The sequence below is a fragment of the Rattus norvegicus genome, chromosome 16, assembly GCF_021556685.1.
Source record: "Rattus norvegicus strain SHRSP/BbbUtx chromosome 16, alternate assembly SHRSP_T2T, whole genome shotgun sequence".
Lineage (NCBI taxonomy): Eukaryota > Metazoa > Chordata > Mammalia > Rodentia > Muridae > Rattus > Rattus norvegicus.
In genome coordinates this window covers 759,417-831,505 of record NC_141549.1, presented here as the reverse complement: position 1 = coordinate 831,505, position 72,089 = coordinate 759,417, and the positions used below count along the sequence as shown (strand labels likewise).

Here is a 72,089-nt window from a genome sequence, read left to right as displayed (position 1 = left end):
CCTTAAGCTTTCTAAGAAAGCCTATCTTGCTTTGGTTTGCGGTCATTTATGTCCAGGATGCTCGAACCAGGAATCCAGGGGCTACCAACTGCCTTACTGAGATGCTGCCCCAGGACGATGTCTGTATTTATAGATGTGACTCCTGGGGTAGGCTACCCGTGAGTTGTCAGTCAGGGAGATCCTTAAGGCTTTCCAAGGCAGCAGAGTCAATACATTACCACCACTCTTAGTGGGCTGTCGGGAGTTAGACGAAATAATGCTATTGCGCAGACACCGCATGGTTTGGTTGCAGAACACAAAACAGATCATGCCAGAATTGAGCTCGAGGCTTCTTCCTCACTGACTAGCAAAATGCCAGAAGATGTTCTAGAAGATGCTGAAGAAGAAAAGTCATCAGTGCCCACAACCAGCTGTGGACTCTGTGAGATGTGCCTACTGCTAAAATAGTGGCGTGACTGTCATGGGAGTAACTAACCCCTTTCTGATTGGACTTGAGGCCTGTGTCACAGGAAGGAATTCACGCCTGGCACTGTAAACTTGGTCAAAAGCTGAGGAGGTCATATAAGGAAGTGGAGAAGCATCTATGGCTGTTGTGTTAAATGGATATGTTGTGCTTTCAAACTGCTTTCTAAATGTTTGTTTCTGTCCATCAAAGCTTGGGTCAGGGAAGTTTGCCTTTGCAGGCGCCAGCAGTTACTATAGAGCTAATTATTTATCAAAGTGCTGAGAATAGCTGACTGTTGAATAGTCAGCCTAAAACAGTATATCTATATCTACATCTACATCTGTGTGTGTGTGTGTGTGTGTGTGTGTGTGTGTGTGTGTGTGTGTGTGTTCCTCCTACTGATCTTCCTGCTCAGAGTCAATGTCCCTTGAATGGATCTCAACTTTCAAGGTAACCGATGACAGTAGTCACTAATTAAACCGTCAAACAATCTTTCTCCAATTCTTCCTTAGCTGGCCTGTACAGGGACAGGATCTCTCATGTGACCTCTTTTTACTGGAAAGCAGGAACCTTCAGTCATAGGGATCAGTTCCTAGAGGCCTAAGTACCCACCTTCCAATTCCCCCAAGCATGGCCCAGGAATCTGGAGAAGCAAGGGGGAGAATCCTAGCCCTTTGCAAGATCCTGTTCCATGGTCTGTGTACTGTCAGGGAATATGCTTGTGTCCAAGTAGCTCAGGAACCTGCCTGGAGTGTTTCCAGCCTCCCTGGGGCTGTCCCTTCTAACCTGACTTCCTGCTTTTGGAGTTAGCCAGGAAAGCCCTTTCCTCTCCCCCAAAAGGAGCACACGCATGTCTACAGTGTGGTGAGAAGGAGCTCCAGAGGCACAAGTCTGTAGAGAAGGGGCACCCTTCCCTCAGTTCCTCCCACCCCCAGTCTTGTGTGGAAGCATGTACCATGACAGTACAGAACATTTCTGGGACATGCTGCTTGTCTTCATGTGCTTTGGAAAGCCACAGGCAAAACACACAGCATGACCATATATCGTGTGCAGGCTAACAAGGCATACTCCAAGTACTCCATACATCCTTCCCTCTCTGGGTAGAATGCTCAGACCCTGGGCCCTGCTTCCCATATGTCCAAGTTACAGCAAGCAGGAGGCTGGGTCTAACTGGCCCAGAAGGGGAGTGGTAACCAGATGTGGGAGGAGAAGGAGGCCCAGAATAGGTCCCAAGGGCTGTGGCATCTCAGACCCCGGTCCTTCTTCCAGGAGCAAAGAGGGCACTGAGGGACATGGTAGAGTTGCATATAGACTTTGAGGTCCCTATGGCCTGTGTATGGATCCTACCTCTGCCACGTGCTAATCAGGTGACTTTGGACAAAAGTTACTTTATGTCATAAGTCATAACTGTACCCTGAGTGGAGTTTAGTTTTAGTGGCATATGACCATGGAGGTAAAAGGCTTACTATCTGCACACATGGTCGACAAGGCTCCCTGGCTTTCCTGCCACTGGAGAGGATTTGTGCAGATGTGGTGTTTGTTTGTTCTACAAATGTGAGCTGTGTATTGCCCTGTGCCAGATGTTGGGGGCGCAAACAGGATAGGATTTGAGGAGCTGACAAGTAGAAGAGACCTGGACCAGCAGGTCATCCTTGCCTATAGAGTTATCTTTCAGCTCCAAATCCTCTTGAGTCCTTCCTCTGATGAGAAGGCTTTGAAAGTAGGGCCAGTCAGAATGAGCAGCGGCCAGGGTCATCAGCTACAGACAGTATGTATCGACAGAGGCTGCCTGGAGGCTCTTCATTGATCTTCAAAGACCGGTATAAATGTCACTTTCTCTAGGCCACTTACCAGTAAGGCAGGGCCCTCCCAGTACCTGGTGCAGACCTTGGTTCTGAGTATGTTAACATCAGGTTTTGACTTGACTTCTGTCGCAGTTTAAACTCATGCATGAGGAATGTCAGACGTGAGTGCTGGAAACATTTAAGGATATTGGTACCCAGGCGCATGTGATCCTGCAGGCACCAGGTCGTCTTTGGTGAGCTTATGAATCTCTGAGCTTCAATATCAAAATCCAAAAGATCAATCTGTCGGAATTGAGGCTTGAAAGAAATGCCAGCCTCTTCCCAAGAGAAACCCAGCGTGCATTTGGTGTGATACGAGGGGTTCCAGGGACACAAGTCTAAATGGGACTCCCTTTTCAATCTGTTTCTCCTCCCCAGTCTTGCATTGGAAACATGTACCATGGCGATCAGAGGGTACAGGGAAGAAATTCCCACCCCTGCCTCTTGACTGATCTTCACCATTAGTTACAAATCATACAGAATCAGCTCTCGTTTTGGGCCTAAAATCTGTATGAAGAGGGAAGTGGTCTTTTAAATCAATTCTATGCACACAAAGTTACTGTGAGGCAGGCCAAACTGACCCCTTTGCTTTACAGACAGGAAACGGAGGCTCTTGAGGCCAGGAACAATGCTTGCAAGTGAGTGGGTCCAAAGCTTTCTCAGTAGGCGGGGATATTCTATGGTAAGTCCTAGAGAACCCCGATTCTCAGCAACTACTCCTCTCCCATCTGAGCCATTTCTGCATGGAGGAAATATCAAGGTATATGATGTCAGTGCAGTTAAGTAATCCGGCCAGCTGTGTAAACATCTGGATGGAGTAGAGACAGCCCCAAGAGTGAAAGCAGGGATCAGCAGGTCCAGATGATTTCAGGAGGTTCTAAGCTGTCACCTGCCTAGGACTTGCTAGGAGAGACACTGCAGTGAGCAGAAAGGGGAGTGTATCCATCTCCCAAGGGCACAGAGGTCTGGGGAGCTGGGCAAAAGGACAAGAAAGTCGCAGTGCCTAGTGTGGGAGACTATGGAAAACAGACACGGGGGTTAGGAAAGCCTCGCTGATGACGGTAGCCTGCTGGAAACAGCTTGTCAGGTTCACTGAGACCCACTACTCACTCTTTCCAAAGGCCAGCATAACCACGGCTGTGACCTTCCATTCCAAGGGAGGAGGGTGGGTGTGAAAGCCCAGAGTCTAAGGCTGAGGTCTAAAAGTCCCTGGGCTGCTTTCCTCTTTGAAGCCACTGTGACCTACAGAGGACAGAAGAAGGAAAAGATCTGCAAGCACTTTCAGCCCAAAGCCCCAGTTATAGATGAGAGAAACAGAGCTCAGAGAGGGAAGGGGAACAGGCCAAGGCCACACAGCAGGCCAGGGAAAGATCCCATTGCTGGAAAGAAAGCCAAGTTTCCTTACCCCAGATCCATTCTGGTTTCCTCATTACCCACCTCCCTTTCTCCCATTTAAACTTACATGGGTTTACAAGAAAACAATGGTTTCTAAAACCCTTTTAACATTACATTGTTTATGTATTTATCGTCTGTGTGTTCATCAAAGCACACATGTGGAGGTCAGAGAACAACCCCAGGTGAGGGTGGGGTGTGTCCTCTCCTTCTATGTATTCTGGCGACTAGAGTCAGGTCCTCAAGCCTGACTGCCTGAAGGAATTTTCTTGCTTGAAAAACACTGTTTTTAAAATATCTAATTACAAAAGTAACATTGTAAGAGATGGGAAAGACAGGGAGGAAAACAGATAGAGGGTTAGGACTGTAACAAAGTTTCCAGCTAGAGCCGAGACATGCTCTCTCTTTCCACATATACACGAACTCTCCAACACCCCACTCCCATGGTCAGTTTCTTTCTCTTTATGTATACACATATGGCCGGCATCTTTGGTAAGCGATTACTTCCCTCCCTCCACAGATGTATGGTCTCTTGGAATCCAGCTGTCTTGTTTGGCAAGATTCATGGAAACCTGTATCTGGTCTAACATTTACTCACTGTTCCATCTACCCCGAGCCTCGCTTTCCCTGTTTGCAAACTGGGTCATTACAGTTAACATCTCACAGTAAATCAATCTGCGCAGTCTTTGTAAACAGTCTGGGAATTATTGGCCAAGGGTGGCCACAAGGTGACTAGAGACTGCTTGGTAGGAAGCATTCGAGGGCTTCTGTTATCTTTCTCTCTGACTTTCCCCAGGGCATATTCCCACCTCCTTCTATCCCAGTCTAGAGCCACATGCAGGAAGTCCCTGCTCCAGAGACTCCAAGGACAGATGCTTGGTGACAGCAGGGGTCATTAGTGGTAGACTGGGGCAGGATGGCCCACAGAGGACCGGCAGTTCCATCTCCTGTGCTGTTCTTTGGCTCAGCCCCATGGATTTCCTTCCCACTAATTTTTCAGATTTATGACCCTATGTATTGTAAAGGTCTAGAGTAGTCCCATCTGTGTACTGAAAATTCCCTCTTCAGCCTTTGCTCATCAAAACCCCTTCTTCTGCCTGGAAAGTGCTTCCATACTGACTTTGTAATGAGGGTGCAGGTCTCTCTCTAAACTCCATCTCAGCCCAACTCCCATAAGAACTTTGCTCCATGAAGGCTCTGTGAACCCAAAGCCACAGACAGGGAACTGTGGGAGTTGGTCTGCACTAGTAGGGACTGCAGGCCAGGGAGCTACCTCTTTTGTACAGCTGCAGGCACACGGAGGACAGGTCAAATTTGCTGTCCAGTGCCAGCCAGACATTGAGTCAGTCTGTAGACGTGATGAAGAGTTAGGGGAAAAAGATTGAAGCTGACCAGCACAAAGTGGAACATGAATTTACTTCCACGGAGTGGAGATTGAATGTTTCCACTCTTGAGCCTGAGGCTGGATTTCGAGGCCAACCCTCAAGCCAGGGAGACACCATGGCCTCCAAGAAGAGAAGAAACAGGTCTAGATTGACTCCTTATAGTCCCTCAAAGGACAGAGACGATATGGACCACCTGGGAGCCGTCTTCCCTTCCATGTTTGCTTGTCTTGGTCACATGCCCTCTGTGGATACAAGACAGACAGACGCCAGTTTCACCACCATCTGTAATCTTGAAGTCCTGATGAGGGTAGATGTGCATGTCTCCTCATAGAAAAAAGGACTCATGGGTCCTGCTCTCTTTACCACAGAGAGGTGTGACTGCCAGGCAAAGAGGCCATCTTTGGTACTGAGGAAGGAAAACATAGCCAAGGAGGAATGGTCCCACTCAGAGCATCTGAAAATAATTGCTATGCATTGTCTGATGGGTTGAGGGGGGTCAGCGGTCATCTCTCCATCAAAGGCTACAGCACTGTGAGCCGACCTCTTCAGGCAGCAAGCACTAAGTGGTTCTACCAGCTTTCCACTGAAAGAAGGGGGCATTTTCCTCTTCTAACAGTGTCCACACCCCACTGGGGTTCATGTCCACAGTGACATTGGCTTTCACACTGAGGCACCACTCTTAGCAGTGCTCAGTGTTGCCAGGAGAAAGCTGCTGGCTGCTCATATTTCTCTTTTGAAAGTCGGGTGGTTCTGAGAGCCTGGCCCCAGGGTGCCAGGGGAGTCCCAGGAAGCCCCTTTAATAGGTCTTGTCAAGTGGACTCTGATGGAGCACTGATAGGAGGTCCCACCAAGGGGGACTGTAGCCAGGACCCAGCCTAGAGTCTGGTCTTCTGTTTCCATGGGTGAACACTGAGGTTCAGCAGATAGAATCTCAGTGCCAAGTCCTTTCCCTGAGGGTTCCCTAGGATAACTGCTTCCTTTCTCAGGAGCTGAGGGTATGTCCTTCCTCAGAAAGTGATGCAGATGTCTAATGGTGGACTTCGCCAATCTCCTTTTATTTATACTTCCTGATATGTGCAATGGATATTTAGTGGTTGGAACTTGAGGACCTGTTTGGAGTCTTGAGGTGACCTATGCAGACACTGGTCAGCATTGTGGGTGTGCCTGGAATAACATAGGTGAGATCAGGATATATTTGAATTCTGGTTGCAGAGTGAGGGAGGGAGACAAAGAAGAGGAACAGGAGCTGCAGGTAGGGGATGAGGGAACGGAAGGCCCCATGGAGTCTGGTTGAGGTGGGTAGAGGAGGACAGGTCGAGGTCAGGAGAGTCCTGAGAGGGAGCTGAGAGTTGAGAGACAAGCTATCGTCAGTGAAAAGGTTAGAAGAGATGGTATCGGGAGGCAGTGGGTCAGTGATAGGATAGACACTCCTTAGGAGTTCAGGTACCGTGCTCACGAGTGAACCACAAGGGGCTGAAGGAAAAGTGCAATCGTGGTAATGGCCAGAAAGCTGAGCTTGGGGTTGGTCCAGAATTCTAGCAGCCTCAGCCCCCACTGCTCCTGCTTTGCACCACACTCCTAGACCACACTGTGAATTCATGAGCTGAATCCAGTACTCTCACTATGAGCCAGACCCCATTGGCATCCAGAGTAACTGGAAGACACTGGGCTTTTATACAAATGCTAGTTGAATGGATGGATGGATGGATGGATGGATGGATGGATGGATGGATGGATGGATGGATGAGGTAGCCACTTAAACTTCCCAGGGTTATAACAGCCAGTCTGCCACATGCACAAGTTCTACCCCAGGCTTATCACCACCCCAGAGCCAAACCTAGTCTGGAGGTGAGGCTCTGGGGTAGATGATAGAACTGTCCTGGAAGCTGGTCTGCAAAGTGCAGCCTCTGCTTAGGATGCAGGGATCTTCGTGGGGTGTGAACTCCACAGATAATTAACTCAGGCACAGGGAGTCATATGCCGCCATACTGCCCCTGGGCAGAGCTACAGAGAAATGATTTGGCAGGTGAGTTTTTCACAGCTGGAGAGGGGCGTGGCTATAGAGCGACATCCTAGAGAGAAGACCAAAGGGGACATTCTATAGTCTAATACACCAGCTCCTAAGACAATGAGCTATAGGCGTGACAGGAATCTTGGATCAGTCCAAGCCTCAAGAGACAAAATTAGGCTCCCGGATGTCGGCTCCAGAAGCATCCTGTGTACAGTATGCACTGTACACAGTGTAGCCCTACAGTGTTCACAGGAAATGTTAAGCATTATTCCAGGGTAGATTCACCAGAAGGTGGGTGCTGACCTGTGGATGGGAGTTGTGGGGGAATTACCAGGAAGTGATCGCAAGGAGCAGGTGCAGAGGGTAAGGGAGGAGGGTAAGAGAAATTCAACATCAGGGGCTTTGGTGACACTTGCTTCAAGCAGACTTTCCAAGGCTTCTGAGACACTCTGAGGACCTGCTTCTGCATTGTGTGGGGGAGGCTGAGGGCTGGGCTTTTATCCCCCAGCCTTGGTACCCTGATCTTAAGGATGTACCTGGTGGACAGTGAATCTCTGTATCTCTCTTTACAAAGGCTTCATGGCTCCTTTCCATGGTGAAGAGGCTGAGAGCTAAGTGAGTCACTGATTGGACTCTGGCTTGCCTGGATAGGATACTTGATGCCCCTTTCAAGATTTTGCTCCGTTTTCTGTGTGCAAGTTTTTACTAGACATATAAAGAACTCGAGGAATGGATCAGAAAGACTACAGAGGAACTCTGTTCCCTGACACTTGGATAGCTTCTACAGTTCTAGATATTTATACATGCTGATGTCAGCCTTGGAAAAGGACTCAGCTCTTTAACAAAGCTCATTGTCCAAGGCGATGAACCCTGACTCCTGAAGGCCTACCGTCCTTGTAAGACCACTGTGGGGTGAATGAAGTGTTGGGCAGTGATGACTTTGGGCCAGTGACTTATTACTTACTGGCTTAGGAGATGGGCAGGAAGTCAGTAGGTTCAGGAAGGTTGAAGAGTGAGTAACAGTACTGTGTTTGAGTCCCCTGTGAGGGTTGGTCAAACACAGCATGGGGGTATACCAATCTCCCGGGTCACTGCTTCCTTAGGGATTCTCTTTCCCTGTATTGTAGCTTGGCACTGCTCAGAGGCCACTTATTGGAAGAGGAATCCTTGTGCAAAGTCCTTTGCATACTCACTGCCCAGGTGTCTATTCCTATGAGGGTGTTTGGGACAGCTCTGATGTCCATGTGGTGGTCCCAGTCTACCTCCCAGGGCTTTTTATCTTCCACGAGATGAGCAGAAGCTGCCTTTTTGACAGGGCTCCATACCACATGCCTTTATCTCTCAGAGATGCCACCGTCTCCCTCATTGTTAAGGAAGACGTTTGAGTATGAGGTCTGCAATAAGTGATGATAACTAGACTGAAGCCAAGATATAGCTGACCCTTAAGCTAGGCTACTCTGAAATCAAATTCTAGAACATTCTATGGCTCTCTAGACTCTTATGCCTTGTTTCTATCTGATTGCCTGCTTTCTACACATGTGGATCTTAGGAGCACTCTGTTGAGAGATATATTCTTCTAGCAAGACCAGAGAGCTGGGCTGGGCTGGAAACTTGCTCTGTAGAAATGCAGCTACTAAGGCAGACATATGTGGTTCTGAACTTGCGGTCACTTCTAACAGGCTTTCCCGCCTGCAGGGACAAGGATGAGTTGGAGCCCTGAAGAGATCCTTGGGTCTGAGATCAGCTGGCAACTTGTGGGCATAACTCAAGTTTTCTTTCTCAAAAAGTGGGGGATCTCGTGGCCTTCAGATCCAAGTTACAAAGTGAGCAGACTCTGGAAAGTGGGTCTTCTAATTGGACACCAGGGTAGAGGACATGCTGGACACAGAAAAAGGCAGTGGGCAGGAGACAGCCAATCGTAGCTTCAGTACCCTCAAGATGACCTGGTGAGAGAATGACATTGGGGTTTTTTTTTTTTTGTTGCTATCTGTCAATCTCCACTGAGGGTAACTATTGCCTTTTGAATTCCAGGCTGTAAGTGGGTGGAATGTGGGAGGCCTGTCAAAGGGGACCTGGGAGAGGTGGAGCAAGACAGAAAGGCAAGCTGGTTATGTGTGTTCAAAGATAACTGGAGGGACATGCAAGGGTCTGTCTGACCTCCCTAGCAAATGCTTAAAGTGGCAGAAGGCGGAGGTAGGAACAGCACAGACTGTGTCCTGTACTGTGTAGATTGTGGGCTGGGTTCTGTGCAAACAAACTTACAGCATGATTTTTCTGTCTACTGCATACACTTGTGTGGTGACTTCCATATTCTTAGCAGATAGATGGCCTGGTGAGATTTAGAGACATTTAAGTCCTGCATCTGTGATAAGTGATGAGACCAGAGTTGAAGCGAAGGTACCTACCAATGCTCCTGAGACCACACAACTCTGAAGTCAGGCTCCAGAATGCACTGTAGGCTCCCTGTGCTCCCTCCCTGCCCCACCCTCTTATTGACATGGGGCATCTTACTGTCTCCTCATATCACTCTCCAAAGTAGCTGCTAAGGCTCCGTGTCTTCTGTAAAAGGCTGATCCTCTGAGGCTGCTAGGGCAGCTGGCCTTCCCAGCAGCCTGCTGGGCTACTCTGTTTTTGCCGCCTGTGTGATCTGCTAAGTCTCCTTTTCAGCAACGGTCCCCCTATCTCTGCTTCTGTTCCAAGAAACTACTTGAAAGCTTTGCTGCCCTTGAGGAAAAGTGTTCCAGGTCAGTTCACATTCTAGAAGCATCTATGGCTGAGGGTATTTTAAGAGTGAGTGAGCAGCTCTGGAGAGCAGCCAACTCCCTGACACTTGTCTGTGTAGAGGAGCTTGGGCTGACAGGGTGGGTGGGGAGGATAGAAGGTTTTATTATTAGTATTTTTTCTTTTGAGACAGCATACTTCCTCTGAAAAGGCATACTGAAGTGAGGGCAAGAGAAACACATCAAAATATCGTTATATCTGGGTGTGTTTGTGCCACTGTTCTGTGCGGGACCCCAGTCATCAGCATCATGGGATCTGCCTGGAAATGTGTCTCAGCCTCTCTTAGGCCTTTGGATGATGGTGCGGGCACTGTGAACTCCCAATGGGGAAGCGCTTTTCTGGCCACTGAGGGGCACATGCGTGTGTGATCCTACTTCCCACTGTTACTCTGTCAAATGCTTCATACACTGTGTTCTTGATTTCATCTGGACCTCGTCCTGTTGCTAAAGACTAAATCAAAGCCATTCCTCCCACTCCTTGTCTCCCATCCCCAAGTCTAGGAATCCAAATTGCTACACATCACTTGGCTAGTTCACTGATACTTGTCCTCACCGTGACTCTCCCACCACCGTTAGTCTGAGCATTCTGATAGCTGTCCATACTTAGGCTGAATTCTTTTCTTCCTTGTCTATCTGTCTTTCTGAGAAAGTCCTCTTTGGAGCCCTAAGTCCCTAGGCGCTCTACCTTGGCTGAAAGTGTTCTTTTTCCTCTGGGAAACCACAATCTGGCTTCCAGAAGAATCTCAAGGGTTTTGTCTTTTCTTCTCTGCCTGCTTTGTCTTTTTTTTTTTTTAATCGTTGGTCCTAGCAATTTGATTCTGATGTATTGTGGTTGTGTGTGTGTGTGTGTGCGCGTGCGTGCGCGCTAGTGTGTGCGTGCAGGCACTGATCCTGCCTGGGTAGCTGACTCTCTGAATCGGGGAGTTTATAAATTTCATCAAGTTTAGAAAGGTTTAGCCATTATTTAGTCCAATAATTTATTTTGCTTCCCTTCATTTTATGTTTCTGCTAGGTGATTCAATATTGTCCCCAGGGCTCACGGAGGCTCTTCAGTATTTCTCTTCCTGCAGGATCAACCCATTCTCTGTCTTCAGGTTCATTGGTCTCCTCTCCTTGGAGCATCTAATCCCTTGCTAATCCTAATCCTGTGCAGTCAAACATTTCTGTCAAATGTGTTGTCTTTCTTCTTTGGCCCTTCACTGTATGATCTCTCTCTCTCTCTCTCTCTCTCTCTCTCTCTCTCTCTCTCTCTCTCTCCCTCCTCCCCCCTCCATCCCTCCCTCCCTCCTTCCTTGTCTCCTCTACCTTCTCCTCTCCCTGCTCCTCCATGTTTTGGGTGTACTCCCCTAGCAGCTGTCAACTCCACCACCTTCTCTCCTGTCTTTCATCTCCATCTCCTGACAGACATCCTGTTTGTGTGAAGTCCACTCTCTGCTACTTCTTGGAGCATCTGATGGTTTTTGTAGGGTATAATGGATGGGGCACCTTGGGTTTAGTCTTATATCTGGGTCTTGTTAGCTTCTTTTAAAGCAGTGGTTCTCAACCTGTGGGTTGAGACCCCTTTGGGGGTTTGAATGACCCTCTCACAGGGGTCACCTAAGACCACTGGAAAACACAAATATTTACTTTAGGATTCATCACAGTAGCAAAATTAGTTATGAAGTAGCAAAGAAAATAATTTTATGGTTTGGGGGATCACTACAACATGAGGAACTGTATTAAAGGGGCCATTAGGAAGATTTGAGAACCACTGCTTTAATGGAAGTGGATTTGGCTCTGGAAACTAGTTGTTACCCGTGGCTTATTTGGTCAGTTTTAGCTGATTTCTGAGAGTTTCTGGGCAAATCTGGAGTGGTGTTCACCAGAAAGAGCTAGAATGACTTCTGGAGGTCCCTCCCATTCAGTGTACAGCAGACCTTGAGGATGGTCCAATCTCCTCCTACAGTGTAAACACTTTCCTGCCTGGGCACTTTGGCAACAGACATTGTACAGTCTCCCAGTTGCTGGCTCTTCTGCTTTGCGGCATTTTATGCTGAGAGCACTGCCTAGTACTCATCAAAGGCCTCCCTAGACGTTCTGCAGGTTCCTGGAGATCATTTTGCAGTCTTATTGATTCAGAAGTTGGTCTTGCTTCATACATCTACTTCTGTCTCCCTGAAGTCCATCCTTTTTGCCTCAGTCAGACTATGATGTCAGTTTGACTTATGACTCTTTGGGTCCATGGGCAGGAAACAGGGTGATGCCAGGTTAAAGACTGGTGAAAATGGGCTAGCCTTGGCATTGTCCTTCTCTGGATCCCCCGTCTTGTATTGCCTGCTGTATGTGTTGGTAGCTGGAGGGGAAGTTGCCCCTCCACTTGCCACTGGCTGCCTACACAGGGAGTCATGGTGCTTTTCCTGGCTAGATCCTCCCTGTGGATCCTTCCAGTGCCTCTGTTGGCTACTTTTATGTCAACTAGGCACCAGCTAGAGTCATTTGGAAAGAGAGAATCTCAACTGAGAAGATACTCCCACCAGATTGTCTTGTAGGCAAGTCTGTGGTGTGTTCTCTTGATTGATTGTTGTGGAAGGGCCCAGCTCACTATGGACAGTGCCCCATTCCCCGTGCTTGTGGTTCTGGGGGCCTATAAGAAGGCAAGCTGAATAGGGCCTGCACACATCTGCACAGGATTCTCTCTCTCTCTCTCTCTCTCTCTCTCTCTCTCTCTCTCTTTCTCTCTCTCTCTCTCTCTCTCTATATATATATATATATATATATATATATATATATATATATATATATATATATATCTTCCAGTTTAGTGTATTTATGGGATTTCAGAGTGTGCAAATGAGTGTCTTTGGTTGTTGTCCCTGCCCTTGGGCTTTATCCTTCAATTTGTCTTGACCAACTTGGATAGTTTTTACTTCATGTTATTCTGCCTTATTTTGTTATATTTTATTAACATTTTGAAGCCTATTCTTTTCTAATGAAAGACAGAAAGGGAGTAGATCTGGATGGGAGGGAATGGGAGGAGAAAGTGTGGAGGGGGGAGTAGAGGGAGAGGAACCTCCCTCAGGATTTATTATGTGAGAAAAGAATCATTTTTAATAAAAGGAAAAAGATTCAAAAACAAAACAAATCGATAAAGCAGGCCGAGTAGAACATAAGGAACTTGCATTTCTCCATGGCCTTTGCTTCAGTTTCTGACTCAGGTTCCTGCTTGAGCTCCTGCCCTGATTCTCCTCAATGATGTATGTGACCTCAAAAGACTGTTCTTCCCAGGTTGATTATGGTCAGGGTACTTGATCACAGTAATTGATAACTTACCTAAGATGGGTCCTGCAAAAGCATGACACTTGTTAGGGGGCAGGGGCAGTTCTCTTTGTTAGTGAGTTATAGCCAGTCCAGCTACAGCCTGCTTCCTAGGGTTTCCCACTGCCTGGGGCCCATGATTATTACAGATGTTTACTCAAAGTCATTTTCACAAAATGTTGCCAAGTGCCCAAGAAACACCATTCAGAGGTGCATAGTCTGTTCCAGGAGATTTCAGGGGACTCTTCAATTCTGGAGTCATGAAGGACCTCATGACCCCTGGTTCAGACCTTTCACCCTGTTTCTCAGGGGTATGTGTGACAGAGGATGCACAGTGACTCCAAGTTAACCTCTGCACGGCAGTGTTCTATGCCCTCCCTACTGAACCCACATGTCTCCCTGTACTTCTACCCATCGTGAGCAGGGAATCTACTAGACAGAGGAGGAGAGAGGCGGGTAAGCATCCTGCAGATAGGGTGGCATGGGACAGTGAATTTCCTTCTCAAGAACACTGGCCCAGTTGATGATGTCACCTGGGATAAGGTTTTGGGCGAAGTGCTTTATGTTTCTGGAACATGAAGAACCCATGGGCCAAGGAGAAAGAATTAAGGGAGTTAAAAAGCAAATAGAGAGGGATCCTTCCGTTTATTAAGCACCCATTGCACACAAGAGGTTGTATTAGAGATGGTGTATGTTAGAGATGGTATCTTTCATGATTCTCACAGGGTCTTCCTCGGGAAAATGGAAAGACTATGTAGTAGACACTCATTGACCGGGAAAGCAGGGAGAATCCTAACCAAGCCAAACACGTCACTTCTCTGACCGTCAGAGTAGTAATGAATCAGAATGCTAAAGAGTTTTCCAGAAAGGTTCGAGATCAGCACTGTTGGGTGCAATGCATCTACTACAAAACTGGCTCACTTTACGGCACAGATGGGTGAATTTTAGCACGTGTCTGTGATGGAAAATCCCACAGCATCAAGCCTGAGACCTCACCGACTATCCCACACTTGCTCCTGCATTCCTGTTGATATCAGTTTCCCTCACTGTGACTCATGGACACCCATGTCCTTGGCCTCCTGCTCCTATTTTGGTATTTCTACTCCTGCCGCTTAGAGCCATTTGACAGACACATGCTAAGCATTATCTTATGCTAAAGTTATGTCCTTCTGACCAGTGGTGGGGTGTCTCCTCTCCAGTGACTAGTACCTGCTGACGTGTAGTCTTTGGTGGAGTTCTGCTCAAATACTCCCCTCTTTTCAAGACTGTGTGTCATTTCCTTTTTGTTGGAGTGTATGAGTTTTGATATAATCTAGATACATGCTCTTTCTCTGACAGATAAACAGCTTACAATTATTTCCCCCATCTATGGATCATATTTTCATATTTTCAATGGTCCTGAGAAGGGCAAAGGCATTTTATTTTGATCAAATCTAGTCTAACAATTTCCCCTTTCATAGAACTTTCTGTGTAAATACATTTGAATAGGATTACAAAGGTACAATCATGCTTTTTTTTTTTACTATTTTTAACTGCATATGTCAATTGACTTTGAACCTAATGTTCCCAGACTATATTTTGCCTAATCATACTTCATTATTCTTCTAACACCCTTCTGAAATCTGATACATATACATATTTATTTAGAATTTTTGCATATAAATCCCCTAGTGATGATACTTTATGGATTATTTTGTATATTGTATTTGTCAGGCATAGTTATTAAAAACTACTCCAACTTGGGTCAGGGGAGATGACAAAGAGGGTAAAAATGCTCACTGCATAAGCATGTGCCTGGGTTGAGGTACCCAGCACTCAATGCATGATATGAGTGATGGGTTACATCTATAACTACCACTTAGTCCTGGGGAGGGCAGAGGCAGGAGGGTGCCAGGGGTTCAGTAACCAGCCAGTCTAGCTAAAACAGCACACTGTAGATTCAAAGAAGAGACTGTGTCTCAGTAAATATGGTGGCAGGGTCGGGGTAGGGGCTGGAGTAGTACCTCAGTGGTTAAGAGCATTTATTGCTCTTGTGGGGGACATGAATTTGGTTCCCAGTACCCACATGGTGACTCACAACAACTTGTAAACTCAGTTCCAAGATCTAAAGCCACCTTCTGGCCTTCATGTATCCTGCACAGTGGTCCGCACACACAAATAAAAAATATTCTAATGAATAACAGGAATTGGATATCATTTTTAGACACCCTAGAACAGTGTATAGACCTCAGAAACAATTTAATCACTTGAAATTATCTTTTGAAGACCCACTCAACAAAGCTATTTAATTTTTTTTTAATTCAAAATGTTTAGTAATATAATCCTTCAAATTTTCCCTCTGAGACTTTTGGGGTTTCATCTGATGAAATGTCCACTTTTGAAGTTAATTTCAGCAATTTATGTTTTTGAATAAAATGCTGTTTCACTTTGATGCCAACATCTTCCAAACTGCCATGCCTGTGATCTCATCTCAGGGCCACGGTGTTTCACGTCGCACCAATGCATAGATTCCCTTTTCTATCGGCATCTTGGATATTCTTTTCTAGGTCTTACTTTTATCGCTTGGACCAGCTGGCTGACTCCCTCAACTGTAGGTCTCCATGCCCTTTGCTTCCCAGACTTAACCCTGGTTTGGTGATTTCTCTTAGTTTCTAAGAAATGTTGGTTAACCAAAAAAATGTAAAATATCAGTTTCTGTGGAAAGCACAGCAATCGCTTCAGAGAGGTTCCACAGATGAAGATGCTGAGCTTCGTAAGGATGTGGTAGAGCTGAGGTTGGATGCCAGACAAACACATCTTGCCAATCACACTTCACCCTTAAGTGGTGATGAAAATGCTGGGCTGAAAATCAAGGCCCCCCCCCAAACATTGGGAGACAATACCTCTTAACTCTTGGGGTATAAGCAACCTCAAAGCCTGCTCCTTAGGTGTTGAGTCCAATGATGAGCCCAGCCTTTCTTTGTAGGGCCGTGGGTAGGATAACCACATCCTCAAGTGGAGAACGTACACATGGGGCTCCAGAGAGTGTGCCCTTCCTAGCTGTCAAGGGTCTGGTGTGAGTGTGGGGTGAGTGTTTGCGTATAAAGAAAGCAGAAGGCCGAGCTGTGTCGATAGGGCCCAGATAAAAGAGGCTGGACCAGTATGTGGCAATATCCAAGGACATGGCCTCCAACAGATGCTCTTGGGAACAGAGAGTGCTACCTGTCCCCATCTGTCCGCAAAGCTTCCTCAAGTAAACATGGAACTTAGTTCAAAGATCAAGTAAGGAGTTGGGTAATGTAGACAGACAATCTGGTGATTGTGGGATCCTGTCTGCCACCCCGAATTAATACACAGTTGTCTTTGAGCTTGGAAAGGACACAGGAGGGCAGCCCGTGGTTCACAGCCAGAGACTCCTCCAAGCTTCAACTCTGCTTCCTCCAGGAAGTCCTCAAATGTTTCCATGCAGGACTGATGTGATCCCTTGGCCTCCCTGGGCCTCTTTGGTTTCAACTCTCATTGACCTCCCTCAGGCTCCGTCTTGTGACCATTTATTTATTCTTCCATTTAAGGAAGCATCTGGGAAGCAGAGAAGAGGCTGGGATATGAGTATCTGTGCAGCAGCTCTCTCCTCTCCACTTGTATTCTAGCATGAGGAATGGTGCTATGAATGGGTTGCAGTGGTGTACAAATCAGACAAGACGTCCCTGTAGCTCATAAGTGGCTATGGTATGCTGTGACGGGTGTTTTTGAGAAGTAAAGGCCAACAGAGTGTTGGGACATGAGACAAAGGGGAAGGACTTCAGGGAGAAGATCAGTGAGGAGATTGGATCAGGTGAACCAGGGGAGGGATGGCCTGTGGTTCAAATAAGGTGACAGAAAGAGGGATAAACATGGGTACAAAGGTTGACGTAAAGCACAATTATTCCCTGGTATCTCTTAGCACCTTGTTTGTCTTTCCATTGTCCTCTGTCATCACTAAGATAGGGCCAGGTGTCCCACTCAGCTTGAGAGTGAAGGCTCTTTCTCAAAGCACAATAACCCAACTGAGTCACCTCCAAGCCATGAGCGTTGCTCTGTGTACTAGTCACCTGTTTGTACTGTGACCAAAATGCCTAGTACAACTATCTGGGGGGGGAGGGGTCTGTATTTTGGGCTCAGGGTTTCAGAGGGTTCTGTCCATCATGATGGGGGAGTGTGCAGAGATGGACTGGCTCACATCATGGGGGGGCTAAGAACAGGGAAAACCTCTGTACTTGGGGGCTCTCATCTCTCCTCTTCTATTGCACAAGGAGTGGTATGGTCCAGATTCCAGTGGATCTTACCAGTAGCCAGTTAATCCTTTCTGGAAACATCATCAGACACCTATGAGGTCTATTTCTGTGCTCTAGGAGTTTCTAGAGGTAACCAGGTTGACAATGGAGGTAAACCACTGTAGCCTGTCTATAACCTATACCACAGCTACAGAGCAGGAAAGTCGCTCAGCATCTGCCTGGTCAGGTAAGCTGTAGATCAAAGGGTCAGCCAGGTGGGGAGACTATTCAAAGTCCATTGCTGTATGGCAATTCCAGATGCTCCTCTGCCCCACAAGGACAGCTATGCTTGCCTTCTGGATCCCAGATCCCCTCAAAGCTCATGGTACCGGTAAGGATGTATGTGCCTAGCCAGTCTGTGAGATCCCCAGGGGAACAGATGAGAGCCATACTCTTTCTGCCTTCTCCAGCCTAGGTCACCTGTACCCCTGTTGATCTGGAGCATTAGCATGTAATCCTTGGGGGATTGTGACCAACAGTGGCTTAGTAATAGTCTCTTCCTTCTTCCTCAGAGAGGAAAAGCAAGGCCACAGGGTGCTCTGGGAGGGCATAACTGAGGTGCCTCGACTTTGGATGTCTTCCTGGCTGACAGAAACAGAATGTGCAGTTGCAGTCTTGAACAGGACAGAAACTCTACTCTTACCTTGATGTGGCCACAGAGCTATTGTGCAGGTCCCCATGGTCATTAAGACTCGGTGGCTTATCACAAATGAATATATTCTGTCTGTAGGATTAAAGCAGACATCACACCTGAATGAGGGGCACATGTCCTTGGAAGGAGGAGCTGGCTTCTCTATATTCTAAAAAGGCAATGAGGAACATGAACCCATCCATGTTCACTCTGAACATGTCTGAAGTATGGACATGTGACCTTACTACCTTTGTTATGAAGTAGTCTACTGTTATGATGAATGAGGAGTCCACATTTTCCATTAATTTCATTCTATTTCCACAAGAGTGAACATTTCAGAGGCAAGCAGGAGGTGATCCCTCCGCCACACACTGGTCATTGCTGGAAAGATGGGTTCACTTATGGGGGCCACTCAGGAAGTTCCATTCTGTCTGTGGTGGAAGGTGAATTTTGTTCTTTTCTATTTGCTTTCAGAGGGTTGTATATTATTATGACTTTTTTTCGAAGCAAAATCTGTTGTTGTTTCTCTCCATCCCTCCTCCAACATTCCCTCCTTCTTCCCCATTCCCCGTAGTTGGCTTTCTACTGTCATGTGATAGTAACCTTTGTGCTGTGCTCACCCCTTCTCAAAAACTCTTGTCTCCTATCCAATTTCATAGTCTATACTTACCATCACACCCCCTTATTTATAAGCACGCAAACATTAAAAGTTATGATATGCATATGAGAGAAAATATGCGATTTCTGTCTTTCTGAGACTCATCAGAAGTTGACTCTTTTTAATAAGAAACTGGGGTAGCCTACTTGCCTCCAGAATTTACCCTATGCTGAAAGGGAATATTAAAATAAAATGGCTCTTTCCCTGAGGCTAGTGGACAACCTTACAGAAACATGGACTTTGTACTTGGAGAAAGTTTCCCAGAGCACACCCATAGCCCTTCCCTGCCTGTTAGCCAATGAGCCATCAGCAGCCAGGGTGATGAGCCCCAGCCAGTAACCCTGGAGACTCTGTAGATGACTATTTGCAAGCAACAGCAACATCAACATCATCAACAGCAACAAACACACATGGTTTGGACAGGCTTCATAGAGGATCCACCTATGTCAAGAGAAGGGTCATTTGTGGAAATGACATCACACTGTAGGCTTAGCCCACTGTGGTGAGGTTTTCAAGAAGTCATCCACAGCACTGCATGCGCTACTTGTGGTTTTTTTTTTTTTTGTTGTTGTTGTTTTTGTTTTTGTTTTTGACTGCCTACTGTGGAGTGGTTTCATACTTATGAAACCTTTTAAAATATTTCTTTCAGTCCTTGGAATTCTTAGGGGGCTAATGCTCCCCAAAACCTCCATGGGTTTAAAACTCTTCCCAAGCACACAAAACAGGTAGCACATTTGAGACTCAAACCTGGGCCTATTTGGGCCTTACATCTCATGATTTTAAGCTGTTTGGAGGTCCTTGGGGTGTTGGAGAGAACACAAGTTCTGACATATACACAAGACCCAAGCAGCATCATGAAGAGACCAAGAACCCAGGGCTCACATCCCACTCTCATCCCACCACCATGACATATGCAGGAAGTGGCTCCTTACGGCTCTGAGTACCGGTTTTCCAGGTTGCCAGATGGCAAGATTCCTTAAGAACGTCTCCTCTCCCTGTTCCCAGAGGAGGGCTACATCATATGGAAATGAAGACCAGACTGTGCAAACCATCTGTCTACCCAGTCACAGGGACCAGAAAAGCTCTGCATGGTGTGCCCAGGAGGTCCACCTCTATTGGCCCTATCCTTCCATGGGGAAGTGGGTTAGGTCCAGGGATGCTCACACCATCTTCAGAGAGGGCTGAATAAGCTTGCTCTCTGTTGGTCTGGAGAACTGCTAGTGTTTGACACAGACTCTCTGAATGAATGATGATGTCTTTTTAATTTGCCTTCCCTAAATCCTTGCCGCATGCTGGGATGGGCTGTTGACTTACTGCTCCTCAGAGTTCTCTGTTCAGAGCTCTCAGGACACTCTCTGAGAGTCCAAAACCTGATCACATTATCAGTAGATAGGACCCCAGAGCAAGCCTAGATCCAGATGAATAGAAGCTGTTTTTTGGGGTGGGAGGTTGGAAGGTGAGGGGAGGCATCAGATACTAAATCCTATGCAACATGGTGGCCAGTGTCTTCCATTGTTGACGGTACATACCGGCCATGTGATGTTAGACATAGCCCCTAATATATGTAAGCCTGGCTTGATTCTCTGAGTAAAAGTGATAGAAGTATCTAGGCTGTTCAGACAAAGAAGTTCAGACAAAAAAGTGTGTGTGTGTGTGTGTGTGTGTATACATGCATGCATGCATGCACACATACTCCTGTGTGTGTTCCTGTGTGTATCCCTGTGTTTATTTTTGTTTTGATGTATTTGTGTGACTGTGTACATGTATCTGTCTGTCTGCTTGTCTGTGTATATGTTTTTGTGTGTCTCTATGTGTCTGATTCTGTGTAAAGGTTTATGATTCTCAACATGTATCATGTGCTTGTGTGTCTGTATGTGTATATATGTTTGTCTCTGTGAGTATTTCTGTATATGTGTCTCTGTATGTTTGTTTCTGTGTTTACATGTGTACATGTGTACCTCTGTATGTTTGTGTGTACATCTGTGCTTACGTTTGTCTGTGTGGCTGAATATGTGTGTATGTGTGTGTGTGTGCGCGTCTGTGTGTATATTTGCCTGTATGTTTGCTTTTACACCTCTCTCTCCTCTCTCTCTCTCTCTCTCTCTCTCTCTCTCTTTCTCTCTCTCTCACTGTGTGTGTATTTGCCTGTATGTTTGCTTCTCTCTCTCTCTCTGTGTGTGTGTCTCTGTGTGTACTTGCCTGCATGTTTGCTTGTGTGCGTGCACACACACACACATGCATGCTTGTGTGTGTCTGTTTCAGAAATGCTTCTTGTAGTCTGTCTGTCTGGAATGTGCTTAGCCGAGATGGCAAGGTAGTTGCTCAGCAGGAGAGGAGAGAGCATAAGCACAGCAGGTCCTCTCTCAGGTGACATGCCACACCACATATGTGACACAGATGTGCTCACCAGAGGGTTCTGCTCCTAATGCAGAAAAGTATATAATAGACAATCCCACTGTGTGAGAATAAAAGAGTCAGTCAGTGGTTCTACAGATGATCCTGTGAGCATGGAAGACAGTCCGTGGGGATTGCTGGTGGCCTGGACAAAGGGGAGATGTCTTGCAAAGTGAGGACATGAGGTGGAAGGAAAGGGGCAGAGTAGGGGGGGAGAGGAAGTTATCCATCCACGAGGGAAGTCATCAAAAGCAAACCGGCACAGCTGCTATGGTATTTGTATGCAAATGTGTGTGAAGAGATGGTTGAGAGACTTTGATAAAATGCTATATTCTACACAGGACAATAATAGTACAAGTCTGAGAGGACCATCTTGAGGATCGGATGATAATACTGCGGGTCAGGATGAGGAAACCATCTGAACTCACATTTTCTGGGAGACACAGGGCGCGAGTGCCTCTCTGCTGACACCCAGCCTGGTGTCTCTCTTCTACACTCCAACTGCCTTGCTAAATAAACATGAACAAGACAGAGCTGTGATTGACTTGCTGAACGCATCGATCATTAGCCATTCTCGAGGGCTACAAGTGTGGATCAAAACAGATGACAACCCCCTCACTGTAGGTGGGAGACGCTCACCCTGTCAGCCACAAGCCCAGCAATCACAGCGTCAAAGCAGCCATCTCGTTCCAGTTTAAAAATAACTGGAAATGCCCACTCGAAGTGCACGTGTGACAAGGGCAAGGCTGACGGATGGGCTTGTTGGATGATTCTGACATTAAACTGTCTGTGAACAGACATGCGCAGTCATGCCCAGGAGACCGGGGAGAACTGAGCAAGTGGCTCTTTCTGTACAAAGTGACTTCGCTCACGGATACTCACTCCTCTTCCCTCTCTGCTCCCTTCCCTCTGTCTCTTGACTTCATCTTGTGCAGAAAGTCATTCTTTGCTAATGGGGATCCCTTAATCCTACATCAGCAGCCTTCTCGTAGATCAGGAAAATGGGGGTCAGAGAGGTGACAGAGCATAGGGTCATGATTAAAAAGCATACTACAGTGAGGTGGCTTTTGAGGGGCAGGTTCCTGTAGAGTGCTGAGTTTGTTTATTGTGAGCCCCATTATGCCTACCTGGCCCCCAGTACACTATCTAAACCACAATGTATATTTTGAAATTACTGAGATGTGACATCATTCAGTGCATGTGTCGTCTATGATGGCATATGTGAATCTCGGGTCCATTCACCACTGAAGTGGTTTGGGATGTGTGCTCCCTATATCAGGGTGAGGCCCTGAGTTTCAAGCCACAGAAAAAGCTGGTCAGGGCTGATCTTACCTGTAACATCAGCATTGGGGGATGTGGAGACAGACAGATCCCAAGAACTCGTTAGCCAGCCAGCCTCTCCAAAAAAATGGTTCATTTCTGAATCAATGATAACCGTCAAAAGGCAACAAGGCAGAAAGCAATAGAGGAAGACATCTCATACTCTGCTCTGCACGCACACTTTCCATGAAAGGTTCACGCTGGAAGGATTTGTCCATGTCCCTGTGGGGACTCCTGGATAAGAGAGAAAATGCACCACTGCTCCCTTGCAGATGATCTGTTACTACTGTGAGTCTGGGCAGCTGACCTGGAGAATTCTTCCTCCTGCACTTAAGGGCCCAGCAGTAGGACACAAAGGATCTTAGTCTTGTCACTCCCGTCTCTCTGTGAATGCTCAAACTGTGATAGCCAGTTCAGCTTCTGTTTGGATGCCTCTGTGGGTGGGGAACTCACTTTCTTACCACTCAGCCAATAAATAGCTTCAACTGTGAGCTGCTATACTATCTTTTTTCAAACTCAAAATATGTGAGGGCCCCAAAGAAGGAAGGTGTCTACCTCCTGATGCTCAGAGTGACCCATAGGCATGGGATACTGTGTGCCCTCTTTTTTCTGACAGTCCTTTGAGGAGTTAAAAGTAGGAACTCTGGGAGGGAGGGGGGAGGAAATAGGGAGGGCAGTGTCAGATACTGGGAATGAGAGAGAGGTACTGAGGGTCAGAAAATCAAATAAAAATATGTTGCAGTGGGGGACGAGGAACTTGGGATAGCCACTGGAATCTGGGGAACCCAGATGCCAGGGAAACGAGAGGCTCCCAGGACCCAATGGGATGACTTTAGCCAAAATGCACAGAGAAGGGCAGATAGAAACTGCAAAGACCACCTCTAGAAGACAGGCACAGCCTCCGGTCAAGGGATGGAGGCACCCACTCATCTCAAAGTTTTCAACCTAGAAATGTCCCTGCCCAAAGGAAGAACAGGAACAAAAAATGGAACAGAGACTGAAGGAAGGGCCATCCGGGAACTGCTCCACCTGGGGATCCATCCTGTCTGCAGACACTAATCCTGACACTGTTGCTGTTGCCAAGAAACACTTGCTGACAGGAACCTGGTGTAAGAGGTTCGACCAGCAACTGACCAAGGCAGATGTGGATGCTTGGAGCCAACCATCAGACTGAGCTCAGGGACCCTGGCGCGGAGTTGGCAGAAGGACTGGAGTTATAGAGAGGGATTACAACTCCACAGGAAGAACAACATTGGCTGGCCAGATCACCCAGTGCTACTAGGAACTAGACCACCAACCAAGGAGAGTACAGGGAGGGATCCATGGCTCCAGATAATATGCAGCAGAGGGTGGCCTTGTCTGACACCAATGGGAGAGGAGGCCTATGGTCCTGTGGAGGCTTGATGCCCCAAGGTAGGGGGATGCTGGAGCGGTGGAGTGGAAGAGGGTGGGTGGGTGGGGGAGGGTGGGGGAGTGGAGGAGGGTGGAGGGTGGGTGGATGGTGGGTGGAGGGTGGGAGGGTAAGCACCCTCATAGAGGCAAAGGGAAGGGAAGAGAGGACAGATGTAGGATGGGGGGGGGCTTGTGGAGGAGTAACCAGGAAGTGGGCTATCATTTGAGATGTAAATGAATGGAATGATTAATAAAAGAAAAAAGAAAAGAGTCAACACATTAAAGAAAGTAGGAATTCTGAACCTATTTTCACTCTGAAGTTGATGTTTGAGCTTGTTGAAAAGGGTCAATTTTCTGGCTAAAGAAATGTATGGTTCAGCAGTTAAGAGCACTGGCTGCTCTTCCAGAGGTCCTGAGTTCAATTCCTAGCACCCACACAACAGCTTACAACTGCTGTCTAATTCCAGGTGCAGGTGATCCGACACCCTCCCACAGACAGGCAAGACACCATTGCATATGAAATTAAAAAAAATTTAAACACGTTTAAAAATAAAAAAATAATGAAATGGTCAGTTTTCTTCTTCAGTATAAGAGCTGAGATTTGACTCTAAGATTTGAGTAAGTACAACCAGGAAACCCTTGAATGAGACCAGGGGATTCTTTGTTTCCATCCTCTGCTTCCATGTGCAGCCTTGAGTTGCCAGGGACAGACAGAAAGTACTGAGGAGACAGTGACTCCTCTGGCCCAGGAGCTCCCAAGGCCCAGCTCTGGCTCCCTCACCCTGATAAGTCTGCACTCAGCTTCACAAGCCTGGGGGAGCTTGTCGCATCGCCCACTGAGTGATGTGGCCTGGCCCTCCTCCCTCTGTCTTGCTTGTCAGCCCCTCTGAGCTCATTGGAATCCAGGGGTTTGATAAGGAGCTTTCTGTGCCTCCATTCAAGTGTTCACAAAATTTGTTTGAACAGGAGAGAGTCAAGGACAAAGGCTTATCTCAGGCTCTGGAGAGCAGCAGAACTGACATGCCGAACGGCAATGAATTAATCAGCATGCTCCGAGCATGGCTCTTGAAGTGACTATATGTCCACCTTCCTGATTGTGCGTAACCTCAGCTAGAGCTCTCTCTGTTACCCTGGAAGGTAGCGGGAAGACTTCAGAGTGCACCTCATGAGGTCAACACATTGTACTCAACTGCATAGTCATACACCATGGAGACGCAAGGGGGGGAAGAGGGATAAAGGGGAATGGAGGAAGAACTGGAGAGGGGAGGGGAAGTTAGGGAAGGATAAAATGAAAGAACAGAGAAGGAAGGAAGGAAGGAAAGAAGGAAGGAAGGAAGGAGAGGGGATGAAAAGAGGAAGGGGAGGAAAGGAAGGAGAGAGGTGGGGGAGGACAGAAAAGAAAACAAGATAGCTTCCCAAGGACTGGTGTTTGAGTAGAGGAGACACCCAGTTGCCAGGATAAGCTTCAGTGTCTCCTAGATTTTTGGTAGAGAGTGGCTCAGATCCCAGACCCTGGCCTCTGTATGTGCTCCTGTGTCATCCTCAAATCTGGAGATTGGCTCATCTTCGTTCATCACTTGGATTTTGTCAGGAGCCTGCTCTCAGCTGGTCACTAGGCCAGCAGCAAGGCACACAAGATGAGGATACAGGCTTATAAGATGCACAATGCATTTCCCTCTCCATTTCTCAATTTCTCAACATTGACAGCCATCCTTGGCCAGAGGCCTTGAATGCATCTGAACCCCCTAGGAGGTTTCTCTTCCCTTTCTGGAGTCCAAAAAGCCTCAGAGGAAGGAGAATAAAGGTGGTTCTATTGTCATTGCTTCACCACCCTGCATTGACCATGGGCAGCAGCTCCATAACTTCCTCTTCGTGTGTGTGTGTGTGCACGTGCATGTCTGCATGCGTGTACATGCACCTCTGCCTCCCATCTCTCCTTCTCTGAGATAATAGTCACCTTTGTACTTGGCTTTTTATATGGTTTCTGGAGCTTAAACCAAGGTCCTCCTTACAGGTAACTTGTGAAGTAACCACTTTTATCAACAGAGCCATCTCCTCAGCCCCTTCCTCACCTTGCCCTGAGTAAGGTTTTAAAATCCATTGTCCCCTGACTTCCCAGGTGGCCCTGCTGAGATGTGTCTGAAATACTGTTTTCATGGAGAGAGAGAATCAACTGTAAACCAGCTGAAGCCAAACAGGCGGTTTGTCTGTTAGTTGCTAAGTTGGAGAACAGAATATACTGTCTTCTGTTCAGGCATGCACACGTTGTCACCAGCCTTAAACTGCTTGCTCTCTCTGAGCTCTCCTCAGTTACACACTGAAGGGCATCCCTAGCCTCAAACAAGCTCAAGGCTCATACAGGCTTTAAGGCAATTAACTGAGCAACAACTTTCTGCTAAGAAAGTCTATGGGGACATTCTCCCATTGGCTGAGATGGTAAGCTGTATTTTAAGAGAATTTGGGCATTGTGCTACTCAGACTTAGCGTTATGCTGATGAAATACCAGACTGAGCACCTCATGAGGGGAAGGGTGGTTTTGCTCACACCTTTAGGGATTTTCTTTAATGTAGTGGGAAGGCATCTCACACCATGGCAGCTGGGAGAGAGAGGGGGCAGGGCTGGGCAACAAGCTGGCTCCTCCTCTCCACCCCTTTCCCCTTTCATTCTATCCAGGGTCCACAGCCTATATCATGTCTATATCCAGAGCAGTAGTACTCTGTAGTTGACTGTGTCTGGAAAAGCTTCACAGACATACTCAGGAGTTTGCTTTCCTGATTTCCCAGGTCATTCTCTATTCAATCAAGTTACAATCATGACCCGCAGTCACAAGGAGATTTATTTTAGATATATTGTATTTGCACACTTAGCCGGTATGGTGGGAACATGATTCCTACCTGTACTGGGAAATCAGAGCATCCCTGTGACTTACTGTGTTGGGGTATTTGCTTTAATGCTGTGCTTTGGAAAGGCAGTGTGTTATCTCTGAGGTATGTTCATAGTCGTCATTGCTTTGGAATACATGAAGAATCGTGAAGACAGAGTGCCTGGGTTAGCTCAGAGAGGAGCCTTGGTTTGGGTCCCATGCAGAATCTTGAGCTGATCACCACTGCAAGTAAATGTTGTACTCTGATGCATCCATTCCCAGATCTGGGTCTAGAGCCAGCTTCATCTGATACCAGAACTCGGTGTCAGCAGGTTTCCCAAGGAATGCCTAAGGCTACAGAAAGAAGGAACACTTGCTAAGCTATACCCAGAAGAGCTTCTAGGTTAGAGGATGCCTGACCTAGAACAGCAACTTCATAAATCTTTGGTCTTTAAAAATCTGGCACCTGTGACATATTTACATGCCCAGCTTTTTCAGATGTCCTTACTGATGGCATCTCAAAGAGTCATTCTCCTTTCTTCCCTTGTAAGTAGAACCCAACTTGGAGAGGTCCAGAGATCCATGCTGCAGGACAGAAGATTCCTGGGATGGAGAGCCTCTGGTTGATACAAACATCTGGATTTCATACTCCGGGTGCTCAGGTCTCCTTATGGACTGGCAGGCAGTACAGGGCTGCTGGTGCCAGAGGAACTGTGGAGAGGGAGGATGTGCCAAGTGAAAAGACCAGGCAAAAGGTCATCTTCACAAGGCTCAAGGTGAGGAGAGAAGCAGCAAACAAGGGTGGTGGCTCTGGGACTGAACTGAAGGGCACTGACTGAATGGGAGGGTCAGTATCACAGGAGCAGAGGCAGGGAGATGATCAATGGATTGGCTATAGGGGTGGAGAAGGGAAATAAAAGTGTCTCCCTCCTTCTCCAAGAAAGGGGAGCCTCCTAGAAATAGAGAGCTGTGTGGGACTAGAGCTTTCTGTAGAAGCGAGCTTAGTTGTGTATATGGAAGGGAAAGGCAGATGTTATCTCTGTGGAGTTTGTGGCAGGCACATGGAGACAGGAAGAGAGGCTGGGACAGAAAGACAGATAATGGCAGCCTTTCAGAAGCAGAGCTGCATGAGAGGCCAGCAAAAGAGAAGCCCACGGGCAGGAACTATGGCATATACATGAAGGGAACAAGTCAAGGGTGGGTACTGTATGGGTTAGGGTGATGGCAGAGATGGGAAAGAGGAAGATAGATCAGAATGGATTTGAACCACAAAACCCCACCTCAGACTTCTACACTTAGTTTAAGGGCTGAAAACTTCCAGCATGGTGGTCCTTATAGCTCAATCGCTCCACCAGGGATGGGGTGTTTTACCATCTTTCTGATCCGTGAGTTTATTCTATCTCACTGTATACTCACTTCAGCAGAAACAAGCTTCACACAGCACCTGAAGCACCAGATGGAGGCAGGCACCACTCTTCTTGTCTCTCATCTATAATACAAAGAGACTTTCCCCCAGAAGCCCCTTACTGCACAGGTCGACCTCAACCTCATCACTGGAGATGGAGGTAGGAAGTCCATGGCAGACCCCATGCTCTCCAAGGGTAGCCGTGGACCAACAGCACCCCCTCCGCAGTCCTATGGAATCAGAATTTTTGGAGTTGAGCCCTAATCTAAGTTAAATAGACCTTTCCATGGGGATTCTGAATCAGGTTCAAGTCCACGAACCTTTCAAGCCAACAAACAAAAGGCTCAGGTTATGCGACTTGGTTTTAAAAGCCCAGCAAGGGTCAGGGAGAGAAATGGGTCAGTGGCTAAAAGTCAGGCAGGCACATGGACCTGACTGACTCAGTTAAATCCCTGGAACTGTAAAAAGATGGACGTCATGGTTTACCTCTGTAATCCCAACACTCATAGGGGACATCAGAGGTAAAGACAGGTAAATTCACTAGAAGCAGGGCAGCTAGCCTGAAGTGTGCAGCAGGAGAAATAAGAGAGACCCTTGTGGAAGGTGAGACCTGACATCAAAAGTTTCTTCTGACCTCTATATACACACCCTGGCAACATATGAGCATATACAGTCTCAGTCAGTCTCTCTCTCTCTCTCTCTCGCTCTCTCTCCCACATACACACACACCACCACTGTCTTTTGTTCTTCTTCCAGATGTTATCCTCTCCCTGTGGGAGGTGCTTCACGGTTGATATCTGTTACCAGCAATAGATTATGTGTTCCCAAGCCTAACCCATGGCCTGGCACATGGGGATGCCCAGCCCCTGCTTTCTCACCTTCTCTGAGGAACTCTATTTCTTTGGAATTCCTTTCTTCCCACACATGACCCTATAGCCAGGGGATGGTGGTGGTGGTGATGATGATGATGATGATGATGATGATGATGGTGGTGGTGGTGGTGGTGGTGGTGGTGGTGGTGACAACAACAACAATGACAACTATCTTGGTTCTAAATTCATCAGTCCTGCCTTCAGGATGTAGGATGGGAGGCCTGTGGATCAAGCAGACTGATGAGGATGAGTGGATTGAGTGGATTTATAGAGGGGCAGCTTGGGAAGTAGCCACCAAAAGTGAATGGATCATGAGATTATGGGCTTTAACTTCTTGGTTCTGCCAAGATGCTCTAGGCTGTGTCAAAGAGACATCTGGTCCTGCCACCATACATGTGACTAGAGCCAGGTCATCATTACAGAACCATGAGCATACTCACAGAATAAGCCATGGCTCCAGCATCTTCCTGTGGTGGTCTGGAGTGGTAGCCTGTCATTTCTAATTACCACTTTTCATATGACTCCTGCCCTATGTCAGCAATACACTCATAACACTGTGTGCTGGCAGGAGGCAAAGGCTGATGAGTGTGGTGTTTGGTCATGTCAGCTCTTTGACCTGCATATCTGGAGAGAAGGAAGAGAGATGATCACTGAACCAGCTATCCTTTTCTCTAACATTGTTAAAGTACCCCAAAGGCCAGAAGCATGAACCACCTCAAAGACCAGTCAACCAAACAGGAAGACTGTCCATGTGTTGCTGTGGAAATCTTTCTTTGCCAGCAAAGGTAGAGGCTGGTATCTCAGCCAGGTGTATTCCAGAAGCACTGAGCTTGTCTTGGATCAGGTTTTCTAAAAAGAAGAAGAAGGAGGAGGAGGAAGAGGAGGAGGAAGAGGAGGAAGAGGAGGAGGAGGAGGAAGAGGAGGAGGAAGAGGAGGAAGAGGAGGAGGAAGAGGAGGAGGAAGAGGAGGAGGAGGAGGAAGAGGAGGAGGAGGAGGAGGAAGAGGAGGAAGAGGAGGAGGAAGAGGAGGAGGGAGAGGAGGAAGAGGAGGAGGAAGAGGAGGAGGGAGAGGAGGAAGAGGAGGAGAAAAGAAGAAGAAGGGGTTGGGGATTTAGCTCAGTGGTAGAGCGCTTGCCTAGCATGCGCAAGGCCCTGGGTTCGGTCCCCAGCTCCGGAAAAAAAAAGAAAAGAAGAAGAAGAAGAAGAAGAAAGAGGAGAAGGAAGAGGAAGAATAATTATATTCTTTTACCATTTTAAATTTATTTATTTTAAAAATACAAAAAAGCCAAAGAGATGACTCAGTTGACAAAGCACTGGTCTCACAGTATGACAACCTAAGTTTGGATCCCCAAAAGCCATATAAATTCAGGGTGGTGATATGCCCTTGTAATCCCAAAGATGCTGAGATTCCTATCTCCCAGTGGAGACAGATGGAACCCTGCAAGTGAGTACAGCTAGTCCAGCCATTGGTGAAATTCCAAGCCAATGTTTGCTTTAAACAAAAGATACAAGGAACCTGAAAAATAACAACTGAGGCTGTCTTCTGACCTCCAGGAACCAGAAACACACACACTTGCGCACGAGTGAAAGGAACTTAGTAGGACTACAATTTATCAGATAATGAAGGGAGCCCTAGCCAGTGCTCAGGGAAGTAAAATTGTTTCTCCATAAACCATCAAAACGAGGAGCAGGCTTTCTGCTTACTGAGTTTTTATTCTTTCTTTCTACATGCCTTTCCTCTCCATACGCAAGGCACATAAAGACGGCATCATTCAGAAACATCAAGCTCTCTTCTTCTAAGTTTCCAGTTAAACAATTGCTTGTAGCTGACAACTATTAATAATTTAAAGGGCCCATTCTTGTGAACAATGATCAAAATTAATATATCAGCCACTTGGGGATATTTGCATAAATTTGTCAGTGGCTCTTTAACAGCCTTTTCCCACTGAAGATTTCTTGTGACCCTCACACACCGTTAATGAGCAGGAGAGGATTTGGTGATTGGATGATCTTCCCTGTTCTGTATGTTTGACAAACCACCACTGGGAATCCTTTAGGAGGTAAATAAGGTAATTCCTTCTGATTTCTGCAAGCTGCCGAAGTTACAGGAGAAGTGCAATTACTTTCAGATCCCTTTACATACAATTTACTAATAAGCTACAGAATAGGGAAACATGTAATTAGTAATTACTCTAGTATGTGGTGATCCAGGGCTTACCCAGGCAGTCTGTGATGCTATAATCTACTGGCAGAAAAGAGCTCAGTATTAAGATACGTCTGTTACACATTCACACACAAACACATCTTTTATTCTAAAAATGATATTGCTTAATTTTTTTATTGGTGTGTGTGTTAGAGGTGGGGTGGGGCGTATTTTGTGCATAACATGAAGTATATATGGATGGCAGAGAGCAACTCATGAGAATTGGTTCTCTCTTTCCACCATGCTTTGTCCTTGGGAGTCAACTTGGGTCAGGAAGGGTCTTTACCTACTGAGCCAGCTTGCTGGTCCTTTATGGGGTGAGGGGAGTGTTGTTACTTATTTGGGAGACTATTATGAATCTCACAATGAATTTGAACTCCTCATCCTCCTGTCTCCGATTTCCTGAGTACCAGGATTACAAGGGTATACCACAGGTCTTGTGGCAAGAATGGAACCTAGGGCTCTGTGTGTGCTAGGCGAGTGCTCTGCTCACTGATTGGCAACATCTGTCCTATGCCTGGTATATCTGAAAGGAGTTGCTGAGTTACTGCTCTGTGTACACTTGCTATGGGATTGCAAAATCACAGATGCATCACAGGAGGAGAAGTATCCTCCTGTCTAGGGATTCAAAGTGTGGTGGTTTGAATAGGAATGGTCCCCACAGGCTCACATATTTGAATGCTTAGTTACCAGGGAGTCGTGCTATTTGAAAGGATAGAAGGATTAGTAGGCATGGCCTTGTTGGAGTAGGCGTGGCCTTGTTGGAGTGGGCGTGGTCTTGTTGGAGTGGGCGTGGCCTTGTTGGAGGAAGTTTGCTATTGGAGAGTGGGCTTCGAGGTTTTGAAAGACCACTCCGGGTTCAGTCTTCTTCGTTTGTGGATCAGGATATAACTCTCGGCTCATTCTCCGGTACCATGTCGGCCTGCTGCCATGCTCTATTGCCTTCATGCCCCCTGCTATGACGATAATGGACTCTGAAACATTTAAGTAAGCCCCCATGGATGCTTTCCTTTATAAGAGTTGCCTATGTCATGGTATCTCTTCAAAGCAATAGAACAGTGACTAAGACACAGGCTTATGTAGGACTCAGTACCCCAAAGGAGGTGTCGTTGACAGGCTAAGAATGGGCAGTGAAGAAGAGGAGAAACACAGATTCAGTGAATGCCTGATTCTGAAGGCTGATTTAGCACGTTATACGTGTTATCATTTTTACAATAAGTAGGTATAACTGTGCCCTCTTGTAGCAGAAGAAATAGAAGTGAAATCAGGGTGCATCCCTGGGTTTCTTGGCTAAGATGACACTCAGCCTCAAGGGGACAGGGATGGGATACCACCTTAAAGTCTGACTTTAAGGACAATACCCTCTTGGTGTACCGGGGATTGTTCTTGTGGCTGTGACTATATTCTGAACAAATGGCCTACATCAAAGCTCCGAAAGGACGATTTGGTCCCATTGGCAACAGAATCATAAAGCCTGTTACTTTTCTCAAGCCATCTCAACTTTTAAGAGTTTAGCCTAAAAAAGCATACCCTTCCCCAGAGAAGAGTTTATACACAGAAATGTTCAACAATGATACTATTTATAACAGCAAACCCCGAGGAGTGAATTCCAACATATATTCCTAACATAACACCAAAGAAGAAAGCTGCAGCTGCACCTGTGTGGAAATAGCAACCATGAGACACACGGGGAAGAGATGCTGGCGTAGAAGAGCAGAAATAGTGATGGAGAGCAAGACCAGGCTCAAAGACTCGTGGAAGGGAAATAATGGTATACAAGATACAGACCCAGCCTCTGTATGGCAGGTCCACAGGTAGCTTTATTTTTTAAGGTACAGCTTCTAAAGATGTACTCCGCACACCAAGATATTCTAACCCTAACCCCCTCACTGTGCAATATTTATGATTTAGTGTATTCCCAGAGTTGTATAGTCATTATCACTATCTGATGAAAATTTCATAATCTCATCTCTCTCCCCTCCCCCCAGCCCCTGGTGAACATGAATACATTTCTGTCTATAAATCTGCCAATTACAGACACTTCATATAAATGGCATCATGATATGCGGCTTTTTGTGACTGGCTTCCAAGACTTAAAATTCAAGATGGAGAAGATTTATAGATGTGCTTTCCTCTGAGGGATTCATGGGTTCAGATCTTACATGTAAGTCTTTAATCCATTTGTATGCAGTGGGAGGGGCGAATCCTGCTTCGCTGCCTGTGAATATCTAGTTGTCCTAGAAGCATTTGCTGACCTGCCTGCTCTTTCCTGTGTCTTGGCATTCTTGGAATACAAAGATCAAAAGTCTATAAATATAAAAATAATAGGCAGACAGATAGACAGACAGACAGACAGATAGAGATGATAGGTAAATACATAGATAGACAGATAACAGATGATGGATGGATAGACAGATATGCTGGCCTTCATGCCATTCCTTGTTCAGCAGAATATTCAATTCCACTGGGTTTGCAGGAGTCATGTTGTAAAATACAAAAAATAAAAAAAGTAGATCCGGCACCACAGTGCTCCAAGATATCTGCTGGATATCTTGCCAGAAGCACACATTCCAATTCCATGGCGGCCCAGACTAGCTGCACCACACTCCATTACACTTAAATCTACACATGAAAGAACACACAACACAATAACCTTAGATCCAATTGATAAGATATAATTGCCCACCTAAACATACAAAGCCCAGTACCATCCATCCCTTAAGAACAACCTGTAAATACACAGAGCGGAATCTTAATGTCACCTGCCATATTGTCCTGCCACGACTTCTCTCCATGTCCCTCTAGTCTCTTCCCCTTTCCATTTCAGTCTCCTCCTCTTCCCTCAACCTTTTCTCCCGCCCATCCTTCCTTCTCCTCCAATGACATGCCTCCTTCTATCCTGTACCTGCCCTCACCTGTATTTTACAAATTCAATGGGGAGAAGGTTCTAGTGAAGTCACCTGAGTCCTGAGTACCTGATTAGGCAGCTGTCCTTGGGGCAGTGTAATTAGCATCAAAATACAGATAACTCCAGGTCAAACCACAACAAGAGTCAGTCCTTCCTGGTGAGTCCTAGGGTTTGAACTCCGGTCACCAGGCTTGTGGGCAGCATCTTCACCCAATGAGCCATCATCACTCTGGCCCTATAATGAACATTACTAATGTAAACATCAATGAACAGCTTGCAGCCAATCCTCTGGTTCTATGGTGAGAAGTGAGATTGTCACTGTTGACACTGTAACATTTTGAATGGCTGCTAATGCACTTGAACTCTCTCCTCATTCAGTGATGCAGGAAGGTCCTGTTTGTCCACATCCTGACAGCACCACCCATCAGCTTTCTTCTTACACCACACTGGCAGATGTGGACTGGTATTTTATTATGGTTTTGATTTGTCTTTCCTACTAAATAGACCATTCTGGTCACTTTCTGTTCGCTACTGTGTGTCTTTTTTGGAGAAACATTTATCGAATTCCTGTCCCATTCTAAAGTGTGTACAATTTCTGTTTGTTACTGAATTGTAAGAGGTTCAGAATATACAGAGAAAGAGGTAGGATTCTAGAATCTTATTGTGATGAAATCTAGTCTGTTTTTCTCTTTGGTGCTTGTATTTTGGCTCCAGATATAAGAATCAGTGCCAAGTCCGAGGTTGGTGAACTCCCATGCTTCCTTCTAAGTGTTTTTACATGTTCGGACATTGCTTTGCATGGGGCGTGATGGTAAGGACCCAATTTCATTCTTATGTTTGTGGATATTCAACTGTTCCAGCAACATTTGCTGGTTGGCCTGCTCTTTCTCATTGCATTGTGTTGGCATGCTCGTCAGAAAGCAGCTGACCATACGTGGGGATATGGTTTAGTGATTGATTAGCTGGTCATGCAAGCAGGGGAATCAGAGTCCAGCTCTCCAGAACCCATGTATATACTGGGTGCGTGCAGTAACGTCTACAATCCCATCCTCAAAAGGTGGCAAAAGAAGGCCCTGGGTCACGTTCTCTGGTGAGATCAGCTGTACTAGTGAGTTACAGGTTCATTTACTAAGAGACGCCACCTCAAAAGTAATAAGGTTGAAAAGCAGTTGGGGATTCCTCACATCAGCCTCTGCTTCTAAATGCATGCACACACAGGAGTACAGGTACTCACAGACATGCGTGGATACATACCATATACACAAACACCCTTTAATTGACTATACATGTATAGATTTTGTTTATGGACCCTGAGATCTATGCTATGGATCTATACATTTATTTTTGTGTCGGTACCACGCAGTCTCTGTAGTAAATCGTGACATCAGGAAGTAGGAATTTTCATACTTAATTCTGTCTAGAGATCCTTTTTGGCTCTGCGGGGTGCCTTGTGACTGATTCTATATGAATTTGAAGATCGGCTTTTCAGTATCCATCCTAAAAGGCAGATGTGGTTTTGAGAGGGGTTTGCTGAATGTAGACATCTGTTTGCTGGGGAACCCCAGCCTGTTAACAAATGATGGCTGTGCGGGCATCAAAGCCTGGGGCTTCTTCTGAACTGTAAGTGAGCGCCTTCTTTGCCTGGCAAAAGCTGTGTAGCTCCGTGGAATGCTGGGGCGGGCTCAGAAATTACTTCTATTGGAGACGACCTATTAGGGCACAACAGCAGCTCCCCCGAGGCCAGTCCTCAGCCACTCCACACACCACGAGGTTTCTATTACTTAGTCCAGCACAACTTTAAATACCTCCGGGCACCCTCCACCACTTCCTGTGGAATACTATTTCACAGCCTAATAGATCTTCCTTGGGGAATTTCCTCTCTTACTTAGCCACGTTTCTGGCTACACCCAGGCCCACTGTTTCAAGACCATACCATTCTGGATGGATCTGCCTGCTTGGCGCTCTCATGCTTCACAGCCTCAGAGCCAACCTTCCCCTGAGTTGAGCAAACTCCAGGTGTCAACAACGAAGGCTTGCTAAGGAGACCTTTGGCAAGAGCTGCCGATGTGTTCTTATGCTCTTGAGGGTTCAGATGTGGCCGGTGCAAGCAAACACTGAATTCAGGAGGGTCCATGTCAAGAAGTTGGAAGGGCTTCTCCATAATTTGGAATGAATGACTTGCCCCCTTTTTATGTTGAATGGAATGAGGCCAGGGATAGAGATTTTTTCTAGGCTCTAGTAAGAAGGGCAAGGTGTCACAGATCAGCTCAGGGACCACTTGGCAAGCTCTGGGCATCTCCAGTGCTAAGGAGGGTTCACAGGTTACACTGGAGAGAACCCAGGTGTGTCTGTGTGTGACTCAGAGGAGACTGATGGAGCTTAGTCAAGTGTCTTCCAAGCCTGGGCTCTGGGCTGCTGACTTGTCTATATTCAACTTTCTATAATTGACACCTTTAAGAGTCAGGAATCTACAAAGAGGAGCACATACAGAGGAACAAGCCAGGCTGTGCCATATGGCATGTAGAGCAGGGCAGGAGCCTAGGCTGTCATCGATTCTCTCCGGTATACAACTGAGCCTGGTTTTCTTCACCTGTGAGATAGTGTGGACACATTACAGGGCTTCAAAGACATGGGTAGGTGACTCTAGGTGGGAAAACCTCACTCCATAAATGTTACATTGCTTCCGTTCTTTCTGCTCCTAGATGGCTGATGAGGGCCATTTCTCCAAGCAATTTAGTAAGGCAACTGTCTGCAGTCCCTCTCCTCCCGGCCTCCTGCCCCGCACTGATAAGTTTTATTAGCAAAGAGGGAAGGGATTTTCGATGACTAAATTTCTTTTGGGCTTTTAGAGAGATATTGATGGAGCTGCCTAGTTCCTCAGCTAGCACATCTGCCTGTTAGGATGGCCTGGTGTGCTCTGGGATGGGGCCGAGGGTAGCAGAAATCTTGCTAGCTGGGGAGTGAGGGCTAGGTGACGTTAGTCTCCTGAAGGGGAAACCATATTTTAGGTTTATATACCCTGGGTGCTGGGGAAGCAATTGGAATTTGCTCAGAAACCACAGTAATTCTGCTTGTTTGATAGTAAATGGCTGGAGACAGGCCTGCCTTTGATGGAGTCTCACCTGCCTTTCTGTTCTGCACAATAGGAACCAGCTCTGTGGCCTCCCAGTGCTCTGCTAACCTGGTCTGGAATGGGACTGTGTGTGAATGGGGAGGTGCATACCAGTGTTTGTATATGCCCTTGTAGATAGATATGTATGAATGTGTGTATGCATATATGTTTGTTCTTGTCTGTGGAAATGTGTGTGTACATGTATGGATTGCGTGTTTATGTGTGTACACATTCACATATATGTATAGGTATGATTTTGTGTGTGTGTGTGAATTTGAGGGATACATATTTATGTGTGCATGCAGCCATATAAATGTGTGTGAATGTATATGATCACTTGTGGAGGGGTGCATGTAACTAACTATGTGTATGTGCATGTGCGAGTGTATAAGCATATATGTGGGCAATTGTGTTGGTGTGTGGATACAGTATGAGTTTCAGAGTAGACAAACTCTAGAATGTTTTGAGTGTTTATATGTACATGTATGTGTTTGATGCATATGTGTTTGTTTCTACTTCTTTTTGTGCCAGATCAGACACCCTGCGGAAGGTAAAGCTTCAGGAGTTGGAGGGACACATAGGTAGAGGGACACTCAACCAGCAGCTCCACCCTGTGGGGTACACTGTAGCCTGCATTCTGAGTCTTCTTCCTCACACATTTGTCTGTCTCTTGTCTGCTTACCACAAGAAGCTTTCCAATGTATACTCTTAGCCTATGCCTCCAAGGGAGTTCTTTCTCTAGGCTTCACTCAAAGCCAGTATTATGAATTCCGTCATGGCCTGGCCCAGGCTCTGTCTTTACACTGTATTTCCCTCCAAGGACTGGCAGGTGGTTAGTCCCCCTCTGTCTTCCAGGGCCTTGTACTCTCAAGTACCTCATGGGAGCTCAACTCACGTGTGTGGAGGGAACCAATAAACAGCACTCTTAAGTGTTCTCATCTGTAAATTGGAGGTAAAGATGCCTCTCAGAGTTCTGGGGAATGGGACAAAGTATTGAGCAACACAGGGAATGATACACAGTGTTGAACAGCTATCCACCCCATTGTCTGGGGCCTGTAGGCACTGAGACCTTTGATGACCCCTCACCTGCCATCAGGGTGGAAAGCAGGTACAGGGCTTGGAAGGTCCTGTTTGAAATCTCATTTTCACCCTGAGTGAAGCATCTCACACTCTGGGTTCATTTCCCTAACTGTGGGAGAGCCCCCAAGTGCTAGGACCAGCCTCACAGAGCCTACCGCACACCAGGTACCAATCAAAATTAGACGGACAAAGGAGCCATCCAGGGACATAGCACTGACTGGAGTGTGTGTGTGTGTGTGTGTGTGTGTGTGTGTGTGTGTGTGTGTGTGTGTGGTGCAGGGCAGGTCCAGAAACTTAGAGTAGATAGTAGTGAGCAAAGCCTTGAGATAGAGGAGCTAGGAACTTAAAGCTGTGGCCGAACCTGCTGGGAGAAGAGAATGACCCAATGACTTGGTGTGCCATTAGCATTCTGCTGCTGCCTACCACGCTGTCAGAAGCCCGGTGACTTAACACCGTCCTCACTTGTTAGTGGTGGCTGCTACAGGATGCATGCTATGGAGGATTTAACTGGAATCTCCACTCAGGCTGTGTTCTCATCTGGGGTGACTTTTGCCCTCTATCTCCCTCAAGTCCTTGAAAGAATTTTCACTGCAGTTCTGGAACTGAGGTTACCATTTATCTTCCTGGCCCTTGGCCAGTCTCAGCACCCAGAAGGAGCCTGTAGGCAGAGTCTAGTCTCATGTCCCCCTGGCCACCACTCAACACAGCTGCCTCTTCTTCCTTCTCAGGAAGTGCTGTCACCTGATGAAGTCAGGCCTATCCAGTCTAAGCTCTTCTCTCATTTGCCTACACTTCAATCATGTCCGTGAAATCCTTTCACCTTTGCCCCAGATGCGCTCTAACCATGTCTACTGCAGCACGTCACAGGCTTAGGTTCTAGTTGGCTCATAGGAGGAAGATTGAGCCAGGATTATGCACCGAGGCTGCTGGGAAGCTGCCATGATTCTGTCAGCAGTTGAGGAAGCTGTCCTGTCTGGCTGTGAGGCCACAATTGTGAGCTTTCCTGCCTGTTCCTGCACTGGCAGGGCCAGCAGAGCAAATGTGGCTTTTAGGACCTGATGGCATACAAGGAGCTTTAGCCGGACCCAGCCGGGAGGAAACTGTATTGTAACCATGGCTAAAGAAACAGTCGTGCGTTTCCACAATGTACCAGAGTGTTCTAGAAGGAAGAGGTTGGAAGCAGCTAAACTGGGGCCATGGATGGCAGTTTTGAGTCTCCCACCCATGGAGGAAGTGTGGAGATCATTGGGCCAGAGTCTCTTATCATATCATATCTAGGGCTAGGATCTGTTTTATAAGGTTGATCTGCTAGCTCCCAAGCTCTGGATGTCCTCCTAAGAATGACAGAAACAGGTTCTTCATACCCCAAATAGAACCCGAATGTTGGCCCTACCAAAGCAGGAGCCGAAGCCGTGCCCTGTTCGTGGCCACAGTGCCAGGTCTAGAGATGTTCTCTCAGATAGCACATGATACTCGCTAAATATTTGTTCAGAGGATGAGGGAGTAAGCCCTTGACTCCGGGGAAACTTAACTCTAATATCAAAGAGAACTCATCTCTTTGAAAGTACATTCCCACAAAGCACCAGTGGAGCCCAGGATGATTCTGCTTGCTTCGATCAACGGTCTCCTTACATGCCTGGGCCGTGAAGGTGAAATGACTCACATTTACAATAATGGCCAAGAACATCCGTGCGCATGACTCCTTCAAGTCTGAGAGTGAATTAACCCATAACCACTGCAATCAGCCCACAAGTGAGGAGCGGTATAGACTCTGCTGGTTTTCTAGCCCCCACACACGGGGGTGCAGGGCCTGTGCTGGCTCCGGAGCCTGTGTGATTTACACAGTCACTCTCATGAAGCAGGCTCGTGGAGGGATATCTCCTCCAGGCAGTGATGATGCAGTGATTACCAGCTCACCTTCATGCTCATGCAGGAAGCTCTGATTGCAGCCAGAGAGTGACTAGAGGCTGGGCTTCCTCCCCTGCTGGAAGAGGGTGGAAGATGTCTGATGGCATTCGCCACAGCATCCCTTCTGATTAATCAGGCTGCTCCAATCTGTGTGGGAGAATAGCTCCAGGAAGGAAATCTGCCTAGAGAGTCACTCTGTGTCTTGTGCCTTGTGCAGGTGAACTCAAAGCAGAGGCAGAATCTCTTGTGAGGACTCTTAGGATGGGGACACTCTTTTTATAACAGAAATGACAGACACACAGGGAATTTTACTTCCCAGAAATTCCTAGGAGTCAGAAAGCCCAGGGACCAGCCTTCGTGCTTTGCTTTTGAGAGAGGTGATTTCCAATTTGTGATCCTCTTAAGTGTTGGGATGACAGTTCTTTACCATTACATTTGGCATCGAGGTGATTTTATGAAGAGGTGAGCGTCTAACCTTTGGGATCTCCTGTGTTCCTGCTTGACACTGTTTCTACTGCTTATTAGTTCTTGAGGTTGGGAGAGCTATGAGGCTATGAGTGGCCTTTTGTCATTGTTGCTGCTGTTCACAGAAACTCTGTAGAACCTGACTGGGTCCCTTAGTGGGTTTCGGATGAATGGCACCATATTCCCTCATTGACCACACCCCAACAATAGTAGCAAAGGTAGTGTGGTCCTGCTGTGATGTGAGCATGATCCCAGGTTCACATGTTGGGAATGTGACTACTCCACACAACCATGGAAGGGTGCCCAGCTCATGAAGTTTACACCCCACCCCCGTGGATGGGTCTATGCCCATTCTAAAGGGATTTGAGGGCACCAGGCAGATCCCTAGCCACCTCTCGCTATGTGGTGCCCTGTGCCATATTATAGTGCATTAAGTGGGGCCTTACTAGATGCAGCCCTCAGTCATCAGGCTTGCTTGCTTCCATGAGCTTAAGAAATAAATCTCTGTTCCTTCTACCTTACTTGGTCTGTAATGTTCTGTCACAGTGGCAGATATGGACTAGGGTGTGTCCTATAAAGACTCTTAGAATGTTGCCAGTGTTAGCATGGGGAATCTTACAGAGATATTCTCCTAGGCAACCAGCAGTGAACTTGTTAGTTTCACCAAAAATTGTGGAATTACATAAAGAATGCTACCACCCAGGCCATGAAGAGTCTGAAAGTTCTAGTGTTCTGGCCTTTGCAGAGGAGTCATACTTGAACAGAGTCAGAACTTGGGCAGGGAAAAGCTACTGGCTGCAGGGAAGAGGGCAAAGACATGGCAGGGATACTGTCCAGTCTGGACCCTAGGTTCCAGGTAAGTCTTTCCCCACTGCCTCCTGGCTTCATGGCAGCTGTATCAGGATCTTCTGCTTCTTGTGTTGCATTGTGCAGTGTTCCTTCACCGTCCTTCATCTCAGTCTTCCTGTTGAGCCATCATCACCTTTGGTTCTTTGAGGGCTTTTCCCACCACTCTGGACCAAACCATTAAGACACGAGTCTGTCTAGAAAAAAAAATTAAAAAGAGAATGTCATTCTTTGTATCAATCATGGGTCAATACCTCCTCTCTCTTTAGAAGACAGATTGAGCACAGACCCCAAAACCAAGGGAGCCAGTGAGAGAGAGGCTCTGTGAAAGGCAAGGTCCTTCCTGGTCTCAGAACATTTGCAGCAAACCACCCAGAAGCCTGCCAAGCAACTGAGGAGTTTTTAATCATTGTTTCTCTCTTCTGGGGAGGAAAAAAAAAAGAGTCATTTGAAGCCTGGTAACAAAGATCTGTGTGTTCTTCCCCCATGCCAAACCGTAAACACCACCTCCCCCAGCTCCGCATAATGGTGCTCATATGCCACAAGCAGAAAGCCTTGGGGTGGCACAGGAGAACTGCAGATACCAGCAATGCCAGCAGGCTGAGGTGCATGCTGCAGAATCCGACAGAGCAATGGTGCCCATGGGCTTTTGGTGCAAACCCAAGAACTTGTCAGAGAGCTCCATACTTTACTCAACACAGGGACTCCCTGTGGGCCCAAGGCAGTGTTTCTTGTTAGGCAGCTGTGGGGGTGGGAGCCCAGGTGGCATAGGTGCGCCCTGGAGAGGACTGCAGGTGTCCTCTGGGCTGGAGGAGTCTTTCTTCCTACTGATCAGACCATATTTTTCTTCTTACCTTTGTCCTACTCTCTGGTGGATGGCACAGCTAAATGCCTTCCTCCCAAGAGGCATCATGGACTCGACTTCTTGTGAGAATAATTCCTTTGGGGCTAAAGAAGAAACATATGGGAGGTCTTCATGGAAGTGAGTGTGCCCCAAGTACTCAGCACCCCCGTATGGGGTTAGACGGAGTAGATGATAAGGATGTAGACAGAGGTCTGATTTCCTGCATACAAATCCTAAGCACCAATGGAGTGGGTGTGGCAAGTTAATTCCCATTTCAAACTTGAATGTCCTAGAGCCTGGAAGTCTTGTCCTTAGTGCTAAAATGATGACAGCCGGTATTAGTACTACCCTTTTTAAAATCCGTGTCAGCAGGCAAGCGACATTCATATTGTAGCTACTATGCCAGGAGAATGTGGCTGTGCTCAAGTCATCAATCTTTCTCCCCTCAGGTAAGCCAAAAATATTAGCTGAGATGCTACATTGGATCCATTTAGAGGAGTTCCTGGCACCATGTTAGTTATATATGGGCTGGTGTGATGGCCAGGGCCAGAGCATTTACCTGGTGCATGTGAGGCCCTGGATCCATTCTCAGACCTGAAAAAAAATAAAAATTAAAAAGTTGTCTCTGGGTTCTTCCTTAATGCAGGGATGGAGGCCTGCCTGCCGTGCAAGCTATTGTACAAGACGGGTACTTGGCAGGATGCGTGCAAGGCCTGAGAGAATCATAAATTACTTGCTCAGCACAAAAGGAGGGAAGAAAGCAAGCCGGAATGATTAGTCAGGGGTGATACAAACAGGAGCAGCCTGAGGACCAGGACCAGCCCACACCACGAGCTCCTGGCTGTACTGCCCCGAGAGGGATGCAGTCTGTCCCGAGAGATTCCTGTCAGAAAACTACAACCTGGGAACTAGGAGAGGGGCCCTCTGCAGAATACCTGTCTGTGCAGGGAATGGCCAGTGGAGGGACAGAAGGAAAGACTGAAGAAAGTCACAGACCACAGAGACATGACACCTGAACGTAATGTGTAAAGCTGGGCCAATTGACCAGACCAGGACTAGGGGAAATGAACACAACCAAATTACTTGGACAATGGGTAAAACTGTAATATGGTCTGTAGTCTAGATATAGCCCTATAGTGTTGTTTTAGCCTTTAATTCAGAGCACTGATCTATGCTTACATTACTGAACATTTCCAGTCTTAGAAAGCATATATCAGCACAGTGTACTTGGATTCATGCTCAAATATTTAGGGAAAAGGGGGGCTTCAAATTCTCAAATGCTTGAAAAATTGTATAGCCTATATAATTATGCCCAAATATGTACATTTCTGAACTATATTAATGCAAAATACATTATACACATATGTCGATATTTTATGATCATGGTATACATCATTTTTTTCTGAAATACATGTGTGTGAGCATGATATGCAAAAACACAGACATATGGTGGGAGAGAAAAAGATGAAAAGAATATGTTTCAGCTCTGTTATTAAGTCAAGGTAATAAGGCTACCACCATTCTCCTGGTCCTTTACAGGTTTGCCTGCTTGGAGACATTAACTGAAACCTTACAGAGTGTACTTCTTGACTTAGCATGAAATCCTGACACTCATGTATATTGCTGAGTAGAGGAGTAGTTTGCTCATTTTCATGGTTGAGTAGAACTCTGTTGTTCCTGTACCTACTCACATGCATATGGGCTGTTTCCTTTTTTTTAAATCACTGTAGCAGAAAGCATATATACATGTTTGTGTGTTGGTTCATAGGAATGTAGTTGTTACCTTATCTATCATGCAATTTTAGCATCCCATGTTAGTGGGTCTTGGCAATATCACAAATTGATTGGACCTTTTTTTAAAAAACAATCTTTCATCAGCAATGCTGAAGCATTCCAGTTATTCTGTACCCTTGCCAACACTTGGTTTTGTCAGCCCTTGGAGTTTAGTCATTCTAAAATGTGTATGACAGTATCTTATCTCAGACTTAATTGAAATTTCGCTGATGGCTCCTGAAGCTGAGTTCTTTCTGTCTGTTGACTACTCAGATATGTGGTTCTATAAAGTGACTATCCAGACTTTTTGTCTGTCTTCCTGTGTCATGTCTTATTGATTTGAAAGGTTCTTTATATATTCTGGGCAGAACTCCTTTGTCAGACACACTGACTAGGAATGTACTCTTGTTCTGTGATCTGCTTTTCCAGTTTTTCATGATTTTTTTGATAAGTTTTTAATTTTCATGACATACAAACTATTTACACATTCCCCCATAATCCTACCATTTAACCTTTATAATACTCTTAAAGGATTAAACCAAAGAGATAATGAAGTATGATTTCAGGTAGATCCTAATTCTAGATTCCAATTGGAAGGGTCCTGGCCAGAGGGCCTGCAGTCAAACTCCCTTCTTCTTGGGCCTTCGAGGGATGGAGGTGCTCAGGGACACTAGTGGGAGAGGTGTGTCCACTATTGTACCTAGGATTCTGAAGTCTAGCCTTCTCAGCTGAATCCTGTCTCAAGGCTACAGGGGCACATAAAGTCCTGAACAGAGAGAATGCTCTGTGAGACAGTGATGCAGACAAGGAAACAGTGAACTCTGAGGGTGACAATCCCTCTGAAGGGAAAGTCAATGGAGGCTTCCCAGAGGAGGGAGGGAACTGTTAAAATGGGTTCTATTGGCCTCATAGAAGCCTTCCACACAGACAAGGCAGAGTATTTCAGATAGACAAATACCCAAGACCCACAGGAGCTGGAGGTCTTGGTAAACTACTATGTAGAATAAGACTGGAAAAAAGGACCAGCCACTTCCTATGCCAATCTCCCCACCTAAAAAGCAGAAGGTTTGAATCCACAAAGTCCTGGCTAACATGTCCCAGTACTGATGATTCACAGGCTCTGTCACTGTGTCTACTGTTCTGAGAGATGGAAGGGTAGGGGTTGGGGTAATCAGTACTGGAAGGTCCTATAGAGGAGGAGGCCCTGAGGCTGGCCAGGAATACCTCTGTCTTTCAGTGGCTGTTTCTGGATAAGCACAGCCTTGCACAACCCTAGGTCTCTCATAAGTGGAGAATTGAGTAAGTCAGACCCGCAAGTGTCCTTAATGGAGTTCAATTTCTTAAAAACAAAAACAAAACAAAACCAACCTTTTATTGGTCTTTAGTGAATTTCACATCATGCACCCCAATCCTACTCATCCCCCCACCATCTCCTTGTACTTACCCTTGTAATCTCTCCCCTCAACAAAGAAAAATCTCCTATCATTGTTGAGGCTGTGGTGTGTCTCAGTGTATTGCACAATATAGTTTTTCTCCCACATTTGCTTGCAAATAAATGTTTGTAGCAATGAGTTGTTGGTCTGTCATGAGGCCTGTAGTTCCTGCTATTCTATTGATACTAAAACCTCACTGGGGCTCCTCTTGGATGTCCTGTTGTTGCCCTGTGGTGGAGATTCTATAGTTTTGGATAGGTAGGGCAGCTCCTTCATGAACTCCAGTAGTTCACTGATGAGGTAGATGTTGGAATGAGCCAATTCAAAGCCCTGGATCTGGGACTAAGAAGGATCTGAGCTGGTCAGGTCCTGCTCTTTCACTGGGCAGCACAGTAGAGCTGACCCTGGTGGTGGGGGCACGAGTGAGCAGGCTCCAAGGGTATGAGTGTGGGTGAGCTGGCCCCACAACTTGTCTGCCTTGTGGTGACATGGGCAAGGGAGAGATGATCCCCATGACCACCCCTTGCCACCAACAGCAGGGGGGACATCTGGTCTCTAGGTCATCAGGGTAGCAGAGCTGGACTTGCCCTTCATCTGCTGCAGTGCCCTGGAAAGCAGGCACTGTACCTCACCTGGGCAGTACAGTAGAGCTGGCCCTGGATGGGAGGCTGGTAGGTGAGCCAGCTGGAGGGTGTAAGTGTGGGAAGGCTGGCTCAGCCTCTTGTCTGTTGGGAGGTGACACAGATGAGAGAGATTCTCTCTTCTTCTTCCTTGGCCCTCACCATCTGCAACAGGCAGGAAAGTTGGTTCAGGGTCATGAGAGTGGGAGAAGTGGCCATGTCCCTCACCAACTGCAACATTCAGAAAAGTGGTCCCTGGACCTTGCTTCGGCATCTGGATAGAGCTGGGCCTGGTAGTGGGGGATGCTAGTGCACCAGCCCCAAAAGCATGACATTTAATTTCAACTGTAGATTTTCAACTATAGCAACTCAGGGAATTTAGAGGCAAGACCAGTCCTGGGGAGGCAGGAAGGGATATAGAGCCCAGGAGACACTGGCTTCTTTCTCTCTGAGGAACTCCTGTCCCAACATCAGAGTCTGACCACGACTCCCACGCTGCATTCATCCATTAGGGGATATGAGTGGCCAAAGATGTGCTGTCTCCTAAGGAGGCAGGGGAGGAGAGGAGAGCGACAGTCACTTTGGGCACTTTGAACTCAGCTCTCTCTACTCTTAGAAGTGTTTAAGTCATCTTCTGAATCAGGGACCCCCAGGGTACAGGTTTTCTACATTCTGGGTTTCTAGGTATCTCCCAGGTATACACACATGAAGGAGGGGAGGCAACACAAACATAGATAGGCACAGACACACAGACAGATACAGACAGACAGACACACACACAGACACACACACACACAGACCCATACACAGACACATACAAATGGACACACACAGAGGTACCAGTACACACACAGGAACACACATGGGGGGAGACAGACACACTGTCCTACACAGGCATAGATGCACAAAAGGGATACACACACACGCAGAGATAGACACACAAAAAAGAGACACATATACAGAGGGACATGTGCACATAGACAGACAGACAGACACACTTGTACACTCTACACTGCTATTCAGGGATCCTCAAGCCAGTCCTGCAGTGGTTCTGTCCTTGCTGATTGGACCCCTGAATCAGACCAGAGGCTCTATCTCCTCTCTCCTCCCCACTTCTTGCTTCTGCTCTATCTTAAACTTGCCATGCCTGCTTGGGTGCCATCCTTCGCCTTGGAAGTAGGAGAAAAGTTGTGGGACTCCTGGTCCTGACCAGATCTTGGTCTAGGCAATCTACCTATTCCAAAAGCCCTATCTCCAGAATCCTTGTGTTACCTCTGTGTCAGCAATGCATCCTAGTGTGATAAGTGAACTCCTGCACAGTGAACAGATACTCAAGTGTCATGGTAGCTTAAATCTCAGCCTGGGGTACTGTTGGGGCAGCCACAGATGAAACCTTTCTCTTCTCCAAGCCTCAGTTTTGCCACCCACAAAGCGGGATTTATACCCAGCTCTGAGCTTTGCTGAGTTCTGTGTAGAAGGACAGCCTCTAGTTCAAGAGATGCTTTGCATGGTCCTGTGTGCTAGGCCTGGGTGCAGAAGCACAGTACCTTTGTACCTGATTTTCCTGTCCCCTTCCCTTCATCCAATGAGATGTTGGAGGCCCCGGGAAAGAGCCTGGATTATTTTCTTCTGGATAGCAGGGATAGTGTGGCTGGGCTTTGGTGTGGCTGTCGCAAGAACAAGTGTGCAGAGCGAGTCAGTTGTGGCATCCTGGGATGGGAATGAGATGCCAGGTTCAGCAGCCGGCTCTTGGATAGCAATACAGCAGGGAAACAGCTACAGATCCTTAAACTCTGAGCCTCCAGCCAGCTCCTTACCAGTGGGGCAAGGTCTGGCTTAAGCTCAGAAAGGAAAATTCAGGCAAGTTTCAGGGCTCACGGGCTGCGGGGTAGGAGCAGTAGGATAGGTGAGCAAAATCACAGCATGAGGACTCAAAGGCAGACTTATGTGGACATGAAGAGGCAATCTGACTCACAGAATAGTGATGGAGTAGAGGTAGGGTGAGGTGAGAGGTAGAAAGTGGAGGAGGAATTGGCTTATAGCTACACTGGGCCCTGGCCTGAGGTCTGGAAACATCACCTGCACTCTGAACATTCAGCATACTAGTTTACCTGATTCTTTCAGGCCCATTTTATAGATTAGGAAAACTGAGGCTTAGTGGAGTCTTATCTAACAGTACCTAGGAACAGAGGTATGATGAGAACCCAAGGTGACCACTTCTTCTTGCCACTCAACTCTGGCCCCACCCACTCAGTATTTTCTTCACCTCCTAACAGACTCAGCAGTGAACACAAAACTAAGACAGCCCATATCTGGGGATGTGATATAAGCCAAACCAGGCCATGCCATCCCCCTAAATGTCTCAATCATCTGGCCTGTGGAGAACCACATCCAACTTTTAGCTGTCATGTCAGTATTTCTAGTGTACAGCTGCATAGGTAGGGGAAGATGCCTCACCTCTGTCCCCCAAAGAGAACGGGCATGGTCAGCAGAAGATAGTCCTTGGGGGCAGCAGGGAGGAAAGGAACTCAGAGAAAAGTGAAGAGGGGCCATGGGGCAGGAAGTAGTAGGCTCAGGACCAATCAGCTCCAGGGAGGGTCCAAATGGGGCTATCTTCAGCTGACTGACAGCTCATCTCACCCAGAACTGTCTGGCGTGTATAAGATACCCTGGAACTCGACTGGACTCTCTTCCTGCTTTCACTGGCCCTTGTTGCTGGAACAACTGGCCCTAGACTTGGAAGTCCCAGGTGTATCCAGATCAGAAGCAGGAAGACAAACATTTTCAGGGCTGTTCCCTAGCAACCCGAGCTGCTGGCCACAGCTGCAAGTCCACAGCTGATGCCTTTCCATCCATTTGCAGGAGACATTGGTGTTAGGTGCTCTGAGGTGCTCCAGGAGGCTTCTTAATGTCTCTCCAATGATCCAAGAAGCCATTTGCTTAGAAAATCTCCCTCCTCCCATTTCCCTCCCTTCTCCCACCCCCACCCTATCAGCCAGCTCTTAGCACAGTGAACACTGCAGCAGCCGAGCTCCGAACAGAACCGGAACCCCGGGTGGCTTAACGAACAAAGCCCTAGATTCATGGCAGGGGCTTCTGTTTAGGGTGACTTTCTCAGTCGTGATGCTGCCCACCCTGGGCTCTACTGGGAGAGGGTGGGAGGGAGGGATTGGAACAAGAAGACAAGATGCACAAGAAGCCCAGTGCCAAGCAGAGTGGAGGGGGAGGGGAAGGGGAGGAGAGGCAGGAGGGGAGGAAGCAGAGCAGGGAGGAGGAGAGAGGCCACTCATTTATTTATTATGATGCCAGTTGTAGCGTTGGTCTCATGTGTGGGGAGCAGACTGTATTTTATGTTTTAATCCTCCAAGCTGTGTGTGTGGGCTGGGGATAATTATGTTGAAAAATGTGGCTAATATGTGGAAGGCTCTTTTTGTGGGGACGGGAATACTTCAGTGGAATATCTTCCTCCTGGCAACCAAGGCCTTTTCCAGAAGCTGCTCAGAGGTGCCAGTAATTGGGAGCATGGTGGAAACCTGTACCCTGCCCCCAGCTGGCTCGGTGCTCTCCTGCTATAGAGAGTCCTGGCATCTGAGGAGTTGGGCTGCACCTCCCCACCCCCCAACTCCCAACCTGCCACACCACCAGCCCCTGTGGGTGACAGACAAGAGATAAATGGGAGGTCTGATTGCTTTCCTAGCTGAAGCCTTGGAGCCTGTCCCCTCCCACACATGCACACTGAAGAATGCAGGAGGGAGGCACAGGTATTCAGTCCCTCCCCTACATACACAATACCTGTTTGTCCACACATGAAACACGTATGAAGTGTACTCATACATTCACACTTAACCCACCCATGTCATACATAGTCATTCACACACACAGACGCACAGACTCACTCATGCCTTCCCACATGCAGCACTCAGCATGCTCACACACATTCATCCACACATAACCGCACACACACGTCCATGCGGCACACACATGCAGATCTGCACAGACTTACATGTTTTGCCCACTGTGGTACATGTGTGTGTCCAAACCCTTTTTAAGTCCTCTCTCACGCACACCGTCATGTATATTCATACTCACGTCAGCATGTACACTGCAGCTCACGTGGGCTGATGTTTGTGAAATGCTGTCAGAAATAGTGCCAGGGACATTTTTATTTGGAATTTTTTTTAAAAATTGACATCTGCCTCCCTTAAAAGGCCACAGAAAACAGCCCCATCCCTGCCATCCTGGAAGTTTGTTTTTTAGCACACAGGCCTTGGTGACTGTGTGGCGCTTTAATTCAAGCCACATGGCCGGCATGCAGACTTTCCCCTGGCTCATGCGTTCTGCTCATTTGATGCCTGTTTACTCAGAAACTGCAGATCCAGTGGAAAAAACACTCCAGCCTGCTGTGGTGCCAATTAGCCTCTCTTCCCACGGTGGGCCAGCCTCCCTTCAGGAGGGGATGCACAGGGCGGACAGTGAGGTCCTCTGAGAGGCTGGCTCTGATGAATAGGGTTTTGGTTCCCTGGGGACTTGGCGGGTTATTTTGTAGAAAATTGAATTTCTTGGTAAGTTAGAAGATGTGCTAATGAGTACTAATGTGTGGCCAGGAGGGCTGAGGGTAGGCTCAGGCTTGGGTACCAGCTGGGTCAGCTCTACCTCTGCCTTTGGGACCTCCAGCTCTACCCACCTGCTGCCTCCTCCTGGCCCAGGTACAGGTCCACCCACCAGCATGCTATTTGTCCCTGGCACTACCCTGTCTCATGCACAGACCATCATAAGTCCCTTGAGTCCATGATGAAGCTAAGTTTCCCTCTCTACCTCTGTCAGTACTGAAGCATTTGAGACTACCTGCAGCTTGCAGAATTGGACCAGAGTTGTTCAGCCTGGTGCTGAATGTTGGAATTTTTGTCTGAAAAGTTTTGTCATCAGACCTATGAATAACTCGTTTTCCAACTTCCTAAGATGTTTTAAGATGTTCCGTCAGTGCGACCAGGCCTGGTCATCCTCCACTAAGTCCCTGGCCCGCCTTATCACCCCTCTTGGTGGTCCTTAGACAGTAAGTTGTAGAAAGACAGGTACTAGGGCCTGAGGTCCCTGCTATATCTCATGTATATGTGTGGGAAAGCCACCCCAACATTGTCTGCTAAAAAAATAAACGAGAGAAACACATGTCTATATCCCACTCCTTACCAGGTCATTTCTTTGCCGCTCACATGCTGGGATTAAAGACATACTCTGTTAGCCAAACGTAATAGTGCAGAGTTTAAATTCCAGCACTCGGGAGGCAGAGGCAGGTGGATCTCTGTGGGTTTCTGTAGACCAGCCTGGTTCCAGGACAGCCAGGGCTACATAGCGAAACCTTGTTTCCCCTGTCCCCAAACCAGGACAGTAAGTATCACTTCTATGGATGCAATGCTGTGAATGCATGGTATAGTGATCAAATAAAGGCAATAATGTTTCTATCCCCTTAGATCCTGTCCAGTCTGCGGTGGGTAGAACATTCAAAGAACTCTCTTGTGGTGATTTTAAGATCTACAATATTATTGTTAACTACAATCATCCAATTGTTCACAAAAACAGTGTATCTTACTTCTCCAATGTAGGAATTACCCTGGCTTTGCTGTCTAAATATGCTGTATATAGATTATTATTGTGTTTTTAAGGCTTTGCTACGTGTCTTTTTTTGTGGGGGAGTACATGCAGTCACACATGTGTACATATGTGTATGTGTGTGTGTGAGTGTACGAGAGAGAGAGAGAGAGAGAGAGAGAGAGAGAGAGAGAGAGAGAGAGGGAAGAGAGAGAAGAGGGGGGGGGAGGGTTGGGGAGAGAGAAAGTGGAGGAGGCAAACAATCGAAGTCAGGTGCCCTCATTATTGCCTGCTACCTACTTTCACTGAACTTGGAGTGCACCACTTGCCTAAGGCCACTGAGCTCCAGGGAATCCTCCTGTCTCTACTTCCCTCTGCTGGGATTACAGGTGCACGCCCCCAGCACATAGCTTTTTACACGTGTCCTGGAGTCTGAACTCAGATCCTCCTGCTTGCACAAGTACCTTCTGACCTAGCCACCTCCCCAGCTCCTTGCCATGTGTTGTTTGAGTATTTTAGATGTGTGTGTTTCTATGCAAAGCACACAGCACTGGACTTTAGAAAGACAAGCAAGCTGAGGCTCAGAGAGGCAGAACAGCTCGCTTGGCTCACACAGCCTCTACTTGCTGTGTTTTTGCCAGATCCCCACTCCTGAACTAGAGGTGAAATCCCTTTTCCTTCACCAGCATCAGTTCTTCACAATCTGCCCAGTCCATTAGTGAAGTGTGAAGAATAGGGAAGAAGGCCCTGTTGGCCAGCCATGGAATATCTCTCCCTGACACACCAAAGAGGGCTATTTTCACCTCTGCCATGTAACGTTGAGTATACATGTCTTTCTGCCTCTGCGCCCATACCTATAAAATGTCTTTCGTTCCCTCCCTCTAGGGATGTGAGATACTAGTTAATTTTTTTCCAACCCTCTAAGTAATTTCTCTGTACCTGATTTGCGTGTTCCCAGCCCAGGACCGTCTATTCACTTTAAACCACTGCCCAAGCTCACTTTTGCATTAGTATTTGAACACCTTGTCCTGCAGACCTGTACACAGCAGGATATTAAATGTACCATGCCCTTTTCTGAGAAGCAGCTCTACAGCATGCTCAAATCCCTACCTTGTATGTGGCTACTGGGTTTTAGGAGCAATGGGAGAACCCCCAAAAAGAATGAGTTGGGGTGCAGTGGACGGTCAGAAACAAAAACAAGTGTAGGCTTGTTTGTGGCTGCAGGTGTAGTGCAGGCTGGGGCAGGGAGAGGTGCTGGACCCCAGGTTAGTGGGACATGCATGTTCCTGGTCCCCGATTCAGGATCTCAGGATGCTTCTGCTTACAGCCTCCATCCCCAAGCCTGGCTCCTGCCAACGCCTGTCTACAGCAGCCTCACAGCTCCTGCAGAGCAAACAAAGGCAGAGGTGCTGCTGTAGACAGTGAACCACGGCTGGGAAACAGAGGCTGTCTGTACCTTTCGATGCTGTCACCCCATTAATCTCGTCCCTCTGCAGCCCTTCTGAAGAGCGCACTCACAGCGGCCCATTCATTACGGCTCTAATAACAGCGGCGGGCATGAAAGTGCCAGGCTGTGGAGGAGCAGGCCTCTGTAGCTGCACAAAGCCAATACTTTTTAAATACATTTACACAGCAATAAATAAAAGCGGTCTCAGTTTACCTCGGTATTAAACTCTATTTGCGCGTCAGAGTTAAGGGCCGCATTTGTGTCTTGCTATTCAAATTTATTCTTGTGCAGCCCGGATGGAGCCCGACTGCATTTATTTCATCGTGTAGTAATGGTGGCTGAAGCTTAAGGGGCCTTTCATCACCAAGCTGCCCTCATTAAGGACTCTGCTCCAGGCTCCTGGGCTCAATCCGGCCACCATGAGACCACCCCATTAACCACAGGGAAGGGCAAGGCAGAGAACTGATAGGGCTTCATTAGCCTCCCCTGGCAGCTGGCTGGCCAGGAGCCAGGGACTGGTAAGGTCTCTGTCCCCCAAACTCTGTCACAGAGAGATGATTCCCTAAAAGTATGGATGTGTCTTCCACCCACCCTTCCCCCATGTACAATATTGAGTCCCACGGGCATACTAGCACAGGCGAGGCTCTGAGAAAGCAAGGATCTATTCAAGATCATTCTGACCTTGGATAGCTTGTTTCAAGGTGGGTCAGTCTGGGAGCATTTTCACCATTGGAAGTAGTTCAACGCCACCACAGTGGACGATTCCCTCCCTCTCCTTGCAGCTCAGAGTTCAATGGGGCCCTCTGCCTCCCTTCAGGGGCTCTGGGATGAGAGCACTATGGATGTTCAAGCATGGTGTGGCACTAAATCTCTGGCTTGTAGCTTGTGGAGACACTGTCCAGAGGCCTTCAGATGTTAAAGACTCAAAGCTCTAGAGCTTCAAAGCCTCGAACATTGTCCTTGGGTTGGGGCCAAGGCATATGGTACCTGTTGGCTGTGGCCAGAAGACCTTTCTGGATGGGGTGGGACTCCATGTAGGTAATAATGACAAGGTTTACATGTACATTTGTGCGTAGAGGAGAGGTGCATGTGCCTGTGGAGGTCGGAGGTCAACCTATGGCATCATTTGGGCAGGAGCCTCTTCCTCGTTTCTTTGAAATAGTCTTGCACTTGAAGCTTTATGGGTTCAGCTCTACCCATTGGCCATGGAGCCCCAGGCATCTGCCTGTTTCACCCTCTCCAGTGTTGGAATTACAACACCATAACCTTTTCACATGCATGTTATGGATCCAAAGTGTGGGTCCCATGACCTCTGTCAAATGGTGACATTTCCAAACAAGATCTAGCTCTCAGTAACCCATTCTCAAATTCACCTGGGCAGTTCTTTCTACTATGCCTCATTTGTACCGAGTCTAGGAGACATATTTGGAAGATGTTGCCTCCCCTAGAACAGCATGCTCTGAGGAAACAGAAAGGCTGTCCCTACACTTAGGAAAAGGTAGGCACAGAGAAGTTGTCAGCCTTGCGAAAGGCCACGGAGTTGGTCGTTCTTGCAGTCCAGAAATTCCATTCTGGCTCTCTATCCCTGCATGGCAGAAAGAGTATCTGTAATTGTAGGACCGCAGTTGGCCCCTAGATCTCTGAGGCGGTTTGTAGGAGCAATTGAGGGCCCCTCTATATATTTATGGGGTCATGGGAGCCCCAAGGTCCTGTAGCTGTCAATAGCTCCAGATTTCGCCAGACTATGCATTCAGTTCCTACTCTTCTCCATGGAGCTCCTTCACATTGTGGGCACAGGAAATGAAGAATGGCAAGTGCCTACAGGTGAGGGTTTTAACTGAGGCCTTGTAACCTCTGCGTGCCAAGTTTTGGGCATGTCTTGTCACGTATAAAGCCTGCTGGAGTCGATCATGAGCCAGTGTCTCCTACCATTATTTTAAGTCCTAGTGCACAGATTTCTTAAGACAAAAGAGCCTAGGTGTTAGTCTCAGGTTGGTCAAGAATCCTAGTTTTCTATTTTACATCTATGTCACTCTAGGCCAACTGTGTCACCTCTGTGAGCCTCACTGAAGAAAGGTCGAGAAACCCATGCTTTCCATACTACTCAGGGGCTTCGTAATGACTGGACACATAGGAGGTGCTCCACCTAGCAAACAACAGGTTCACGATATGTACAATACATGCAGGGATCTAGTTCTCTTCCTTCTTTAGCTCTGGAGCAGCTACGGAATGTGTGAGTCAGCTTTTGTATCTGTCACAAAACACTTGTGACACTAGTCTATAAAGAAAACCTATATTGGCTCATGGTTTTGGAGCTTTCAGCCCATGATAGGTCAGTCTTATTGCTCCAATCCTGTAGGAAGGTGGCTCATCATGGTGGGGCTGCATGACACAGCAAGCTGACCCCTTCAAGGCTGGGACTCATGATTCCCTGGAAAAACATGACCTCAAGGACCCAGATCTCACCAGATCCCATATCTTAAAGGCCCCATTACCTCCCAGTCCACTCACTGGCTGACAGCAACAGAATTCTGCTGTGACCCAGCTATGCCAATGAGAGTATTCCCACCAACAGCACAGCCAGAGAGCCTGTTGCTCAGCCCTTTCCTCTTACTGACACCAGGGCAGTAGGCAGAGTAGACATGCTCACACTCTGACCAGCATTTGCTTCCAGGCTTCTTTCTCCCATGTATCTTGTCATGACCAAAGTCCTGGCTTTCCCAAGTATTTTCCAAGTTCTAGGTGGTTACTGGAGCAAGTTTGGACAATGGGGCATGGATAATTTCCTTTTCCAATCTGCAGGGTGGGGAGGTGTACTTCTGGAAGAGACTTTTGTGGGGATAATTGATCTCTGAACTGTCTTGACTGAGGACTTAATCTAGGTTGATCAGATCGTGCACTTTAAATAGGTGCAATTTGTTATACACCACTTCCACCTTGGAGATGTTTCTAAACATTGCCAGGGGTTCCTGGGAGAGATTGACTTTTCTAGCCAACTCCTCCGTGGGAGGTGCCTGCATTGGCCTCTTCTCCTGCAGGGAGGCAGGTGGCTATCTGCAGCCTGGGTGGCTATTTGACCATCTCAAAGAACAAATGAGTCCTGGTAAAGAGGATTCTAAACCCAACCTGAAGTCATCTTCCTGATAGGAAGAAAATGAGCCGGATGTTGACATCACTGTCAGGGAGGATTCTGTTCACTGAGGCCTAAAGACTTCCTACATAAACCTGGTGTTTGATCTGTATTTATTGGCTAAGCCACTAAGCTGGACGGGAGGCCAGGTCTCCATGGCTAGAGGCCAGGGAGGCTTTTCATATGAAGAGTAGAAACAGGGCTGGAACGGTGTAAGAGGTTGGATTTTGACAGCTGTGGGCAGGGAGGGCATGGGAGCAAAAAGGACAGGAATGGGAGATATAATAGCATGTTGTCCTCTGGATAAACCCACTCTCCCGTGCGGAGGCAACCTTTCCAGGCTTCCTCTATCTTGGCTGGATAAACCCACTGTCCCGTGCGGAGGCAGCCTTTCCATGCTCCCTCCATCTTGGCTAATAAGCTAACTCATATTTTGTTCTCCTCCCCACATTATTTTCCCCCGGTGACAGAAAATTACAGCTGACAAGTGGCAATTGATCTCTCCACATTATTTTGAAGCAATTATATTGAAATGAGAAACAATGCTTCCAGGAAAACGGCCGATAGCAGACTAACGCACAAAGCTTCCTCCAAGACAGATAGGCAAAGCCAATTTGTCCCGCATCGAAACTGACCAGATTTTCTTCCCCTGAAATTACATTTAATTACTGCCTGGAAATCTTCAAAGATAACTCCTGCTTCAACCCAAGGTGCAGAGGACATGCTAGAGTCCTTGGGTGCCCTCTAGAGGGTCTGGGGGCCCTGGGTTTGCCGAGATCCCCCCAACAGATAAGCTTTGAATGCCTATATAAAAGAAGGGAATCTGTGGGCATGTGGGTGAAGCACAAGTCAACTTCTTCAGAAAGCATGGTGGGACAACTCTCAAAACTCAGGAATTAACAGAGGAAACATGTTCCCACAGCTCCCTGGTGTGGGTTTCAACAATCACCAGTGCATACTGTTTAAATTTATACAAAGCTACAACTAGACCTCTGCTTACACTGCTCTGATGAGATGTCAAAGCACTACTGCAGATTTATTGTTTGTTTGTTTTTGAGGCAGACTCTCAAGTATACCATGCTGTCTTTCACCATGAGCTTCTGATCTTCCTACCTCCACTTCCCCAACCATGGGTCATAAGGTTGCAGCACCACGTGTGATTTGTCTGTTTCTGGGAATCAAACCCGGAGCCTCATGCATACCGGCAAGCACTCTACCACCTGAACATCTCCAGCCCTCGATGCAGATTTAAACATGAGCCTTAGAGCCGTCAAAGTGAACGTGCCACACCCCCATCTGTGGCACAACGCTGCCTTTGCTGCGTGCAGATTTACACCTGTGATCCTCCTAGAATGACAGCTGGCACAGTACAACCCACTGAAACAGTGGGGTGTGACAATTTCCCATTATGTCTCTCCTCTGGGACTTCAGCAGCATCCATTCATGCATGTGCCATCGTGCCATTAGGGTCAACATGGTAGGCCTGTGGCCTGCCTGTAAGACCAGCAGGATATCTGACCATGTGACCACTGTGAGGAAAAGGATAGACCAGTCTCACAGTCTCCATCCTCTGCCGTTCACTAGGATCTCATAAGGAGGTGTGAAAAATGTTCATACCCAGGCTCACCTCAGGCTCATGAAACTAAATCCAAGGTGCTGCAGTGTGGAGAAGCCATGATCTAAGTCAGCCTTGCAAACATGAGATTGCGTCAAAAATCTGAGGTGAATGTGTGTATGTGTGTAGGGGGTGAGAGGTTGGAGGGTGGGTGGGGGAACACAGACGACCCACCCCTGGAGTTCCTAAGTCTGATGGGTCATGAGTGGGTACAGAGAGTGGCGTCCCTCACAGATGTTCCTGCTATTCTTGCTCAAGAGACTCCATTTCAGGACCAACGACTTCAATGATGTGAATGATCTAGAGCCTCAGTAGGAGACATGCCCACAGGGTGGACTCAGCCTAAGACTCAGATCCCCCGTCTCCTCCCTCACTTGCTTCCTGTGGCCTCTGGCCAATCACCAGTCCCTATGAATCCCAGTCTTTGGTGAGTATTCTATCATCTCAGAGAGTATGGCAGGAGGCACACTGTAGGAGTCAGGCTCTGCTAAGGGATCAGATGGCTGGGCTTTGAGTCTATCTGTACTGCTCTACTGCCGTGTGGGGCCCAGTCAAGGCCTTCATTGCCATCTTGACAATGAGAATAAGGTTAACGAATCATGGCTGGTTATGAGGTTTGACCATATGCTAATACTCCTTATAAGCTACAAAATTGTGAGTGATTTGCTGTGTAAATTGAAACTTAAGTCCAGGATAAGGATATCTGAGAAGAATTCCCCAAGAGAAGCAGCCACCTATCCATCTCCTCTGTCCATACCAGGATTTTCTGAAGGCCACCCTATGGGAAACAAGCTCTTGTGTATGCAAAACCGAGAGATGATCTGAATCCCCAAGGTGGGTGCTGGTGGGTAGTCCAAGCCTCCCAGCATTCACACTACAGGAAGCAGGCCTTTTGGCATTGAGTCGGCTCTCCAGATGTCAGGGGAAGATATGATTGAGGGAAAAGGCGGAGAGCGTAGGGTAGTGCATTAGTTTGCTTTCTGATGCTGTGACAAAACACCACGATTGAAGGCGACTTGAGGAAGAAACGGTTTGTTTCTTCTCCCATGTTACTCCTATGTTACAAGGGAAACCAGGACAGGACTCAAGCAGGGCAGGAACCTGGAGGCAGGAACTGGAGCAGAGAATATGGAGGACTGCTTACTGCCTGGATCTCTGTGGTCTGCTCCTCCTGTTTTCTTATATACTCCAGGACTCCCTGCCTATGGGTGGCACCGCCCATAGTGGGCTGAGCCTTCCCACATCAATCATTCATCAAGAAAATGGCCCACAGACTTGCCTGCAGGCCAATCCAATGGAGGCCTTTTCTCAACTGAGGTTCCCTCTTCTCAGATGATCCTAGCTTGTGTCAAGTTGCCAAAAAAACTCTAATCAGCCTAGTCAGGAATAGAGTCTTCTGGGGACCAACCACTGGCTATACCCTTCTCTATGCTTTAGCTATCCCTTGCCCTCTCTGTCACAGCCCTCAGCCAAGAGGGTGACAGTGAGATCAGCTTGCTGTCACAAGATCCACAGGCTCATCGAAGATGGCTCTTTATTATGGTATTTGTCGCCTGGATCTCGTCCTTGTACCTGATCCGTGACTGATGGGCATTCAAGTTGAAGGGATGCCTGAATGAAGGAGACATCAAAGTGGGAGGCAGAGATAGTCCGGCAGGGCTCGGCTAACTCTCAGCCATTGCCTGGCCCTGCAACAGTGGGGAGGCGGCCAAGGGGAAGGAGTTTGACAAGGAGATGGAGAAGAAGTTTGGAAAACCAAGCCCTTGCATGATGGAAGATGAATTGGTGGTAGGCAGAAGCAACAGTTTAAAGTAACCAGGTGAGTTGAGTTGGTTTGGAATTAGTTACATTTAGTTACAATTAGTTACAACCTCAAAGGAGAGGGACAACAGGAAGAAAACAGTTTTGAAGGAGTTTGGATAACTCAGTGAGCAAATTTAGTGGCTCACATGGCAGGAAAATCTTGTCAGATCTAGGAGGAGAGGGAGGAGAGGGGAATTGAGTGTGTGTGTTTGAGTTTATGGAGAATTTCTGCCAGAAATCCCTCAACACCGCCACCCCTATCAGAAGGGGAAAGGGTCAGCCCACCCACATTCCTGTTTGTCATATTCCCCTTGTCAAAAAACCAACAGGCACACAGATAAAACTCTCAGAGCTAAAGCAGAAAGAGGGAAAAGCAGTTTTTTCTGGATTTAGTCTTGGAGCGATGGGCTCCTTTCGATATCCTTCAGTTTCTAACCTTGAAAGCCTCAAAATAAAGAGGCTTTAAAAACTGTTCAGGAAGAGTTACTCTCTCAGCAGGGCATGAGAAGCAGAGGCCCAGCCCCTGTGTTCTAAGGGGCCAAATCAGCAGCCATGCAAACTGGCCAGGTGCTCTGCTTAAAAGAGACACAGTGAGGAAACTGCTGGACAGTCGATGATCCACTGCAGCTGATTCCTTTGTAGCCAGAGTAAGTTCTGTACAGAACAAAGCAGGGACATCTGTTCAAGGCCTGTTTGGACAAAGTAGTCAATAAGACCTCTAGCACCCATGGGATGACTCCATGATGGCTTGACTCTTGGAGTTGTGTGTTTAACACACTTCAAAAAGCGGCCTCTACTGGTGATGCAGGGTACTGCAGCCCAGCTTGAGTAGCTGTGGTAATACTATCAGGCTTGTTAAGGAGGGCTTCATATAGTATCAACATGCTGTTGTAGAGGTGCTTGATTGGATATGAGGAGGAAATTCAAGTTCCAAAGGGCCATGCTATAGCAGTCTGAGTGAGATGTATGCTGATGCCTACAGGGTTCCAGAAAGGTGATGACCCATATGTGATACACAATACCACCAGCTCCCAGTTACACAAAGGTCAGGCATTAGCAGAATCTTTATTTTACAAAGTATCTTTGATAAACTGCTATGAGATGTGCACCTGGCTTGGCAGTGGAACTGAAGGGGAAATGTGTTTCTTGACGTATTATCACATGATCACCTTGTGTGGCAGTCACATTTAGGTCTCCTTTGGGAGTCACAGTGTGTAGGTCCCAAAGGAAGCAAAGGTTGACTGTGGGGATGTATTAAAATGTCCAATTAGAGCCAAGCATGCAGCATAAGTCTGTAGTTCCAGTACTCAGTGAGTAGGGCAGGTGGATCTCCCCACAAATTTGAGGGCAGCCTAGTCTGCAGAGAGATACTCAGTCTCAAAACTTTTTTTTTTCCAGTCAGATAGATGAGTCTGGGTACACAGAAATGATGACTCGGGACTGGGAGGCTCTGAAGGCTGTTCCTTACTCCTGCATTCCTCGGTTCACATGGTGAAGCTGAGATCACAGATGGATGATTGTGTTTCAGTGGCCCTTAGCAAGAAGTAAAACTGGTCACATACAGGATGCCAGCCCAGGGGCTCCTCTGAAAGGCAGCTAGCTCCCTATTTTGTGTGGATGTACCACCTAAGGATCTCTCCTGGAACTCCTTTAAGAGGTAATTTTATGGTGAAAATAGCATAAATTCTTCACTGGCATCTTCTACCCCCCGAGAAGAGATCCTCACTCTCCTTTTGCAAGTATGGTCAGGGTCAAAACATCACATCCTTCAAATCGGATGAAACCAGGTGACAGCGTCCGCAGGACAAATGGAAGACCAAGCTCACGAGTGCAGGGAAGTCACTCTGGGACCCTTTGAGCATCATCTAGCAGGAGCACTCTTGTGCCCAGCTTCAGTGCCCTTCAGGAGACAATTAGAGTCATCTCGAGGAAGGCTGAATCAGGGGCACCGAGCCTCCATGGACTCGAGAGTGTCTTCACTCCAGTCTCCCTTATGTGCCTCATAATGGCTCCTTTCTTTAAACATTACACCCCTCAATTAGCTCATAATTGCTGTCCATGCCCTATGAATTATGCATTGTGTGAGGCAAATACAGGTTCCCAGGCACCGGACAAATCACAAGCTGTTGAAGAAGCTGGGGGTAATTACCGAAACAATCCTGGGACCCTGGGGAAGGCGTGCATTTCCTGCCTCTCCTCCCTGCCTTCCACATGTGGCTGGAGTCACCCCACCCACCTGGCCTCATCAGTGGTCTCTGGGTTCAAAGCCTGTGCCCTGTGCCCGGCAAGATGCTGACACTCATTCTGCTTCAGTGTTCTTACTGCTCACAGTCCTTGCCCACTTTGCTGGGCAGTGCCCACTTAGCTTGAAGCATCTGCTCCCTCTGGAGTTTGTGGGTTTCATAGGGCTGGGTTTTTGGGTAAGGATCATCTTTGTGGCAAAACAGGGATGGTGGCTTATTCAGCAAGTGACAAATGTCATGACAGTGAATGGCTTAAAGCTTTTTTTTTTTTTTTAAAGGACAGAGGCCACTTGGGAAGCACTCTAGCACTCTGCAATTATGAGGGAATTTACATGTACTGAAACTGCTTTTCAAAACCTCTAAGAGAGGGTTAAGATATATATTAAAAAGCATTAAAATAGCAGTCCTTCCCGTATGCTCAAGTTCAGTCATGCTGGTTCTCCACCATCTACCCTTTCACACAAGTGTCTTGAGTTATTTGGTTAATGGTACACATACACACACACACACATACACACACACACTCATATACACATAAACACACACTCATACACATAAACACACTCACACACAGACACACAGACACACACACACTCCCACTCATACCACACACATACACACACTCACACACACATACTCACACATACTCACATACACTCACACTTATACCCACACACATACACACACTCACACACAGACACACATACATACACACATACATACACTCACACACTCACATATACATACACACACTCATACACACACTCACACACACTTACACCCACACACATACACACACACTCACACCCATACATATACACTCACACACAGACACACATACACACATACATACACTCACACACTCATACACACACACACTCACACCCACCCGCCCCACACTCACACCCATACACATACACTCACACACACACATACACACATTCACACACACACTCACACACATACACACACTCATACACACACTCACACACACATACTCACACACTCACACTCACACCCATACACATACACTCACACACACTCACACACATACACACTCACATACACACTCACACCCCACACACGCACACTCACACCCATACACATACACACACACTCAGACCCATACATATACACTGACACACACATACACACATTCACACACACACACTCACACACAGACACTCTCACACACACACAGAGTAATCTTATATTGAGCTGATGATAAGCAGAGGGTAACTGCCTTTCTATGGCTCCCACCATTGTTCCAAGATGTTAATTTGAAGAATAACAAATCACTACAGTTGCCCTCCTTTCCAGACAACTTGAATAAGGTATCTTTAGATTTTTACATTCAAATCTTTTGCTGTAAAACAAATTAGTTCTTGCAAGTTTATTCAGCTTAAAAGAGTGAATGTTAATCCCTAGATTCTATGTGTTTTGATCTGTGTGCATGTCTGTCTGTCTATTCCTCCCTCCCTTTACTTCTCCCTCCCCCCTTCCCTCTCTTCTTTCCTTCCTTCCCTCTTTCCGATTGCTCCCAAGGTCTAGTACCTGCTAGGTAAGGACTCTAGCACTGAGCTATATTCTTACAACTTTTTCGTTATTAATTTTGAAAGTTTTAATAAGTTGCCCAGGCTGACCTAGAGCTCACTTCCTAGCCCAGGCTACCCTTGAACTTGTGACTCCTGAGACCTTCAGGACCCTCCGACTCCATCTCACACATGGGATCCATACTGAGCTGACTGCTATGCCCAGCTTTTGATATTTCTCTCATTCGTCCAGTTACTCTTTAAATGTTTATTTAGGGCTATTATGTGCCATTGCACTGGGCCAGAAACTGGCCTTGCCAAAGAGAAGTCGTGGTCCTTGCTTTTAAGTAGCTCATGATCTTGCAGGGGAGTCATGCAGCCTGAGCTGATGACCTGAACTTAGGGCTCAGTAAGGCAAACAAAAGACCAAGGACGGAGCTTACATCTTGGCACCTCTACTTCCAAACTTTACAGTCATTGCGGATCTCAGTTTCTTCATCTGTGAAATGGGAGGAAGTGAGAATACAAGTGAGCAATGTTACGAACATTCTCTTCATAGAATTTTAGAGTCCGTTTGCACTTTTCAAAAGTCATCCATGCATTGGTTTGAAGCTTTACTAAGATACAAATTCCAACCAGGTAGTTACCATTTTGAAATTAGCACTGCTATTTTCTTCATGAGCAAATCACCTTTGATATCAAAAGGTCAATTATTTGTTGGTTACAAAATCTCCCTCTTTTGGTCTTCTCTTTGGCAGGAAACATGACTGAGCCTGTGGGAGCGGAAAGAGAAGGTTAGGTGGGCCTTATCTAGTGGCTTGGAGTCAGTGGGGAGCTGATGTCAGGCTATGGGAGGAAGATCAAATTTAAATGAAGAGATATATTACAGTTTCTAGCAAAGGAGCTGGACTTCAGTGAGGGCCCAGGCACACAAGGTTACTTCACATAGCAATGTTTTCTTTTACTTACTCAACAAAACGTTCTTCAGCACCAGACTGGACAGGTGCTAGTCAGTCACACAGTGTGATCCCTTTCCTTGAGAACTTTTGTGGTCCAGTAGGAGGCTCAGGCATTTCAAAAACCCAAAGGCACATGACAGCTACTGGCAGATTAGTCAACATGGCCAACAGAACCAGATCTGGGAGGCTGAATTTGAGCAAGTGACAATCTCTGTGATGCAGAGGAAGGAGCTACGAAGGAGTAAGGGGGTCCCTATACAGACATGGAATGGACCGACTTGATGGAGCTGAGGAACAGCATGAACTAAGTGCAGGAACAGTGACTCACCAGTTTTGGGGGAAGTGTGTTGGCCAGCTTTCGGGGGTGAGGGAGGGAGGGAGGGAGAAGGAAGATTACATCAGAAAAGCTCCTGTGCTTTGTGTTCTTCCATAAGTGGGCTTGTATCCAAACACAAAGAAAGCACTGAGATACTCCAGTATCGAGATTCTAGAAGGGGCTTGCCTGGGAGCCCAGCCTCTTGCTTTTCACGAGTGAACCACGTGTGAGCTCTAAGAGCTCTGGGAGAAGCTGGGTGTGAGTATCAATCTTAATCAGGCTCCCTCTCCAGCTCCCACTTCTGACCCCTGATTCTTCATGAGGCCTGCTGGTGCTCCGCCTGGTGAGAACCCACAAACTAGAGCCAATTCTGTTACTTTAGTAACCTCAACAAATGCCTCTATGTGTTGTGTGGGGAGAAATAGAGGGGTTGACAATTCAGCAAGTCTGGGAAAGAGATTAAATAATTACTTGGGCTTCTATTGTATGCCTTACCAGAGAGTTTGATGTTTGTAACATGCATTGTTAAGTTTCTAACTGGAAGCACAATTAGGGATATTTTCCAAATGCATTTGATCCAAGCATGCTTTTCCTGGGTATCCTGGGCAGACTGTATTTCAGAGTTTGTTTTGGGTAACTGCTACTTCAATAAGTGCTTTAAGTTTGACCGTTCAAAGTTGAAATGGATCATAGAGGTCATTTTGTCCAAACCTTCCATGTAACAGAAGACTGACTAAATTCTAGCAACCTTGCAGGTGTCACTGCACACATGACTCTTCCACCAGAAACTGTGATGCCGTAGGAGAGAAAAGCAGTGGCACCAGGAATAATGATGTCCCTATGTATGACTGTCAGCCAGTTCCGGCTCTGGCCCTCAGGTTCAAGATTCCTTCAACAAGTGCCAAGCATCTGTGGTGCTAAGGACTCAGCACTATCTGACAAACACCTGGCACACCAGGGTCACATAGGAGTGTTGTCTTGTCCCACCCCAAGAAACATGCATTCTGTTTTATACAACTAATTATATGCAAATATTCTTTGTAGGCTATGCAAATATTCGTGACATTTCCTATAGTGTTGGGTGTTAGTCTCAGTTCTAAGGAAACATACTGAACTTAAGGCCAGGAGAAACATTCTATTCTAGCCTGCTGGTGCACCAACCTCCCAGCAAGCACTTTGATTGTATAACCTGGTGTTAATTTCATTAAGAACAAATGCTCTGAGGTTTATTATCCTTTAGAAGAACCCAGGCTTCAGAATTAGAGCACTTCATGTTTATGAGTGTGTGTGTGTGTATGTGTGTATGTGTGTGTGTGTGTGTGTGTGTGTGTGCGCGTATGTGTGGGTGTCTGTGCATGCCTGTGCACATGCACATGGAGGCCAGAGATCAATGCTAGGAATCTTCTACAATCCTTTCCCATCATACATTTTTGAAGCAGGGTCTCTCACTGAACTTGTAGTTCACCGCTTCTGCTGGACAGAGTGGTCAACAAATTCCTGGGATTCTCCTGTCAGCCTCTTCAGAACTGGGCTCTTGCAGGCATGCATCATTGTATCTAGCTTTTATGTGGCATCTGAGGCTGAAACTCAGCTCTTCCCACTAGCATGGTGGCTCTGTAAGATTCACCCATCACACTGGATTTCCCTTTACAAATGGAAATAGGCTCCCCAAGGGGAGGCATGTACCCAAAGTTCTTACAAGACTCAGGACTAGTTCTGGTCCCAGAGAAGCTGGTTCCTTCCAGCTTCCAGCTTCCAGCTTCCCTTCCTACCAGTGACCCCATAACACTTTTCTTGAATGTTTAGACCCAACATGATAAAGTGTTTTACTGTGGAGTCATTACGCCTTGGTAAACCTAGGAAACTCCCCAAGACTTCTGTCTCTTCAGTGGTCCAGAAAGATGTTGTTTGCTGAAGAGAAAGAAAGTAAACCATCAACCATCAGGCTGAATTCATTCCATGCTGGGCTTTTTTTTTAACAAGCAGTCAGGAAGGAAGAGAAAATTCTGGACCCCAAGAGCTAGCTTGCTTCTGCCTTGTTCCCTGGGGGAGCAGGTGCCAGACCACAGCCATGACAGTTATGCGAATCAGATGTGCAGACTGTTTTTACAGGAACAACAAGGAAGGGCACTAGACCTCTTAACCTGCACTTCAGACTCCATGAATGAGGGCTGAGAATGTTAAGCCTTCACACTCCTCTCCAGTACTGATCCAGGGAACACCTTGGTCAGCATTACAGATGAGACAGGGACAGACTGTCACTGTGGCTCTGCAGTCTCCTGTTCCTCCGGCTCCCTGGGAGTGTGTTTGCTTGCATCATATGTGTAAGTGGGTGTGTCTCCCGATAAGTCTCAGGTTCTAACTCCACCTGACCTTGGGACTTCAGGCAGGTCACAGGGTTAAAACTGAGCGAGAATTAACTAACACAGCCATCGTCGAGTGACGCACCTAGCCTATTGGGTGGATTGGAAAATGCACTATCTACTTCACTTCTGTGGTTGCGCCACTGAAATTGACCAGTTGTAGCCTTCTCGAATGATTCTGTTGCCACCCAAAGGATACCTAAAAAATATTCAGTTGAGAGAAGACCCCAGCAGAGGCAGCAGGGCAAGTGTGGGCCTTAGTTATCATCTGGACCATCCCTGATGTTACAGAGAGATAAAGAAAGTGGTGCAGGAGGCTTGCGAGAAGTTGCCCAGTTAATAGCAGGGTGTGTTCTGAAATATAAGTTCTTTCTGGACGCTGGGATGGCAGCCTGGGGATGGTCAACTTAGGCTAAGCTTATTCTAAGCAACAGCTGGTAAGGGGCACTCTGCCACACAGTAGGGCTCAGAGAATGTTCTGGCATTCATTCCTCACTTTGAACCCCCAAGGGAACCAAAATAATACAAAGGTCGGAGTCTCTGCCTTCATCTTGTATTTATGTCCTTTCCTCCAGGTTCCTGGCCTGTTGAATTGCACAGGCCTGTTAATGACTGTAGGTTCAAAAACTGGAGCCACAGAGGCTCCCTTCTCTGCCTTCAAGTCTGAAGGAACAAAGAATGATTGAGCCACCTTACTGTCAGCTTTCTCAGTAGCCTTTTCATACCCATTGTCCTAAATCTAAGGTCAAGTTGGACCGGAAGAAAAAGCCTCTCAACAGGCCACCTCCTCATGACATCATCTTCAAGCTGCAGCAATCATTCCATGGGAACCACTTTGTCCCCCTGAGCCACAGGCCTTCTACAAACCTGTGATAACATCAGCCAGACCACACTTTGACACCTAATTCTGAACACCTCCCCCACAAACACTTCAATTGCCCTATTTAAATCCAGGGCTTGTTAATACCCCAAAGATGGACTTGGGGGCCACTGAGACCCATCCCTTGTGGCTGTGTTGATTAAATGTGTTTTCCCGACATCTCTTAGATCTTTTTAACTATTGCACTGGAGCCCTGTGGCCAGGCTCCTAGTTCATTAGGATTTGGCTGCTGGGGCTTGGTCCTAAAACTCTGCTAATAGCATCTCTACTCTTGACCAGGAGGTGACTTGGGAAAGACACATAAAGTCCAAGGCTGGAAACTTCATTCTGGTCTCCTGTATTTTTGCAACAGTCTCCCTCAGTGCTGTGCTTCAAGGTAAAGTCCATCTGAAACTGGCCTGTAGGTTTACCAATCTTAACTGGAATCACAGAAGTTTGAATAGCTACCTATCCCTCAGAGAAGACACTGGAGAGGCAGCTTCAATAGGGGTAGGATTAAGAGGAGAGAAAAGAGCATTTTAAAACAGAGAAGTGCACCCTCTCACCTTTTCAGACATTTATTAAGCACCTACTAGGTGCCAGGCAGCAGAGAGTCACCATCCCAGACAGCTATTCGGGACCATCTTACGCAGCCTTCCTCCTGGATGTCAGCTGTCCAATTCTGGGCTTTGTGCTGGCTCTCTTTCTTCCTCTCTCTCTTTCTTTCTTTCTTAAGCCACCAACAAGACTCTGACCTCTCTGGGAACACACAATGCAGGCAGTCACTCATGCATTAACAACCACCGGGCCCCAAAGGTCGTTTCTATGACAACCCCGGGGTCCTTAATGACCCTGGCAGGCCAATGATTTTGTTTTGTTTGAGAGTGAAGGAATAATAAGTCAGGCTGGCTGGCTCAGGCGCTCACTCACCCCGCTCCCCCTTGCCCCCCTCTCCACTGCGCTGATATACTGTTCATTATCTGACTGCTGCACCAGCCCCAGAGACAGCAGTAGCGAGCTCTGAAAGACAAGAGCCTGACTGCAGACAAAGAGCCATAAAGGACCAGAGTGTGCCTCGCATCCAGGGCTACCCAGCTTCATTAATTCCATAGCCAGCTGGGAAGTAAGAACCTGGACTTGGGGGTCCTCAGCTCCTGGAGTCCAGTGGTGTTCAGGTGAACCCCAAGTCCTTGTACAGGGTCCTGCCAGGAGACCTTTCTATCAGGAGGTGTGCCTGATTTACAGACAGCCAGTGCTGCTCAGATAGCAAGACCTATCATTTTAATGACGGGATGAATAAGGCGATTGATGAGCAGTCCCACCAGCCTCTGCGTGGAGGTTCAGTAACTGAGGAGGCTGAGCCTGACTGCGAAGACAAAGGCAGCTGCCAGGTTCGCTGCTGACTCTTGTCCAGGTCCCGGGGTGGGGCCCTGCCCCCTTGCTTCCCCAGTTCCCTGTCTCTTCTTCTACCTTGAGACACTTCCTGGGGAGGAAGCTTTCATTGTCTTCTGATCTTGGGGCAAACAGGCCTCCAGCTTGTCACATTAATTTTCAAACGCAATGTTCGGCAGCCTGGGATTTTGCTAGCAGACACTTGGAATGATTTTTTTGTTGTGTGTGCACAGCTAAAATCCCCGAGAATAAGTCATTATCCTCTAACGGGGGGCGGAGGGGGGGACCAGCTCCTACTGGCTGCCCCTTGGCCCAATCAGCTGACTCATTCTCCATGCTTCCCCTGAAGTAATTAGCGTTTTCATTTTTCCCAACCTGCCTATTAGATAAACTCCAGGTTCTCCTTCAGTTGAAGCACATTTTTTGAGTTGGTGTGCCTCAGCCTCTCCCTAAGAAACAAAAGAAGACACCAGGAGGAGAGGAAGACAAAGAAATGGGGGATTTGGTCTTCTACGCTCCTACTTGGATGGTTTTGTTCCAGAGATGACTCTAGGATGGCATGCTTCATTGGGGGGGAGGGGTGCGAGGCTGGTGAGGGAAGAGGCCAGATCCTGTACTAATTCCAGCATGAGAATTTGAATAAAAGGTATTTGGATCTTTAGAGGGCAACTTCTTAACACCCAAAGGTCCAGAGGTATTGTGATGGCTAGCTTGCTTTAGTTGTCAACTCGACACAACCTAGGCTTACCTGGGAAGAGGGTTTTAGTGTGAGTTGGCCTACATTGGATCAGACTGTGGGTGTGTCTGTGGGAACTCTCTTAACTACATTAACTGATGTGGGACGACCCAGACCACAGTGGGGGAGGATACCGTTCCCTAGGCAGGGGTTCCTCAACTGTGTAAAAGGGGAGGGATGGGGCTGAGCACAAGCAAGCAAGCAAGCAAGCAAGCAAGCAAGCAAGCAAGCAAGCAAGCAAGCAAGCAAGCAAGCAATGCATACATCCATTTCTCCTTGGCCTTGATTGGATGCGATGTGACTGGTTTCATGTTTCTGCCTTGATTTTCCTATCGATGCACTGTAACCTGGTATTATAAGCAGAATAAACTCTTTCTTGCCCAAGTTGCATTTCATCAGGATATTTGACCACAGCCACAGAAATGAAACCACAACAGATGTGGTGTTGGTCATCACCTGCATCCCAGCTCACACCCTCTCTTTGTCTTGTCTCCTTTGTCCATTGAAGGCAAACTAAAGAGCAGGCATGGAACATTCTGGGAGAGCACAGAGCCTGTGGTTGCCTCAGTCTGGAGGTAGAGTTGGCCTGGGGCCGAGATCTTTGCAGAATGGATGGGAGGCTTCTCCCATGTTTTAGAGGCTGTGAGGCACATGCAAGATGTAGCTTCTCTTCTGGATGACAGATGCAACCACTGAAACGCCAGGGGTGCTTGAAGGAGGACAGAACATGGAATCTTTTCAACATCAATGTTTTAGAGTTTTCAAATATGGTCAACTGACTCTAATGTTCTAGGGCTTGGTTCTAGTTACACACACACACACACACACACACACACACACACACACACACACACACACAAAACTGATAACACCTTTCCAGAAGATTCCAGGGACCATCAGTTTATGTTCTATGCTAGAGGCCCTTGTGTGGATGACCTGTGGCTGGATAATAAGATAGTTTGATACTCCTTGTTAGCTCTTGGAAATGATGCTCAAGCCATAACCTGCACTCCTATATCATATCCAGGAAGTCCCCACACATGCTAAGGAAATGACTCTGGGCTAAATGCTCAAGACTGTGACATCGACTAGGATGTTCTGTGGTATTCTTCCATAAGTACAGGTTCCTCCCTATACACCTTTTGGTTACATTGCAGAGTATAATAAAGGTCCCCGGAGTGCAGGGGATCACATGCTTAGACCCATCCTGGTCCAAAACTCTCCCTTGGTAGAAGAGGGTTCTGTTGTCCAGAGCAGAGGGACAAAGGACTTTCTCCCTTCTCATAGTACAATGAACTCTTCTATTCTAGCTTTCTAGAGTCCACATTCATTGGTGTGATCAATCGCACTTCTCTCCTAACACCGGTGTCTTTCCTAACACTGGTGTCTAGCTTTCTAGAATCCACATTCATTGGTGTGATCAATCGCACTTCTCTCCTAACACTGGGGTCTCCTGCGGTGTTCCCCCATATGACACCAGCATGGCTTGAGACCCTATTGTTCTAAAACGTGTGGTGTCCTTGTGAATTTCTTCCTTCACTCACATTCCAGGTATTGCTGTATGCCCAGCTCTGTTTTCTGCTGACAGCGAGTCCTTGGACCCCCAAATCCACTCATTTACCTTCATCTTTCTGACAGACACAGACACCTTGCCAACTGAATGGTGTCATTTTGGGTTCAGGAATCTGGAAGGACTATTTCATCTTTGTTCCAAACTTACTCTATTCTACTACTAATGACCTCATCCCTTGAGCTAAAAATGGGGCGGCAGCCTTGAATGTCAGAAAGGAACAGAGCCTTGGGTGCAATGCTAACTAACCCTTCCAAGTACACGTCCTCACCCCCAAGGTGAGACTGCTTAGCAATACATGATTTAGAAGTTGACAGGAATACAATGATTTGGGGAGTGTACCTTGTCACAACTAACACCTATTTCCCA

At 47.1% G+C, this 72,089-nt stretch overlaps 2 long non-coding RNA genes across 3 annotated transcripts; one reads left to right on the top strand and one right to left on the bottom strand.

The window, feature by feature from the left end:
* Positions 1 to 34,787: 34,787 nt before the first annotated feature.
* LOC120097393 (uncharacterized) lies at positions 34,788 to 70,602 on the top strand. The gene is made up of 3 exons (XR_015639613.1): positions 34,788 to 34,899; positions 68,323 to 68,419; positions 69,801 to 70,602. It is a non-coding gene; the product is annotated as an uncharacterized LOC120097393 (long non-coding RNA).
* LOC134482311 (uncharacterized) lies at positions 60,797 to 68,669 on the bottom strand. 2 transcript variants are annotated; one of them, XR_015639615.1, is made up of 4 exons: positions 68,589 to 68,669; positions 64,173 to 64,298; positions 63,969 to 64,024; positions 60,797 to 61,283 (listed from the first exon to the last, which is right to left on the bottom strand). It is a non-coding gene; the product is annotated as an uncharacterized LOC134482311 (long non-coding RNA). The 2 variants fall into 2 exon arrangements; XR_015639614.1 differs by lacking the exon at positions 60,797 to 61,283 and having other exon boundaries at positions 63,372 to 64,024.
* Positions 70,603 to 72,089: the final 1,487 nt, after the last annotated feature.